At 32.5% G+C, this 56,533-nt stretch overlaps 1 protein-coding gene across 2 annotated transcripts; it reads right to left on the bottom strand.

Moving 5' to 3' along the window:
• Positions 1-7,788: 7,788 nt before the first annotated feature.
• LOC124367757 (lysophospholipase D GDPD1-like) lies at positions 7,789-55,680 on the bottom strand. 2 transcript variants are annotated; one of them, XM_046824846.1, is made up of 9 exons: positions 55,389-55,680; positions 37,441-37,483; positions 30,538-30,719; positions 30,007-30,227; positions 24,345-24,478; positions 22,124-22,156; positions 19,071-19,194; positions 17,647-17,779; positions 7,789-14,267 (listed from the first exon to the last, which is right to left on the bottom strand). In XM_046824846.1, exons 1-9 carry the CDS (start codon positions 55,528-55,530, stop codon positions 14,221-14,223), a joined length of 1,059 nt encoding a protein of 352 aa, XP_046680802.1. In that variant the 5' UTR covers positions 55,531-55,680; the 3' UTR covers positions 7,789-14,220. The 2 variants fall into 2 exon arrangements, with proteins under 2 accessions (XP_046680802.1, XP_046680803.1); XM_046824847.1 differs by lacking the exon at positions 22,124-22,156.
• Between the last annotated feature and the right edge of the window lie 853 nt (positions 55,681-56,533).

Raw genomic sequence — 56,533 nt, 5'->3', positions numbered from 1 at the left:
TGTAGGTTTACATTCCTCCAAAATGAATTCTATCCACTCCACATCTTGGATAGGTACGCGAATGGAGTATAGGTCGGTATATATGTGTCAGAAAACACAACGGAGATCTCTTATATGTATATTTCATTATAACATACTTCAGTATGGTTTGTTTTACCATTTATGGTGTGGGATTTGTTGAAAAAAAAGTAAGCAATTGACATCTTCATACAAATCACATGAATATATAAGGATTTACATGTATAATAATAATAATTAAAAATCATCATAATAAATAATAACTATCATTTGTATACATTGCTCCATGCTATTCCATATCACTGTTATTGCCAATACAGAGAATATATTGAGTCTAAATATATTTAATGTGCAGTAAATGCAAAATAATGTGCCTCAAGCGTCTTAATTTTATGAGCATTGTAGGCCTAGCTTATAATGAAAATTTGTGTTAATGTGATATAATATACCATTTAAAATAATAGTAATTTAATAAATGCTCTTATTGGTTTATTTATTGCTGTTACTGTATTTTCAAAATAACCTTGAAAAATAGCAAATAATGGTATGTGGTGAACTCACAATGTGATGGTACGCTCCATAGCTGGGAGTAGACAGCTACCACATGGAGAAACTAAACTATATTGTTAAGGAGTTGAGTATTATATATAATTTAAAGTTTAATATTTAATAGTATCAAGAATTAATTCCTAAAATGCTATCAAAGGGCTTTATTGCATTATGCTGCAACGAGTCAGACTCCAGTTTGTTATTAATCTTAATACTTTCAGAAGTAGATAAAAATAAGTATTGATAGGTGTAACTCGTGGGAGAGTACAATTGTCAAGGAATAAGCTATGTAAGTGTAAAGAGTAATGACAGAAACCTGTACTTTCTATCGTAGTCTGGTAAAGTGTTATTCCCCACAGTATTGTAATTAAACATAACTTATTAGTTGACATGATTAGATGTCAAGTACTGAGGGAATTCAGCTTCAGAGTTTTTTAAATAAATATATTTCTAATGGTAAAAACAGGATATTTATCAGCAGGTGGGTGGAATACATTGGTTGTCTTTTGAAGAGCAACTTTCAATATGGTTCTCTATGTAACTCAAGGTCTGCAGAGGATGTATTACCATGACTTACTTTTCTACCATATTATGTATAATAATAATAATTAAAAATCATCACAATAAATAATACAAATCATTTGTATACATTGCTCCATGTTAAAATATCACTGCTATTGCTGTATATGAGTAATCATTGCAATGGCTAAAGAGAGAGTTAGAACCATAGGCGTATCTAGGATGATTTGAGGAGGGATAACACTAGAAATTTTCTGGACCATTCAGGCAAGGTGGGGTACGGGAGCCCCCCCACACCCGGAATGTGTTAAATGCTAACAATATTAAAGATTGTAAGTTTGGCAGCCGTCTGAGAGCATTATTATGGTATATAGCTATAAAAGAACAGCTGTAATATAAGTGAAAATGTACCCTTTTGGAGACTGCTCAATAACAAAAAAGAATTTCAAGAAAATGACGCTGTATTAATGAAAATGACAAAGACTCGGGGGGAAATGTCTACATCTTAAAAACTAAGTCACATCCTCCACCTAGATTTTATATGTTCTAATATGAGCTTTCCAGTTACATATTTTACTTAAAGGTATGGATGTGTTTTTGTATTACTTAAATAATATGTATTTTACATTTAAATGTTTTTTAATTTCAAACCATGTCTTCCCTAATAAAAAATATTGGGATATAAATTGACATGTATTTTTATAGATGATATATTTACTGTACATACAACTACACAAAATTTCCGATACGTGAAAGTTTCATTGTGTTTTTTACCATGGTCGAAGTTCACTACGTGCATTGCGTATTGACGCACCAAACGCTTGGTGATGAACAAATACTGTATAGACATACAAAGTATGAAATTTAAGTTAAATATAATTTACAAAGCACGATATTTCGTTGCTTAAATTGTGTAATTTTTGGTTTTTATGCGCAAAGTGTGACAGAAAGACATTATAGCAATAGGTTAGTAACTATAGGTATAATTAACATACATGAATATAAATCGACGAAATATACATTTTATTTTTGTCTATCTTAATGTCATTATACTAGTGATAACAAGGACACTATTACCATATTAGACATTCTTTTAGGTTACAGTTTTAGACAAACTATTACAGGCATCAACCTGAGATCTGACAGGGGAGGCAAGGACATAGCCGGCGACCAGACCTAAACTTTCAATTACGTTTTTAGTAAACGATTATTATTATTAAAATAATTCAGTATTACTGACATGTACTGCTGAAAGACCGTTCTGAACACAGATACAAGTCAAGAACTTTTTTAAGGAACAAAATGGGGCCTTACTTTCTGTCCACTTAGAGAGAATATCAGCTTGACCCCTCCCCTCAAATATTTTCCTGGTTATGTTCTTGAGGGGGAGGCACAGTATAGAAAGTGTTTGTTAAATCTTTCAAGTACATTGATCCTGAAAAAATAAAACACAATTTTTAATATGAAAAGTATCAAAAACATTGCATAATGAAAATTTGAATAAAGTATTCAATGAGAGACATGTTGCAAGACAAATCATTAATTTTTTTCTAGCCAAAGTTTCTAAGTAGAAATTAACAGACTAGAACTTCAAGATGGTTATATTTTAGATATTATTAATTAATATTTTTATAAATCAACGAAGTTTGAACATAAAACTTATTGCTAGAGTACAATTTGACCATGCCAGGGGCTTCATTGTTGCTGTTGGCAACCTAGAAAAATTATCACCAATTCTTATTATTTATTTATATTTTATTCCTGAAATTGATGTAAGCAAAACATGTTGTAGTGTGTAAAATAAAACATTACAAATTTCAAACCAGGTATTATTTAAATGATCACAATATTTTATTTTCATTATGGACCTACAGTTTTTGAAAACATTTTATTAAAATATGTTATAAAATAAGGTAAATGGGTTATTTCATAACGTCAGATATATCAAAAGGTCACCACCAAAGGGTTGAAAGTTCATTATTTTATATTTATAGTTAGGTCAACTATAAAACATGTTTTCATAAGCATCTAATTTTGTATGCGTCTTACACAATTTTGGTTCCAACAATATTAGTGTATAACAGTAACAGCAAGTAAAATTTAATCACTTTTAAGAATTATAATATTTCTAAATGGTGAAATTAGCTATCTAGAGGTTTTGTACTTATATTTTATTTTTGTTAGTACTACTACTATCTGTATTCATTAACACAAGTAACTAATACACGACTAGCGCTAACAACGAAAGCGATGAGAACTACGTTAAGACTATTACAAATTAGCCGTGGAAAGAAACTACTGGTAGACAGGCGTTCATGGCCATTGCTCACTGTCTCTCATGCCCGAAGCACAGGAAGTGAGGTCTGTATTTGTTTGTCAACCCTCATGGATCACAGACAGTCTCGTCATTCCAAAAACTTACGAAGCATTAGTCTTGTGGTTTACTATATGTCAACTGTTATAGTTAAAATATCACAAAACTGAACTATGTTACGTTGTTTGACTTTAAGTATTGTAAGATAAAATATACCTTGAATATTTTTATCACTGGGGAGGGGGGGTTACAACCCCCAAAATCTCCCCCTGGATACACCTATGGTTAGAACCCCCTTCTAAAAGCCCTAAAGAATTTTGTTAGTATTTGTATAACTGCAATCAAACTTGTTTGAAATACAGCAGAGTTAAATTATTTACTTTGAACTAGACCTATCAGATTTATTTAAATATTTAGATTTATTCTTTAACACTCGATGTGGTGTATTCTTCAATCGGACTTCTCACTTGAAGCCAGGTACTATTGCGCGACTGAGTAAAGTGCATTCTTGTAGTGCTCCATTGAAGTACCCGACCCAGCTGCTTGCTTTTCAATGTGGGTATATTTGCTGCACTGCCTTCTGCTAGTAGCGGAACTTTCCCTGCCTACTCTGGCAATTCATTAATTTTACATACGTGTAAAATTGGCAACAGTGTTAGGCAAGGGTTGTAGAGGAGGGATTAAAAGGCAACAGCCACCATCACACTATTTTAGCGTGAGCTGCTCGAATTGTGAGCCTGTGCAGTCTACGTGGTATTGTGAAAATAGTGATATGAAATACTGTATGACTAGTTTTAACATAAATGTCAAAGGTTACTCAGTAGGAAATGAAGCTTTTCGCTGGATCAGACCTCTCATATACACAGCAACCAACTGCATTCTCCATGATGGATATTTTTAGACACAAAAGATCAAACAACGGAAATTTTATCCCTAGTTGACTGACTGCCAAGAAAAGTTAATAATGAAGTAAGTTTTAATATGTAGCAAATATGATCCATTAGTTGAGGAGACTGAAGTACTCATTACTCCATATTAGTAATGGTATATAATAATTAGTTTTAGTATATAATAAAACTTGTGGCCCTCAACTCTTTATGGCCCTAGCTGTAAGCTAAACCGAATAAACTAGAGTTGGGCTGGTCACCACAACTCTTCATGGCCCTACCTGTAAGTTAAACAGAATAAACTAGAGTTGGGCTGGTCACCACAACTCTTCATGGCCCTACCTGTAAGTTAAACAGAATAAACTAGAGTTGGGCTGGTCACCACAACTCTTCATGGCCCTACCTGTAAGTTAAACCGAATAAACTAGAGTTGGGCTGGTCACCACAACTCTTCATGGCCCTACCTGTAAGTTAAACAGAATAAACTAGAGTTGGGCTGGTCACCACAACTCTTCATGGCCCTACCTGTAAGCTAAACCGAATAAACTAGAGTTGGGCTGGTCACCACAACTCTTCATGGCCCTACCTGTAAGTTAAACAGAATAAATTAGAGTTGGGCTGGTCACCGCAACTCTTCATGGCCCTACCTGTAAGTTAAACAGAATAAATTAGAGTTGGGCTGGTCACCACAACTCTTCATGGCCCTACCTGTAAGTTAAACCGAATAAACTAGAGTTGGGCTGGTCACCACAACTCTTCATGGCCCTACCTGTAAGCTAAACCGAATAAACTAGAGTTGGGCTGGTCACCACAACTCTTCATGGCCCTACCTGTAAGTTAAACAGAATAAATTAGAGTTGGGCTGGTCACCGCAACTCTTCATGGCCCTACCTGTAAGTTAAACAGAATAAACTAGAGTTGGGCTGGTCACCACAACTCTTCATGGCCCTACCTGTAAGCTAAACCGAATAAAAATACGAGTTAGGCTGGTTACCTTAACTGTTCATGGCTCTCTCTACCTGTAAGCTTCTATCTTCATGGCCCTACCTGTAAGCTTCGAGTTAGGCTAAACTACCTGTAAGCTAAACAGAATAAACTAGAGTTGGGCTGGTCACCACAACTCTTCATGGCCCTACCTGTAAGCTAAACCGAATAAAAATACGAGTTAGGCTGGTTACCTTAACTGTTCATGGCTCTCTCTACCTGTAAGCTAAACAGAATAAATTAGAGTTGGGCGTGTCACCACAACTCTTCATGGCCCTACCTGTAAGCTAAACCGAATAAAAATACGAGTTAGGCTGGTTACCTTAACTGTTCTTGGCTCTCTCTACCTGTAAGCTAAACAGAATAAATTAGAGTTGGGCTGGTCACCACAACTCTTCATGGCCCTACCTGTAAGCTAAACCGAATAAAAATACAAGTTGGGCTGGTTACCTTAACTGTTCATGGCTCTCTCTACCTGTAAGCTAAACCAAATAAACTAGAGTTGGGCTGGTCACCACAACTCTTCATGGCCCTACTTGTAAGCTAAACCGAATAAACTAGAGTTGGGCTGGTCACCACAACTCTTCATGGCCCTACCTGTAAGTTAAACAGAATAAACTAGAGTTGGGCTGGTCACCACAACTCTTCATGGCCCTACCTGTAAGTTAAACAGAATAAACTAGAGTTGGGCTGGTCACCACAACTCTTCATGGCCCTACCTGTAAGTTAAACAGAATAAACTAGAGTTGGGCTGGTCACCACAACTCTTCATGGCCCTACCTGTAAGTTAAACAGAATAAATTAGAGTTGGGCTGGTCACCACAACTCTTCATGGCCCTACCTGTAAGTTAAACAGAATAAATTAGAGTTGGGCTGGTCACCACAACTCTTCATGGCCCTACCTGTAAGTTAAACAGAATAAAAATACGAGTTAGGCTGGTTACCTTAACTGTTCATGGCTCTCTCTACCTGTAAGCTAAACAGAATAAAATTATGATGTATAATTAAATTACAATATACAACTTTAAAATTTGTTATTGATTTATGACCATACTGCTGTATGTAATACTGCACTTATATCTACATATGTGACAAAGCCATTGTAACATTAATGTTATTTAACGGCGATTAAGAATTTGAATGTTTGCATGAATTATAAACCAGACAGGACCCTGAAACTCATTGTAGTTGAATACTATACTGTAACTCTCAATACCATTAATGTCAAAGTATTTTACTGTTGATAATTATTTTTTCAGTTTAACCCTTGTGACTGCCAAGATCGTATTATTACGTTCCAAACAGCTGCTACTCTAAATGATACCCATTGTACGAGTAGGATACAACGAATTCGTTGGTAGGATACTCATTGGACTCTGGTGATTATTTTAACTACTATAAATCTACAGTAGTGGTGTTCAATTGTTATTAAACTCCTAAGGAACTATTAGGAAAGCACATGGTGAAGTTTTACCTGAACGTTAGAAAGACACATTTCCTAGTTTTTCAAATGCGTTTTTGAAGTTGCTACTGCAAGTTCGATTTATTTTATTTTATTGTGGTTCAGTCAGTGTGGCAGGAATTAGATGTAATAATGATAAAGCCGTTTATCAATTTTACGATTTGTGAGGGTGTGTTGTCGAGTTAGGCATTCAGCAGTGTACCTATCTGAGAATGATGGCGATCGGGCTGCAGACTTGATGGCGATCGGGCTGCAGACTTGATGGCGATCGGGATGCAGACTCAATTTATCAGCCACGACCTGATAGGATGAATTATAGGAGAATCTGACGTCAGTTTGGTAAATGAAGATAATAGTAGGCGAGAAACACGCTACATTTGCGCTGACAAATTAACCCTGGAGTAGTCTATACCAACGGCCTTGAAAACTCAGCACTTAAAAAGTGTTCAAGGTCATAGGAATGCTTTTGTTTGAACTGGGATGTGAAAGGAGGGTATGGTTGGATATGTACAAAACACCTCAACGGTCAGATTCCGTTATATGCCCCCAACGCTTGAACTTTTTTCAATGAACTTAGAACGTTATAAAACGATGTAGTTGAGTAACAGAACTAACATTATGCCCCCAACGCTAATTTTTCATTTACGGATAATTATAATGAATTACAATTGGTTACTAACTAAAAAAAAGGGTACTTACGTATTATATCTACCACACCCCTACATTTCTCCAAACACAAAAATTCAACAAAAACAAACATTACTAAACTCTTTATTGAAAAAACACACAAAACTTGCTTTTATTCTTGATCACATTCCGCCACCCAAAATGCGAGCGCCTCCGGCCATCAGCACGGGGCAGCACCGAAGGTTAAATTTAATTATATATACCTTAATTAAATTTGTGTAAATGGCAATAGCCAAATTTAATTTCAATAAACATAAAATCACAAAAAGTACTTGCTGTTTTATATATATATATATATATATATATATATATATATACACAACTCTGATCATTACATAACGACTGGAAGTGGAAAAATAATTGTTTAATTTACACAAAAATTGCATTTATTCATAATGATACATACATTATATACAAGTAGTCTAACTTTAAACAGAAATCTACTCTATGAATTAGTACTTAGAAAACTACAGCATTTAATTTCTTATGCACCTAACTCACTCAAGGGTTAAATATATTGGAGTGATCTTACAAAAAGTGATTTGGAAGGAAGACTAAATATTTAGACGGAAGGATATATTTAATAATATGATGACAATCTTTGTTAAAACAATCAAAATATAATACAGGTTTGGAAGATTAACTTTTCTGAAACGGTATTGGAGGTTATAACAATCCAGCAATGATATTACGATTCAGAGCAATACGAATACATGTATATGTATACTTCTATTACATTCTTTACCAATTGAGCTGAACCCTCATTCAGTTGCACAGTAAAATAAAAATTATTTAAGTTACATACTTTTTTGTAATATTGAAGTTTTGTGCTGAAGCCGAAATACACTTACATAATGATTTTCTGAAGGAATGATGTACAATGGTTCTATTTATAGTTGAACTGTAATGAAGGAAAAATTTTTATAAATTTGAGTACTGCAACTGACAAGGATTGATAAATGCTCATTTAAATAAAGCTGGATATACAAAAAGTTTTGTTAAACCTACCAAGATACCTTTATATAATTACATATGATTAAGTAAAAATAATACTTAATTAAATAAATCACTCATAGAAATAAACACATTATTACAATGTATGAGTATATGTTACACAAATGCAAAAATACTGAAATGTTCGTTTTCACGCTAATAATATAATTTTCCAAAAATAGTTTAATTTTCATCTGAATGAACTACTACACTTCTTATTCATAGGGTTACCACACGAGTAAATGCAGGTTAATGATTTGAACATCAGCAGTTTTTTTATAGTTCAAGTAAAATATTTATTCTTAATCAAGAAGTAGGACTTCAAACTTTACATAAACTCACATACATGTGCATGAGAAAATAGACGGGGAGTTTTAACATGTTTTAAGAGAGGAAAAAGATATATTACGAAAAATCATATGTTTTCTTTAACAAATGACTTTTGTTGCTACACTCACATGATTGCCTCGAGTTGTTTTGTTTTCACACATGTTATTATAAGTTATGCTGCATAGTTTGGCAACGTAAATTTCATTCTAAGACCACTGTTAGAGGGTTAATAATTGTCACAGTCTAACATAATTACAGTTCCATACCTACACTGAGGCTACGTGCTGCACATGTCCAACCAGACTTCATCACTACTATTACAGTATATTATCAGCTGTTGTCATAGGTCAATCATGCTCTAACACGTACACTGTTACATAGCTCACCAATGACTCATTGTACACTTCAGTTGAGAACCCCACCGGATTTCGCCAGACTGTTCTATTTTGCAGAACTTATTTCAACAGTTTTTTACTGATCTAATTGGATTGTCTGGGCTGTCCATTATCTACAACATTACTGCACCATCCTCTGAGCTGCAAGATAGATCTTAACTTTTTTCAAGTTTTGGAACTTTGTTCAATAATTCAATACTGGACTCATGCCACAAAGTTATCGTGGCATGAGTTGAGTACCTGTGTATAATTATAAAATTATACACAGGCACAGACTTGATAATTCCCGAACAATTATAGGTAAAGCAATAAAATTTGGTACACCATTACTGCACCTATAAATCTACTTTTTGAAGTAACTACCATTTTTTGCCATGTGAGGGGGATGACCCGAAAGGAGTTAGAAGGAAATCTTAAATTAGAGTATTAGGTATATCAAATTAAAGGTCTCTATTAGTAGGGTAAAATGCTGCAAATCCGACCTGAAAAGGTTCACTTTAAAAAATTACACTGGTTTAAAGTTTGAAACATTTACAATGTAGGTTCCATTCTAGATGGTTAAATATTTTTGTTTTGACTAAAGTTGTGACAATTAAAGTTAGTAAACGAATACTGGACTTAAGAAATAGTTTTTAAGGTAGTTGGTGACTCTTCACATCCAATGGTGGATGGTCTACAAGGAGTTCAGCCAAAAAAATTTACGTAAGCATAGCTCAAGATGTGCATTGTTTTAAAGTGTAATGTAAAATGTACATTGAGTAAAGTCCAAAAGCCGACTTAAAAATAAGAAATTTACATTATAATAACTGATACCTGGATTTTCACATTATCATTCATCTCTGCTAAACAACCCTTTACATTTTACATTACATTTTAAAATAATGTACATTATAAAAATTTAAACTTGGGCTATGCTTAAGTTAAAATTTTTTGCTCAACTCTTTGTAGACCATCTTCGATTAGATGTGAGGAGTCAATAATGACAAACTATTTTGTAAGTCCAATATTCATTTACTAAGTTTAACTTTCACAACTTAAGCCAAAACAAAAATATTAAACCATCTAGAAAAGGACCTAAAATTTAAAGGTTTTAAACTTTAAACGCGCATAATTCTTTAAAGAGTGAATCTTTTTAGGTCAGATTTGCGGCATTGTACTCTACTACCTTTAATTTGGTGTACTACTTGACCTATGCTCTAATTAAAATTTCCTTCCGACTCCTTGCAGGAGATCCCGCTGACATAACAACAAATTTTAAGTTACTTCAAAAAGTAGATTTATAGGTGTAGTAATGATGTACCAAGTTTTATTGCTTTCCCTGTAATCGTCTGGGAATTGTCAAGCCCGTGCAGGACTTCTTTACATATATTATATTTTTTAAGAATAGGCTCAATACCTAGTAGTGTCATGGAAGACAGAAAGTACAATTTTATTTTAATTAGTTAGTATAAAACACACAGCAACATTACAGGGTCTTCGGAAAAGAATGCCGGGATTTAAAACAGCCATTACTTAAAAATTTTTTTTTAAATACACATTTTGCCTTATGCACAAATTATTTTTATGTTATGAATTTGTAAAATATCTTTAATAAATTAAAGTCTGAATGCGTATGGGTTAGTTGTTAGAGTTTGCAAGTTATTTATATTAAAAATTGTCAAAATAGACATCGAGCTCATCTGTTTTTTTAGTAATTTTGAAATATCAATAAATGCACACTCACCAACAACAACGTAAACAAACTCAACATAACGTTAGATAGCTATCTAGTGTCAGTTGCAACCTAAACAAGCATTGCGGTTGTTAGACATGAAAGTAAGTGCAGCCAACAGCACAAATTTTACTTTCTCACAGAGGTTTAGATTAAACCATTCTCAGTCTAGACATACCATTTGGATGGTCATAAAATAGTTAATATCATTAATGACTATAATAATAACACACTTTTATTTAATAATGCCTCTACAGTAATTTTCCAATCGCCACGACAGAAACGTAGCATAGTAGGGTAACCGGCAAACAATATGGGGTACTTCTAAGAACAATGGAATCATGAAAAAACTTGATTTCAAATGAAGTAATGCAACTGCTTACTGTTAGACTGTGTCATTAGTGCAAGTAAAGACTTTTTTACGTTAAAAAATTAACAAAACTACCTAAAACAGGATGTACTTAGTCAACTATGGAAAACATCAATTTCAAGTGGTTCGGAAAGAATGGAAACATCACACATAAATACTTAACACTCACATTACATTCAATTCTAACTACTATAATACAAAACTCACATTTTTATTCAATACAGAAATGATATCGAAAACTGCTAGATTTATATCTGATTCTATTAATAAATGGAACCATCTATTTAGTTCTAATCATTTTTATTCAACCATTAAGTTGAAAATCCACTTAATTTTTACAATGAGTAGTATACAAAATCTGTGACTTAGTGATATAAAAATGAACTGAGTCTTATAAGATAACATTTTTTCAATTTTTACTTTATATAAGATACAAATCTAAACTAACATCAATCCAAGCCTATCCGGATGTTTAAATATAACAAATAATGCTGTTACAATTACATGAGATGGATAAGTCTCACAATTGTTAGAAAAAATATTCACATACAAAGGACAGGTGTAAACGGACTATTGTAAAAAAATATATGTTGCTCCAGATCATCAGCTGTAAATATTGGAAACACCTATTTTCTCATTTTTTGGAAGAATGTAAAATGCTCATAGCAGCTTGAGGAAAACAGGATCAAGGAAGCAGTTATGGTTTTCCGAATGTCCATTTTAATTTTTATGGTAATTTGCAAAAAGCTTGTTACACTTTTCAGAAAGTGTGTTCACAGATTAAAATTTTATACTATCTCTTTTTCTAATGACTATACCTTAACTACATAAAATAAATTAAACTAAAACTAAGCGAGTGAAGAAAGTTTTCAATTTTAATTCAGTTAAGTATTTCATTCATACTATTGTTTAATTTATACTGCATTACAATTAACTACCAAACATTATTCCTTCTAAGAGGAGAAAATAACATCCATATTAGCTAATAAAACCATTATTTTATTAATCAACATCAGACAACAAATTTCAGAGACTAGTAAAAAGCAATTAAAAATAAACTTGCATTTGAGCAATCATATTAGTTAAGACTACATTTTATGTGGAATGTGAGAACTTAAAGCTAACTGAACACTTCCTAACTAAACTAAACCTAATGCTTTAAAAGCTGTAACTAAGGAAGGACTAGTCATACTTAGGAAAAATGATGCAGTCTTAACTTTGTACATGTGATGCTTTTTACTCACAAACAATCATATAATTAAACAAATTCTTATCGTCGGTGGTCGAACAAATCCATAATCTTGATATAGTTACATTTGCATTATTTTTCGTCACTTACAAAATTAAATTAAATTTGTAACAGGTGAATAGAAAATAGATATGCTCTTATAATCGGAGGAACTGGTTGTTGACTAAAAATTACAGTTGACTTGAGCTCATACAATAAATTTAACCCTTTAAGGACAATGACTTTTTTAATGTTTTGTGTTACATATTTTTGATGAAGTGATTACATTTTCTGAAGGGTGTCCTGAAGAAGAGAAGGTAAAAATAGGAAAAATGTAAATGTTTTATAAATACATTATAAGTATAGTATTACAAAGGATACACATATAACTTTTTATCCTATTACTAGCATTCACTATAAAAATACATTATTACATTATTTAATAATAATTGATTAGGTACCAAATTTAAAATATATACATAAACTTAATTATACTATAATTTTGTTTTAGTTGTTTTGTTTACCGTTAATATACTGTAAGAACATAACTTAACATAATTTACGTAATAAACATAATTTTCTGTACGAAACAATATTTTACAGTTTCTTACTTTATTTTCTATTGAGTACAACATTTTATGTTGATTAGTTGGTAAACAAGGATTAAAAAAAACACAAAATTACACAAGATACACAACACAATTGCCTGTATGAGGACACAGCTGGAGTGACGTTATGCGACAAATGTTACGTGGTGTGAAAAAGATGTAGATTATTTAACTGGTTCAATATGACTACATAAATATTTTTAGAAAGGTCATAGGAAATTCGTTAGTATAGAAAATCATGATTCTGCAATGTTTCACAACTCATAAACATTATAACAAAAAGCAAGCTATGACTATACCGCTTGTCTCTTTCGGCAAGACTAGTCCGCATCGTATTCTTTGACAACAAACTTTGCAGGCTACAAATAGCCTGCTCATCCTAAAAAGGTTAATTCTATTTTTTAACACTCTGGATTTTATGAAACAAAGTATGAATACAAAATAAAATTCCAGTCATTTTTTCAAAGCGGATATGCCAACAGGATTAAAAAAAAACAGTGCACTTCATTTGCATAACCAAATTGGTCTTTTTCAAGGTGCAAACATGTGGGCCTATTATTGAAAAGGAACTTTGTCTGAATTATGTCTATACTTGTTTATTACATGCAAAGTACAACATTTAAGCTGAAAGAAAAATATCTTTAGATGACATACAAGCCACGTTTCCATGTTTCCTTAAATCAGCTGCCCAAAAAGTCTTTAAAGGCTCTTTTCTTTTTTTGCCTCAAATAAATTACAAAAATGTACATTTCTAATATTTTATTCCAGTACTAAACAAAGCTGTTTTTTTGCAGTTTAATCAAATAACTTTCATTTGATGTTTCATAAATATTTTTCAGACCCAATCATCTCTCTCTAATTATTTGATAAAGTTATACATTAAAGCATTTATTGAGGATATTTCAAGGACAACTTTCTCACTAAAGATTAAACAGAATCAGCTGACATATGTATGTAGTAATATTTATACATACAAATATGCACAAGTATGTATATTATGGCTTCAAGGTTTAGACAGATGTACTGGTTTAATTAATGATCATCAAACAAGATCTCAACTAAAATAAAATGAGCCTTATAAATTAAAACACAATTTAATATTTTTATTTTTAATTATGGTTGTATTGATTACCACAAAACAATGATATTATACTATAACTGAGTGTTACAAATGTTTCTTGACAAGTAATTCATTTTCGTCACACGTGTTATCTATAAAAACATAAAAGAACAAATGTTACATGTAACAAAATCAGTATGTAACAAACTATAAATTAAATTAACAATATATTTAGAAAAATCAATTGTTTGGTAAGGATTTTTATAGAGAGTAAATAATTTCTCCCCCCAAGAATTTGAAAAAGATATTAGATGCAGTTTTCCTACATTAAATTGGATTACATTACTTAGATTCTGTCAGGATAAAAGTATATAATGAATATGCTAATGAAAGTTCTGTACCTTGCTAATTCTCATCAATCTTATAATAATACATTATCAGGGTGCCTACCAGTCATGGATTTTACTGAGTAGTTACAGAAGTTACGAAATATGACTTTAAGTCACAGAAATTTTCTGTTTTATGACATGATGATAATTAGTAGTAATGTTTCGAAGCTAAATCTCAAATCCACCAAATATTCAATCAACATTTGGATTCTAGAATGATTGACTGGATTTGAAAATTGAATCTGTGGAGAATCACTAAAATGAAAAATCATAAATAGATAATCTTATTAATGAATTATTTGAGTTTTGTCAATCATATTTTGCTTGCAGTTAGTATTTTCTATAAATTATGTTCGTGCAACGCGCAAATTTACTGCGTATATCTTTGGACGACAGCTGATCGGGATTACACAAATTACCAATTGCAAAAGGTGACTTTCTTGTACTTGGTGTATGAAAACCTGTTGATACCCTAGTTAACAAAATATCCTAGTTTGGTTAGCCATATTTTGCTTGCAGCTCTGTATGTACATGTATAGCGAGTCTGCAGCGTATATTTGCAGATACGCTAACCGTCAGAACTCCTTTCAGTACTTTTCCGATCGCTAAAACGTGTTGTCGTACATCGTGTATAAAAATAGATTACCAAATTATCGTGATTTTGTCAATAATACTTTGCTTTCAGTTTGTATTGGTCTTGATTTTGCCAGAAAATATTTCTGGAACAGGAATGAGACAACAGATGGCAATGGAGAGATTAATGCCGATGAGAGTTTCACATCCAATACTGAACCGAAAACAAATTATTCCACAAAATAAGGAGAACAGCTTTAATAAAACACACAAGCATTAATTAAATCATGAGGGACTAGGAAGCATACACATTATTTTGCTCTACACTAGAAACCATTGTGAAACACAATCTAAAATTTTAATAGGGAAGACAAAAGTCTTTAGATAAAAATTACTTGGACATTCCGGAATATTTTATAACATTAGGCTGAGAGGATGGTATAGACCTACTGTTTTATATTATGACTATTTTGGATTTTTATCTTTGTACAGTAAAGAAGTACTAATTTTGTTTGTACGGTTTTAGTTCAATATCAAAAGGTAATCTTCTTTAAATCTGCCCAAAAAATGTATTTTAACAGTTTTTTTTCGATTGTTCTATTCTAATACTGAGATTAACCTATTCACACAGTTTTTTATACTGTACATATTCCTCTCATGAACAGGCTGCCTTAGTTCTAAATTAATTACTGCAGTTAACAACTAATTATACAGCTTCACTAATATACTAACATAACTCTGCTGACTAAAAGAGTTCTACATGTAAAATTAACTTTTAAATAAATAAACTTCTTTAATAACCAGCAACGTACAATCATTTTGGCAGTAATCGTAACATAGAAATTAAACAAATGCCATTTCATGGTGCAGACATCAATGCGAGTAATCACAGCATTTAAAAAAAATAATAAATCAATAATGTTGCTTCACAGCCAAACATGACTACATCAATTAATAATAATAATACAACAAATTATATCAACTAAATGTACAACATATATCTATAGGTGGAAATATTAAAAAAGAGTTGGTACAGCTCAAAATCATTTAGGGAGTTAAACGAAATATGTACTATGAAAAAGGAGAAAAAGTGTAACAGTTATTAACAATGAAGAAATGTAATGAAACCATTTTACCCTCGTCACTGTACAAATCACATTAGTTAGTTTTTGTACAAAATATACCATTTTCTTCAGGCCCAAGTAGGGTACAAAAGCAAGACATTTTCAGTTACATTTCAAAACAAAATTTTTTAATAATATCAGTTAATGAGATATTATTATTTTAATCTGAAGTGGGAATGATATAGATAAAAATGTTCTTTAATATTATTAGTTCCGATCCAAACACTAGTTGGGACAAGTTTGGTTTTCAGTTAATTTCCAACTAATTTCTTTTTGCAAATGCAATATCAGGAATCTTAAACATTACTACAAAATATAGTTTGAATTTACTAAAGAATATTATTTAAATATTCTATTGACATCCAACAGTTTCTCACAGTGTCCTTGTCTCTTTCAAGTCAATAGTTGTTTATTGGTTAACTGAACTTATAGTTAACTTACAACTTTAAAGAATGACATTCAAAATAAAACCACCAAGATAATTATTTACATTTCAGAGTCGGCTTTGCTGTAATTTACACAGAACTAAAACTTAAGAAATTTGTCTGTGCAAGAAATTCTTCAACTATTTCCACTATAAAGGGTAGCAACAGCCTACAAACAGACTGGAGTAAGAAACATTAATAGGCCTTGTACAGCTCACATCAACTAACACGGACAAAATACGGAAAGTAGGGATGGTCTGAGTCCGAAAAATGCCAGTCCAGTTTTGGTTCATATTTAATATGGGCAATTTGTTCTCAGTTATTTGAGACGGATATTTTTCTGTTTTATTTCACAGTGAATATCAAGCTCAACTGTCTACCATATATTGTTCAATATAAATTAATACGTGAATTTTACTGTAATGGGTCAAACAGTTGTAGCAACTTTTGCTGCAGTTACGAGGTTCAGTTCAGTGTGAACTCTACCTAAAAACATGGAACATTCTTATACAGGTCAGCCATGGTAATACTTTGGCGTGAATGAATAGATATTGCATCTACATTAATCTTGTGGCGATTCACCATAACAAGCATAAAAGAGGCTCTCAAATGGAAAACAACTCATCGATAAAATGCTAGTTTCACCAGAAATTTTTCTAAAATGTCCAAAGAGCATGACACTTTTAATTGATAAAATAGCTGATTCTGTTATTTTTTTTGTAGCCACTGGTGCATAATAGAATCAATATGAATCATAAATGAATTCATGTCTAGTTTGATCATTGTTGAACCATCTCTTTAAACTTCAATTCAAAATCGGTATCGAAACTATAAAAAACATCATGTAAAAGGTGAAGTGGAAGTAAATCATAAAACATTATGCAATTTAAACTATTGTGGATTCATATTGGAATCAGTCCATCCCTACTGAAAAGAATGACAACAATCTGGTAGAATACACAGATCCTGTGAAAAACCACAGGACCCCAAGTTTGTACAGATAGAGAGAGAGAGCCTAACCATTGACCAGATACTGGGGATTGTTGTCCAGGAAATCGCGGAGTCTGGAGGGGTAGTCTGTCATCACTCCAGTGGCACCCAGCTGGAATGCTCTCTCATATTCCTCATCATGGTTGAGAACCCAGATGTAGACCTAAATCCACATAAATCACATGTCAAAAATTAATAATAATTTATTTCACTTGTAAAATATTCCTACATGTAACTTTCTAAAGATAGGGTTTATTACTGTTGCACTTACTCCACAGGCAACACAAAGTTATTGTGGGAGAGAGTGCATAACAGAGAGAGGAGATGGCTTTGTGCAAGAAAGAGGGACTAGGAAGGAGTGAAAACGAATAAAGGTCTAGGAAGTAAACTACAGATTGTTAGTGCAGTGTTTGTGAACAAGTGACAGAATATAGTCGAGTATAGGTCGGGCTTCAGCGCACACTGTTGTATATAGAGCCCGACCTATACTCGGGCTCCGGTATTTAATTCAATACATTTAGGTATTTGGTAAAAAAATCTGGATTAATTGTTTCAAACCATTTCCTATGTTACATTGTTTATATTTATACGTTTTTGTATGACAACTAACAGTTGTGCAGCTGTAAAAATAGTATTTTGAAGTATTGCACATCTGCTTAGTTATGTAACTGATAGACGCGATGCTGAGAGTCTTGTTGTCTGTAGTAGTGTGTTTGTAAACAAAGTTCCACTATTATTGATTAAAGTGATGTGGTAAATGTTGGTTTAGTTTATTTCTGATAGTTTTTGTAGTAATACAGGTTTTTTGTGTAAAATGAGTGACCATTTAGACAAAGAAACGGTGCGTAAGATATGTGATATTCTGTCAGATACTGAGGATTATTCGGATGAGGATGATCCTATTTGTAATGAAAATAAAAGATCGTCTGTGATTCAGTTTGAAAGAATCTTGGACCAAATTTATGATTCTGGATCGGAGGGTGAGTTTCTCGACGATAATGGTCCTGACCCAGATTTTGAGGTTAGGCCTAGTGATGAAGACGTGAGTTATATGCTGAATATAATTATGATAAGCCTTCCATTAATAATAAATGATTACTTTCTTTCTTTTATGTTAATTTTATATCAAAAACACATTTATAGAATATTAGGTGGTTGAAAAATAGACGTTTATACAATGGTACAATTAAAAATTTGTTTTTTTCCATAATTTTGTTTACTTCATAATTTTTTTAGATAATTATTTAATCATAAACAGGCATATTTCCTAAAAGTGTGTTTTCTCCTCTTTAATTTTATGTATAATATGTTATGTTTAAAGAATGTCCTCATAATTTTCAAAATTGTTTAAAATAAAAAAAACGGCCAGTATACTGAGTAAATCCATAGGCCTAGGATTCAATGTGCTAGAAGACATATATGTCTCGTAGTTTTGTATTACGTCTTGCAGATACCTGAATGCCTCGCTCATGGAGGTGGTTGAACAGTGCTCTCCTGATGAGGAGGGTGTCCATGAGGCGCAGAAGGATTGAGGGGAATGGTAGCAGCCCATCTGAATTAGGCTCTTTCTCCAGACGGCTACAAAAGTACAACACACGTCTTACTTACATTCATTTATATTACTGGAAAAAACAAAAATCTAGGTGCAATTCAATTGGATGGGTCAGAAAAATTTAATTTCTGTCTGTCAGCAAATATATCTCAAAAATGAACTTACCTATAGACTTGAAATCATGCAAGACACTTAATTTTTATTTAAGGATCACACAATTCAATTATGGTGGAAGAGATTTTATTTGAACACATGACGTATTAACAAATGTAGCCCAACTACCCTAACACATATGCAATTTTATGGAGACTTGGTATGTATACTTTTATTATTTAAACATTGATGTGAAACCAAATGTAATGAAAAAAATTTAAATATATATTTCAAGAAAGATTTCATCTGTAGACTTTAAATTTTGCATGGTACTTCATTTATATACGGACAAGAATTAATTCTTTAGTGTTGCATGTCCAACCATGTAATTTGGCAAAGTGTCGTTGAAGCCTATCACTCAATAAGCTGACACAATTTTTCTTTTGTTTGCCGGAAGGTATAACAATTTCTTTTTTCTAGAATAGTCTGTTGTTCTATCTATCAATAATGAAATGAGTTACAGACTTCAAATTTGCACTGAACTTCAGTGAAGCCTGTTACATGAATTGTACGAAACATAGTGAGGGGTATTCTTATCTTGTTTCAATGACAGGTGTATCTGATGTGAGAAATTAACAGGACGAGTTGCCATTATCTGAAACGTTTAAAAATAATTAAACTGTAGAAAATCTGTATTATTATTATTATTATTAATGTGCACATTATTGTCAATTCTTGCACTACAACCAACAAGCTTAATTTACTTATTTCTACCAAAGGCCAACAAACAAACAATCAACAACATAAAATAACTAAATTTAAAAATCAAACTATCCAAATTTCATAAAACAAATTAGAAACAAAAATATTGAAGAAAAACAATCTTAATACAACAAATTTATTGGATCGTTTGATTTTTTCAGGAGAGGTAGATTTAAAAAAAAAAAAAAACAGAATTCATGTTCTACAGCCATATATAATAAACTGTATAATAAACAAAAATATAGTACTATAACTTGTCAAACAGTTCCAAATGTTGTAGGTTTCCACTAAATGTTTCAGAACAAAATTTTCATCATCAGGTGATAGAAACAGGAACTTTAATAATTTTATTCCAACTATGCTCATGAGCCACTGGCCTGTACGAGGATCTTATCACACAGAATAAAGGGGATATCCTCCTAGTAAAGGCAACCATGGAAGCCTCGGTGGGGTTGACTCTAAGGCCCATCCTATCACACAAGATTCCCACCATGTTCAGAGCAGCATTTGTCAATTCTGTGACTGTTGAATTTGCCACTCATAAAAATCACAATGTCATCTGAGCACCCCTGTGCAAGACACTACTGTTATTCAAAGACATGAGCAGGTCGTCCACAACTAGGCTCCCAATCCATACAAAACGCATTTATGTAGGACGATTCCGGACAGACCAGTCGAGACTGGTAATGCCTGACCTACTGTGTGGCACAGAGGGCAACCGTCACCTCAGAGTGCACAATCGAGGCACTAGTCTAGATCCTGGAGTTTAGTTTACAGCAGGGCCACCTCATGCAGTACCATTAACAAGCGTTCATCCATTGGTTTGATTCGGATCCCCCATTGGTCTTGAGTGGCACTAGACAGTGTCACCCCTGATGAGGTACTTTCCAGTTCATTGGGGATCACCTGAACTAAGGTTAGACCATCCCCTAGTCCCGAAATACAGACCTTACTTTCTGGATGACTTCTTGTATATTCGCTTGAACTCTAAGTCTGACATCTAGATTTCATCAATAGACATTTTCATCAAATTAATTTTTCAATGATAGTTCTTTTCACTTCGGTCATGATGTACAAACAGCAGCATCCCTAATTCTGCAGAAGTAATATCTACTAATGAATTTGTTGCAGCAATTCTCTTTTTTTTTACTTTTTTGTCAAAATCAAAAAAAACATTACATTCTATAGTATAACACTCGATTTTCCAGAAAAAATCATATAGTGGTACAGATGTACGACATCATACAATGTAACGAAAGAGTTCTGGGGCAGATAGAAGGACAGTCTGTTGTTAGACCATTAGATCCCAAAATCAATAGCCTTCTTCCTTGGACCTTGGACCAAGAAGAACCTATTTACCAAATGTCAAATCTCTAGAACCTTTCTATCCATAGTTTATTGCACAGACAGCCTACCACTATAATAAAGATTATTAAAACACTGATTATAACTAAATATTTTTGTCCTGATTTCATTAATATTACACATGGTATAATAATTTATTATAGGTGTTATATTTAATGTGTCTGTTATGAAATAATGAAGCCTGGAATATTATAAACACAATTAAAAACTTTATGCACAATATCAGCTAACAATAATATGCTATTTTTGAAAGTGTGAGACTGGGTACCAGAATGCTAAGGTATGCAAGCAGAATACTCAGTTTCAGGTGATTGGATTTCACATGTAATGAGGTATATAAACCACAATGCCCCGTGACCAGTGCGATTGATTTCAAACAAGTTTAATATCACTGCCGAGTGGTCACATGGACTGAAACTGATCGTAGTTCTATGATCAGACATCAAATTGTATCAGACTCCAATTCATCCACTGTACTCTATATTAGTATGAATCGTGATTTTCTTTTATTTCTCCTTGTTAACATCTAAATAGGCTCTCTAGTTTTTGAAACTGAAAGGACTTAACTTGATAGTTCACAAATTTAATGTAAAAATTTGTGGTTACGTTTCTGAAATAACATTCTAAAAAAAAAATGTAAACCTCTTTTTTAAAGAATTCAGAGACATACAAAAATATTACTTTGTTTCACAAACTAAAACTGATTCTCATAAATGAATAAATAATAATACTTACAAATGATAAATATTCATGACGTCTAAATTCATCCTATATGAATAATAAAAATAAAAACACATTACACATTTTGAAGTATTGGTGTGCATTAGTACAGATAAAATAACTTAAAAATTAAAATATAATAGAAAAAATAACAAAGTTATTCATTAATGTCCACTTATATTAACACATAGATAAAAAGATGAAAATAAAATAAATGTCATGGATAGGTGATATAATAGAGCACAGACACACAAATTCAAGAAGCAAAAACAAGATAATAAAGTAGTTGTTAACAAAAGCAGATATTTAAGCTTGATTCAACATGTAACCAGTTTCTGACAATTTTGTAGATTTTTAGATTCATCTTGACAGCTATCACAAATCAATTTTACAACGTATGGCATTTGCAAAGGTAAAATTCTGTCGTCTTTTAACAATACATCTGTAATTATCTCTATATAAAACAAAATTACACGGTTAGGCTTAAACTAAGTTGTGTGTGAAATGTATGCTGGTTCTTCCAGTCCTGGGATTGATCGATACTATTAGCTATATCCTCTGTAACTGTTAGCTTTATAAGATGAAATATTACGGCCAAAAAGCAAATCCAGGGAGAAAATTCAAGTGGAACAAATAGTCAAGTTGGTGATCAGTAATTGGGTTGGAAAACTGTTTTCAATTTCAATGTTATAGTCCTATAAGGAAAACGGAACAATTAAGCAATTTTGTAGTCAGACCCTATGCAAAACAGGTAGTAAAGAGAGGGTGAATTTTAACAGTATATTTAAGAATTATGATTTAAGAAAATTAATTTAATATACATCTCACACAAAAAAAGAGGGAAGTTTCATGGTGAAAACCATTTTCTACCCAACTACTCTAGTTGCCTGGATGGATTTTAACCAAAAATGGAAAACCATGTTAACTCAGGATGAGCCAAGGGAATGGAGTTCTAAGGCCAAAAATGGATTCTTTTTGATGCCAGGTGCTTCCAGATATCAGGAATTTATTGAGGCTGGGAGGTTCCACTAGAAGACTCTGGAGGCTTCTTCAGGTAAGAAATGTTCAGTGATCGGAAGGCTCCATTATTTTGAACTTTTAGACGCTGTCAACAGTCAGATGTCAGGAGCTTTTAGATATCAGAAGTTGCCATTGAGAGAAGATTACCAAAAACCAGAAACAGCCGCAGTACAGAAGCTCTAAGAGGCTGACATTTCGCACTTGCTGGGAGTTCCTTATATCCGGAGCTCCCACAAGCTGAGAACTCTCAGAGACCAGAGTCTTCTAGAGACCTATAAGTCAGAAGCTCTAAAATGAATAAATTTAGGTACCCCTTGGGTGATAATATCTAGTACAGGGGAACTTTAAATGGTTAGGTTGTTCCAGATATAGTGTAGTGTATCCTTTAGAGGCTTCAACAGTTGGTTCAGTGTCCGAAAATTTCAAAATGCCAGGTCTTATGAAATGAATTGGAAATCTTACCTAAAACTAGTAGCTAATGAACCAAAACAAAATGTATTGTATGAAAATGATGTTTTATTTTAATGAAATGTTAGTTGAGAAATTGAGATTTTTTGAAATTCAAACGTACATGTCATTTCCTTAAGCCTTATTTCTTATATGTATTGCAAAATATGCAAATTTTTATTTTCAACCATTTATGCAGGCCTGATTTCAAGACAACCCAAATTACACAAGTATAATCAAGTTGTATTAATATACACCATGCGTACTTATAATTTACGATTAACTCCTTGACTGCTGTAAATGTATATATCTGTTCCTACATACAGAGCCACCATTGTTACACACATAAATGTATCGAATTCAATGTCCGCTCTTTGTTCCCATTAAAAAATTGTAATTAAGGGCCATTTAGCATTCTTGTTACAAACTATTACATTCCCAACTCTTGTTCATTGGTGCTACTCCCAAACAAATCGTATTTTAATTTCCACACAAGATTTGGATTTCAATTCTGTTTAAAATTTGTTGAAAATATAATTGATCTCATTAGACTTGTGCTTTCCTATATTTCACCTATCGAGATGTTTTTATTTATAAAATGACAATTTTTATAACTATCATTAAAACATAATTATTTTACAGTTAGACGATTAGATTAACTATTAGGATCTTTTGTTTTATGGAAAACCTCACAGCATTACATTGGTAACAAAGCGGTCAAGAGTTAATATCAAAAACCCCAACAGACATGCTTAATTAGTCCACTGACCGAAGGAATATGGAAGGCAAGAAGATCTCAAGGAAGGACTCCTTGATGGGTACAAAGGGCAGCAACCCTGTGTAGAACAGTAGCAGCAAAGAGACCACCCGTCGCATCGAGAACAACAACCCAATGTTGGGGTTCTGAAATATAATCACATACATAAGTACTATTGAAGTTGCCTATCCACATAGCCAAAATTTAATACAAATATAAGCTTTGATACTACATGTGGTGAAAATCACAGATCGAGTATACAACATTGTAAATTTATTACTGTCTACAAATCTTACTCTAATATGCTTGAAAATAGACTCTTTCTAAATCTCAACACAGCTAAATATGTATTTCACTCAAAGCAACACACATAATTTTTTAAAAGGATGTTCAACACTTTTCCCATTACTGTTTAAGACCCAAATACCATTTCTATCACAGCCAATTTCAGTTTTGCAAACGAAAATTGTCACAAGGAATTAAATCGGACTATATTACAACTCTGGTTACTAAAACAATTTAGTGACTCTTTAAAGCAGATGTCTTCCTCAGAATTAATGAATCTACATTAATAATGTTTTGAAGGGAAAAAACAGAAGCTGAATACTGATTATGTTCACACAAAAAAACCCACAAAAACTGTTATAAAAATTAAACAGAACACAAATAAGTCAGCAGCATTTTATTAGGAGAATAGGGCTAAATTATCTGGAGAGATGTTGTAAGCACTTTAAAAATCTTCGCATATTGACTGTCTATGTATTATACATTTGTGAGGTGGCACACTACGCATTCGTGAAAGACCTGATTCGACCGAAAGTGGCCTGCGTAACAATAATAACGAGGCATACAAACCGTTCCAACCTATCAGCTCATCAAACTTCTCTACTTGCAAGAAAACCACTACACGTCATTATGAAAGTACTCAAGACTTCAGGGAAGAAACTGGTGCTGCACTAAAGAATAAACTGAAGAATCTCTTGATGGATAATTCTTTGGATCAATTTATTCAAATAACCTGGGCCTTATATACCTAAATTGTTATTGTGTTATAGTTTTATGCATAAACAAATAATTTTGTATTTTAACCATTGTATTTTTTGAATAAATTGCAATAAAGAATATTCTGATTTGTAAGATCATTCAGTTAAACAAAGAATCTAAACTGAAATGAACAATTGACAAAAATACTGATTATAGTGCAATAAAGTACAATATAAAATGTAAATATATATTTACAATGTTGATCCTCACAATACTAAATATAATAATGTTTATGCTGACCAGCATAGGTTAACACTGTATAAGCAAAGACAGGTAGGTTTATCAATATTTACCAAGAATAATAATTGAATCATTTTATACAGAGTGAGGCAGACCACCCATACAGTACGTATAGCGGCCAAACCAAACGAGGTAGATTATTCATAACAACTTAAACCCCCCTATTTCCACCCCAAAGAATTTGGAGAAATTATTTTTAAATCTCTAAAACTCCCCAAAAGGGTAGTTTTGGGGGGTAGGGGTGGTTTTTGGAAAATTTTCAAAAGTAAAGGTATGTCGAGTTATACCTCATTTTAATGGTATGTCTTCACAGATTATTTTGATGCAAAAAGTTTGAACCTATCTTGCCGCTTATGTACAGGGTACACCAAAACGTTAAAAAATCAGGTGTTTGTGGGTAAATTTATTGCAACTACCTGCACAAATTTAGAGAGACAATATTTTTATTCAAAACTAATGATGAGACGGCTTATCGAAAAATATCATCAAATGCCACCCTACCCCAAAATTTACACATTTGAAAAATACATAGAATTTTGAAATACTTAAGAGCCCCAATCTAAAAAAAAATCAAATAGCAACCTAGGTTGTGTTGCACATAATTAGAAAGGTCTTTAAAAAATAAACATTTTTTACATTTAAAGTTTGTCTCTATCTACAATGGTCTCAAAACTGTAGTACAAAATAGAGTTTTTAATAATTTTACTCAATGTATTTATTATAAAAGTCAGTGCAATGTACAAGTAAAAAAAATTCCAACAGTTAACTTGTCTCTTATGTTTATGATTAAAAAAAATACTGTAGCCAATTTTTAAAAGAGTCTTTTAAAATTTAAAAAGGTATTGGAAGACTGTAAACTACAATGTCTTACGATAAGTGCTGAGTTCTCTCATGAAACAGGAAAATTACCCAGTTATTAAATTAGTACATTTTGAATTATAAAAAGTTTTACACTTAAATTACACAAAATTTATAGGAGAAAACCTGTTGTTATTTAATCATTGATGTGAGTGCCATGGAAGGAAGGAGTATTCTGTCATTATTAAAAAAGATAAACACTTCAAAGTGGTTTTGAAAACAAATCTACCATGTTACAGCAGCATCATGGTAAATTATCAATATGACAATTATCAAACTAAAACCAACAATAACCTAGTAACTGACCTCATAAAGAGTTAACACCGGTGCTCAAACTGCAACCCATTGTTTTCCAGACAGAGTTCAATCCTTGAGGTGAAGCTATCTACAGCTCTCATTATCTCTTCTCTACTGATAGTGTTTATAGCCTCCCTGACCCGCTGCATCATGTTCTCTTTAGTTGTTGGTCTTGATTTATACACTAGGTCTTTTAGTCTATCCCACAAGTAAAAGTCCATAAACGTTAAATCAGGAGATCTCGCTGGAGTTCACAGGGCCGCCTCTTCCAATCCATCTGTCAGAGTATTGCTCATTTAGAATTAATCGAGAATCTTCGGCGTAGTGCAAGTGACCAATGAGAAAGTTGATATAACTACTCGGTCTAGGCGATCGTCAAAGAAGAATGGCCCTACAATTTTGTCACCGATAATACCGCACCAGGTATTTAGGATGTACCTTTGGTTGTCCACTTCTCGCATCCAGTGTGGGTTTTCAAACGCCCAGTATCTCATATTGTGATGGGGGCGTTCACTTCTCCATTACTCCTAAACGTAGCCTCGTCACACCACAGAATGTTACGGTAAAAGTTTTGATTTTGTTGTAGTTTTTCTCGAGCCCACAAACAAAAGTTCATTCTGTGAAGGTAGTCATCTCCATGTTTTTGATGTAATGACATCCTATATGGGTGCATTTTATGATCGTGAACGATTTTTAAAACAGATTTTTGACTCATACCAGAATCAAGAGCTACTCTTCGTGTAGAATCATGCGGATTCAGTTCAAAGGCTGCCAAAACTTCGGGTGCCTTATCACTTCTCACGGGTCTAGCGAGTTCCTTTCCTTTGTTGTGGTCAGGTTGAACATGACCTGTTTCACGAACTTGACTAGCAAGTCTTTGAAAAACGTTCCTGGAGTGATATTCGCGGTCTGGGTAACGTTGGGCATGAAGAAGAGCGGCAGCTAAGTAATTTTGGAAACATTCCCCTAACACCATAAGCATCTGGAATGCCTCCTTATGTGAGAACGGCATTTTAGAACAAACAAAACTTACACTACATACTTTAAAAAAATGTAAATTAATATTTATCTCAAACCACGTGGTCACAAGAACAACTGAATAACAGAGATTAAATAAGAGACTAAGGAATTGTAAAGGAAACAGGGTTTTTCCGGACATTTGCCATCGTTCAGTGAAACAAGAAATCAGTAACACTACGTTTCAAGATCTGCAATCTGGTCTCTTCTTCAGGTAAAGAACTAACCTAATACATAATAATTACAAACTAGGTTAAAATAAACAAATCTTACCAAAGCGTTGTGGCACGCTTAGGTTAGGTTTATTTTAACCTAGTTTGTAATTATGTATTAGGTTAGTTCTTTACCTGAAGAAGAGATCAGATTGCAGATCTCGAAACGTAGAGTTACTGATTTCTTGTTTCACTGAACAATGGCAAATGTCCGAAAAAAATCCTGTTTCCTTCACAATCCTTCCATCGTCAAAAATAACCTTCAAACAAAGGAATTGGTTCCAAAGTTCTTCTAGGGGCAACTCGTGTATTTGGGATTGTTAAAACATGAACACCACGGTTAGATTGCTTTTGAAACACGTGTTACACTGATAGAAATCCTGATGTGTTTTTTACTACATTATTTAAAAACATCAACTTAAAAGTCCAACTTGATTTCCATTTGTTTCATTGGGTTTTGATATTAATACAAACTAACTTAGTAAAATTATTAAAAAATCTATATTTTTACTACAGTTTAGAGACAAACTTTAAATGTAGAAAATGTTTATTTTTTCAAAACCTTTCTAATTATGTACAACACAACCTAGGTTGCTATTTGATTTTTTTTAGATTGGGGCTGTTAAGTATTTCAAAATTCTATGCATTTTTAACCCTTTGAGTGCCAAGTATTTATTGAGTGGGTATACTGAAAAGTGCCAGGTATTTTTCTAGTGGGTGTACCTAAAAGTGCCAGCCCTTTTTTAGGCATTTTGCAAGGTTTTAGTAAAAAATTCACAGTTCGATTATTTAATAAGCTATCAACATGATTCTTTTTTCATTTTTCTCTGAAAACTCTGTTTAATTAACATAAAATAACAAAGTTACCATAACACTAAATTTAGGAATACCTAAAAAAATTCAAAAATATTTTTTAATTTAATTTTTCAACCAAATTATTATGACCAAAAAGATTCATATCACTGGAAAGTGTATACAATTGTCTGTAAATCTTGAAAAATTTATATTATTATCTTCAATAATGAGTAAGTTATACAACTCTTAAGAAACTATTGTCACATTGTTTCTGGTAGCTATGGCAACCAAAAATGTTTATATGTGAGTTTCATAATTTAAAGTTTGATCGGAAGTGTACTATAACAATTTATTTTGAAAAGAACGATTCTTCACAAACATTTCAATATGATATTATTTTAAAATATTAAAGGTTACAATTTTTAGTGACTTTTTTCCAAACATCCGGTAAAATCGGACGTCGGCAATTTTCGGCCAAACTGTTGTCGTCCGGTAAAATCGGACGTTGGCACTTTTCGGCCAACTTTTGTCGTCCGGTAAAATCGGACGTTAGCACTCAAAGGGTTAAAAAAGGTAAATTTTGGGGTAGGGTGGCATTTGATGATATTTTTCGATAAGCCGTCTCATCATTAGTTTTGAATAAAAATATCGTCTCTCTACATTTGTGCAGGTAGTTGCAATAAATTTACCCACAAACACCTGATTTTTTAACGTTTTGGTGTACAACTGTACATAAGCGGCAAGATAGGTTCAAACTTTTTGCATCAAAATAATCAGTGAAGAAATACCTTTAAAATGAGGTATAACTCAACATACCTTTACTTTTGAAAATTTTCCGAAAACCACCCCTACCCCCCAAAACTACCATTTTGGGGAGTTTTAGAGATTTAAAAATAATTTCTCCAAATTCTTTGGGGTGGAAATAGGGGGGTTTAAGTTTTTACGAATAATCTACCTTGTTTGGTTTGGCCGCTATACGTACTGTACGGGTGGTCTGCCTCACCTCTATATAATATTATAACAGCAGACTATTTTGCTTTTTGGCAAAACATTTTACAACATTTTGGAAGAAAATAATCAATTATTATTACTCCCCAGTTTACAGAAACATATTTTTTTAATGTAACAAGTTCCACATCACATTGGATATAGAAACATATCAGGTATTCCTAGCTCTTCAATGATCCATTGATTCTACAACGATACGTTACCTGTGCGTAACACTTGGTGGTGACTTTATTGCTGAAGTTGCCCCACACAGTGAGGTGCTCCCTGTCGTAACGCCTCACTAGAGAATCCACCTCCTCTATCAACCGGCTGTCATTCACTTTGATATCAATGTTGATCGGAATCTTGGGGAATTCCCGAAACACATCGCTGAGCAGTGGTATCCTACGCTCCTCTTCATTCCCGGAACCTTTGTAGGGTTCTCCTGGGAACAACCGTACATTACACCATAAATTTTTGTGCCAAAGTTGTATAAACTCCATTCTTAAAAGATTATATAGCAGACACAGCAAACCTGCATTATTAACATCTAAATCTTACAATATTCAAAATACCTCCATGCTTTGGAAGCCTGAATGGGTTGGTAAAAGGCTTGCAGTGAAGAGAAATAACAGGATACTTCCCATCCTTTATATACTTCCATATAAAACATATTTCTACACATTTTTTTCCCAACTTTCATCTTTATTAATGTCAATAAGGTGCATGATAAATCATTTCATATAGTAGGTTACCTGGGTCAAAGTCTATCGGAATGGTCTGCTGCAGAGGAGGCAAGTCCTTGTAGTCCAAATCAGCGATCTTCTTGTTGACGCCGGTGGCTCGCAGTAGACTGTGATCATGGGAGACGACCACCTGATTATCTCTAGTCAGGTGACAGTCCAACTCTAACATGTCAGTTCCAAGAGCTACCGCCCTGTTACACACACATCACTCAAGTTAAGGGAAGAGACAAATGTTTCTACAGTTCAAAAGCACTCAGACATACTGAATTCTGTGCAGTTCGTTTTGGATAGACTTGATATATCAAGTACAGTGCAGCAATTAAGAAGGGCAATGTAGGAATAATGCAAGCAGTATAGTAAAAGTTTCTAGGTAGGATAAATAAAAATGCAAATCTCTAGGATATATGTATGCAATGTGTAGAAATGGGAAGTTAAGTCAGAAAAGCGAATGGTGACAATTGCATAAAATAAAACAGCAGAGATGATGTCAAAAAACTTAAATAGCCAACAAGCAAGTTGAATAAAGCTAAATCATCAATTTTTTATTGTTTTTAAAAATTAAAGGCTAATTTATTTTACCTTAAATCTTTTATGTTTCATGTTACTGTTTAATTAATTGAGGCATGTAAATATTTTATATATTCCTTAATAAATGTACGTAATGAGTTGGTATTTAAATATTTAGGAGAACTTGTTTTGCCTCTAAACAGTAAATTTAGTTTTAATTCAATCTATACAAATTAATATTAGGAGTATGAAAAAAATAATAAATAATTCTTTGTTGCATTTCAGTAAAATTGCAAGTACTTTGGATTGCATTGTTCTTAGTGAGATATGGGTGGATGATAATCAATTTGATTTATACAGAATTCCAGGATTTAAGCCTTTTACATATTGTAATAACACAGATAGAACAGAACGAGTATTATATGTTATGATTGATATAGATGCTACACCATTTAATGTAATTAAGATGACATCTGCAGATTCGTTATTATTAAATAGTAGACTTAAAAATTACTATTTCAAAGTATTTCGGCTGCACAGACCACTGCAAGAAATTTTTGAAAAATGTTTTTTTGAAGATTTGACAAGCTATGTTTATGAATATCACACAGTAATATGATATAAGATTTTTTAATAAAATCTTGTTGACATTCTAAATCCTGCAGGAAGAGTATTTTCTTAGATGAGATCTTGGCAATTTCCGACAACTAGCATCACCCTCTCACCAAATCCTCCATAAACTGAACTAGCACTAATGAAAATATTGAGAAACGCTTTGCAAAATGTTTTTCATGCTGGCCTTTCAGATAATATTGCCCAGGATTGTAGTGTGTAGGATGTGTGTGAGTTTCTCAGAAACTCGAGAGTAATCCACCCAGAATTGGTGGCTGTCCCAGAAGGAAAAATCTACAAGAGCTCAAAATGTTTACTTGGTGGAGAACATTGGTCAAATACTTCACAAGCTGGAGAATCTTGATGTAGTTTTTGAAAGACTAAGCTACATAGTAAGACTCATCATGGATGCAGCATCCTCACAGAGGAATATTAGAAATCAATCTAAATTCTTTGCTGACACTGAGGCTAACAGATTAAAAGATTTTTACTTCAAGAATACAATGACAGGAGCTGTAAACGGTAAAGAAGAATCATTGAGATGTAAGAAAATCTATATGACCTAAGTTTGAAATTCCTAAACACGAGCAGCATCAAATCATATTATCCATGCCAACAATAAATCCTAGGATATGTGGGAAGTTATAAATACAATATGGTAAAAAAAAACTTCAATTGAGGAGATAAAGGTTAAATTTGGTGGGAAAATAATTTCAACTGAATTGTAATAGCTGAAAAACTTAACTCACACTTTGTGCTCATTGCTGAACATTTTTAAACAAATAACATAAATATGAAAACTACTCTGCTATCAATTGTTTGTTGTATCAATTGAAAAATGTACAAATACAACCTGTAACATATTTTGACAGATACATATGTATGATATACAAAGCAGGCGTATGTGTATGTGTACATAGTAAAGCAAGATCAACCTCCCCTTTTTTAACCCTGGATTACTAACCCATTGTAAATTTGACGACACACCATTTTCGAAATGCTCTAACTGGGAAAATTCCCCCGAATCCTTACCCCTCCACAGTACCTTCTTCTCCCCGGCCATAGACCACAGTACTGGCCTGACAGCCGTATAGTTCAGTAGGAAGTTTCGTTTTAAGGCTGTGCGTCGTAAATTTTACGAACAGTTAGTAATTGCGTGACTGTTTTAATTTTAACCCGCCGATGGCCATTATGTATTTTTTTTTTTAATTATGAACATATGCTTCGTTAATTCATATGTTATATATTGTTTGAACTGCTTCGCACAAAGAAGGAATCCTAAGAACCGTAAGTCATTCATGAAAGAACTCTCAATGGAATTGACACACCCTCACATGCAAACTCGCTTGCAAAATGCCTCACTTCAGAGAAACTTACGAGCGATGATCTGTGACAATCTGAATCTGAGAATACCTCCTACTGCCAATCGTCAACCAACCGCAGGAGCAAGAAAGATCTGTTCCTTCTGTCCATCAGCAAAGAGACGAATGACGACCTCCTACTGGAGCTGTTGTCACAGTGCAATGTGTGGTGAACACAGAGCAATGTGTTGTGTGCGATGTGATGAAAGTTAAAACAAAAATTCAAAATAAAAAGTTACAATTTAATTTATTTTTAAACAGTACCAATTCAGTTACTTGAAAATTTCAGTTTTAAAATTATACATTTTCATTGATCCACCTAAACGTGTTTCATCAAGTGAGTAAGATTTTTAGCAATAGCAGTTCATTTTATGTATGTTATACTATACAAAAATGTATTTCTACAATAAAATACAAGTTTTTTAAATCCGTTTTTATTATTTCTCCTGAAACGTATCCTATTGCTATGAAAAATAAACATATGTTGCAAAAATATTTAATCTATATATATAAAAATGAAACTGTTCGTGTGTAACAGCATCACTCACAAACGGCTGGACGGATTCGCCTAATTTTTGTTTTAATTTGTTCGTCTTGATCTGTAGAAGGTTATAGGATACTTTTTATCCCTTTCCCGATTCAGGATTCCGCCCCACTGGTTACAGAAATACCCGTAAGAAATTCATTGCAGCAAACATATGTTATTAAGTGAAAGAGTCTTTTCAAATTTTTAATCAGCTGTTCTTTGTAAACATATATAATGCGACAAAAAATTGTTGTTATTTTTGACAGTAACTAAGTAAACATAAATATTTTTGACGTTTCTATGTAAACAAACATTTTTTGACATTTACAACGTGTCACGCATTAAAATAAACAAAAAACTTTTATAATAGATTTTATGATATGCTACGATGTATTAGTAGAGCAATAAATTAATTGGAAAAACGTATAATAAAATTAGTATTTCTTTTCGATGCTTGATTGATGTAGCCCTCTCTACTGCCACGCGAGCGGAGCCGCGGGTTTAGGCTAGTTTATAAATAAGAATTAGTTTGGATGAAGCTACAATAAAAAATTCGACTAAGGGTACATAAGTCAAGTAATCTTCTAACGCTCTTTAAATAAAAAAATAAGCATTAATATTTTTAAAAAATAAATAAATAAAAAGTCGTCATAAAAATGACGAACGCTTAGTAACTACGTAACAATGAACTAGGGTTAGTAATCCAGGTTAATATGAAAGTAAAACCAAAATGCTAATTAAGACTTTTTAATTGCTTTTTTCGTTTAAAATGGAGAGTGACTCAGGGGGGTGTGACTCAACATTTTCAAATAGGAACCCATTAAATCAAATAATAAAAAACTAAACTCAACCTTATACAAAATAGAGACTGTTCAATTTTGTATGTTGGATTAAAAAATCAACAACCGTCAGTTTCTAAACATATCTTATAGATTGGTTTATTCTTTTGCTCATGACATTGACATGTTATCACCTTTAACATTTTTCATTTTCGCCAATGTGTTCCACCATTTTGGATTGATTATATTTATGATTTATAGCTGTTACAGTTGTGTCCTATAACCATTAGAGCCATGATTTATCTTATGAATCATGATTCAGTGTTTGTAGATAAGATTACAGTTGAAAGAATTACCTTTCTTATGAAATATAAGCAACTTGTGAAATTCAATTTACGAAATGAACTGCCCATTATTTATTACTGAGAACAGTTGTAAATTACTAATGTGATCTACTGTTAAAATCTGTGATTAGTTCTAAACTGACTGTGGTGGCTTAGTTTTCTTCATTACTATTGCATTTTTTTAAGATAATACAATAAAACTTGGATTTTTCAACGTTTAGTCCATTCATTTTATAATTCCCCCTCACCACAAAATTCTTAAATAAGACAAAATATATAAATATTTATGTAATTCAAGAAATTTTTATTTATTAATAATGTATTCTGCACTCCAGTCTAAGTGAAATTATGTAGAACTTAATCCATACCTCTAGATATATTTTCATTTAATACGAAAATTATTTGTTAAACATACACTATATAATTCAAATATTCCTACCACTGCATAAAAATAGCTATTCTTTTTATATACAAAAGAGATTAACATGTTATATAAAATAATCAATTTGTGACATTTTTCAGGTATTATTCAAAATCCAAATTTATTTTCTACATATAATTTTTTATTTTACAAATACAGTCATTAGAAATATTGATTATAAGCTTATTCATCAAAGATAGCTGAAATAGTAGTAATTGACAAAGGACTACAAAATCATGGATTTCTAGACATGTTTAGTTGCAAGCACAAATCAAATGAATATAATAGTGGTTAATTATTTTTGAACTAAAACGTTTTAAAGGAAAGCTTTTAAAATTTTGTACACAATACGGTATATGTTTGCAAAAATAATTTTGCAAAAATCGTGCATCATTGTTTTATATTTTTGAAATGAATATATTTCAATAGTTGTTTTCTTTTAGCTCTTCTAGAATAGTAAAATGGAAATAATGTATAGTTATTATTATATAACTTTAAAAATCCTAGATTGATATTTATAAATAATAGCCTATGATAGTGACAGCTGTAATTGTAATAGTGATATTTTTTTTATAACTATACTTGATGTGTAAGCCATAAACACATCACTTTTTTTAGTGCATTAGATGATTCTCCTTATATATGTATGAATATATATATATACTAGCAGTTGCCCGTGGCTTCGCACGCAATTTCCTGTTGAAAACCAGTACACTATATTCACGTATTCTTTTTCTATCACATTCTAAACACTCCTGAGATAATTGATAGTCATTCCTTCCTGAGCCTCTTGGGTGCATTATGAAGGTATGTACCGTATTTCCTGCCTCTATCTTTCGTGGCTGTTGCTAGGTGTTGATAAGTTATTCAGTACAATTAATTTATATGGATGAATATTGATAAACTAATTTGGTTATACAGAATCAAATTCGGTATGTTAAAATAATTTTCTGTCTAAGATATTTCCAGTATTGTTGTGGAGTTTGCCTTGTGCTCCAATCAAGAAAATGTATCAACGAAAACCAATTTCAATCATAAAGCGTCTTCTTTCGGCTCTTTTCATTTACCTTTGATCTAACCAAACTCGATTACCTTATGTGCAAACACTCATGCACAGTTTTGTACAATTAGGTGGTTTTTATATTAGCGTTTAATAGTATTTTCATTGCATTCGATGATTTATTGATCATAGGTGCAATATAAATTTAAAATTAGGTAATAATTTTGTCTATGCAATCTGCATTACACTACTGATCAAGCACTTTACAATAATAATTTTCTAAATTTTAAATGTAAACAAATGTTTCTGCCTCTTTGTTGAACTTCAGCTGAAAGTATTAACAGCTGTTAATAATCAGTACACCTTGTATTACGTGCCGTAGCGCAGTCTGCCGGATCTTTGAAACATTCCAAAATCAACAACTACTTAGAAATTAAAAATTAATTACAAAAACATTTTCCAGTGGACTAAATTGTGAATCTAAACCATTCTAAAATCCCCTTCAACACACACACACAAAATTTAATCAAAATCGGTCTATTCGTTTAGGAGGAGTTCAGTCACATACACACGAACACAAGAAATATATATATTTTATGAAATAACTGTTCATTAAGAAGACATAATCAAGGGTATCCAGACAACATGTATATATATATATATATATATATATATATATATATATATATATATATATATATATATATATGTGTGTGTGTGTGTAAATGTGTATATATGTGTGTGTGTGTGTGTGTAAATATTTCTAAAACATGAAAATTTAAGTTTCTGTTATGGCCAATTGTCTAGTAATTGTTAGAACTCTCAATATGCCATTTTGTAATTGTAAATTTCATTATTATATTATTTATCTGATGATATCAAAGTTGTCATGACAATTTGATGACAAATAAAATTCTTATTCTAATATTTATGAAAACATATCTTAGGAAAGATTCTCCGACTCTAAATTTGTTTTAAAGTTCTACTTTTAATAAATGTTTAGATAAATAAATATTTATCATTTTGTAATGGGTAAATTTTATGAAACAACTGTTCATTAAGAAGACATAATGAAGGGTATCCAGACAACATGTAAATATTTTCAATGCACATAAATCATCAGGAAATTGTTAGTAACAAAACCAATTTTTTTTTAATGTGACTGATAAACTAAACAACAATAATCATTGCAGAAAAAAACTATTTAACAAATAGATTGGTAGAATAACTTGAAACTGTCATGAGATTAGAGATTGTATTGTGAAATAGCATTAGGCATACCAATACTCTTATCAGTGTACTGTATGTGAGGAGGTTAAGTTCTATTAATGTAGTTTTACACTCTCTTGAACTACAACTTACCGGCGGAAAGCTACTACTGTGTTCTCATATGCCTCCCCAGCACCTGCACAAACATAGAGAAAAACATATAACCAACGGTAAAAACAATTACGCATTATGATAGCATTGAAAATAGTTGTAATAAGAATACTTTAATGACCGTTTAGGCTTACAAAAGAATTGACAAAGTCATTCAAATTGAGCAATATTGCCTCGTCACTAACTAAATCACATATTAAATAAATATAACGATATGATAGATATGTAAATAAATGAAAACAGTATAAAAAGTTACTGTTTAATAAAATCTCTATGGAAATAACTAGAGACCAAAACAACAATAGAAACATAACAACTTAAACATAATATACATATAAAACACAAATTTATTTAATAAAACATTAGACAGGCACTTCAAGTAAAACATTAATAAAAATTAGGCACAATTTCACAGTATAAAAACAAAATTCTTAATTTTAAAAATTAATCACAGGCATTAGGAAAAATTTATTTTAAGAATAAAAAGAACTGTTAAGTAACCACTTATAACGTTTTTGTTTAAATATTTTCACTGAATATTTACTTAAAAAGTGATTAACCTTATTTTACACTTTCGCAAATAATACAATGTGACTTGACTTGATCAATCTATCATACATATTACTGTTTTTTTCTTATCTGCGAGTTGTAGTAAAAAATTCCATTAAAAAAGTAATTATTCCTCAGAATGAAATCAATCAAATCTTATATATAAATTGATATGGTTTGTGCTTCTAATTGATTGAACAAAGATCTATAGTGAGCTTTTGTTTCTAACTTTGTACTTACTTTTTTTTAAGAATCAAAATTTCATCAATCTTAGAACAGTAGTAAATGTTAATAAAACAATTCTTTTCCAAAAAATAAACTATATTGGAAAAGTATTGTTTTTTACATACACTACATTTACTACTGTTTAAAATAATTTAAAAACTGACAGAAGCATAATAGTCATTTCCAATTGAAGCAGTGATCAAATTAAAATCACTAAAGAAACTAACAATCTTTGTACAATATTATGAAATTTAGTTTAATTTAATTGATTATTACAATTCATTTTGTACGCATTAATTATTTTTATTTTGGGTATGTCAAGGTATCCTTCTGAGTGCTGTCCATATACTTATTTAAACACATAATACAGACAGGAAAGTATTGGTCTATCCTCCCCTAACCATTATAATTATCATGAAAATATTAATTTTTACACATTAAAAATTTAACTGGTAGTTCATAATAGGTTGGCACAATTGCAGGCATGAGAACAAGCATTGAAGTTCCTGAACATTCTTTTAAAATATTTAAATGGAAAAGAACAAAAAGTTTGAGATTTTTTTCGGAATAATCAATAAAAATATGTTGAAACTAAACATTTTGAATGCACATTAAACATGTCTTAAATTTACACATCTCGCATTATTTTATGGCCAAAAAAAAGGTTATAAAAGTGTTTGAAGTTTAACATTGTTCTTATGGGGATAAAAAAAAGATAGCCGCTGGTACAACCTAGTTACAGTGCTATAATGTGGCATGAAAAATTATCTTACTACAACCAAAGTTGCTGCTATAGAAAAATATACATTTCAAAACAGCAGCAGTTTAAAAAATTTTCATGCCAAATTGAACAAAAACGTAATGCAAATATACAAAACAATATAACAATACAAGTATAAAAATAGAATACAAAATCTTACGTAACTCATTTGTTACAATCGGATGAGAAGTATGAGAAATAACTTTTTTACTCTTCAAATATATGTAAATCACATATAAATTAAACATGAGGCAGACTTATTTTTATACACATATAAAAACCAGTTATCCTTGTTTGCAAAACAAAGTCGGTTTAGCTTTGAGAAATAGTTTTTAAACTGAACATGTATTTGTAGTATGCATTTACAATTCCCCATACAAAGATTACTTTGATACTAATCATAAAATCCAATACTGTGAAGTACAAAGTGGTATTTTGTCACCTATTTTGTCAATTTAATCACCATTAATTTGATATTAATAAGTTCAATTTTTGTATGAGGTGAAAATTGCCCCATCCACAATAACGTCACCCTTCTCCTGATCGATTCATTTGTTATTTCATATAATTTATGTATTGTTTATGATTTGTGGAATTAAGTATATAAGTATTAAATGTTAACATTTATATTTAACTGAAGAAAACAAACCACTTTAAAACTCTAAAATTGTTATCTTATCAACTGTAAGTATTTTTTGGCCACATTCTATTGATTTAAGATAACTTATCTTTATCATGACCAACAAATTTCTTGCCACTCTCATATATATGTTGCATCACATGATGTTTCAAAATGGAGTCAGTTAATACCACACAAACAGATTGGTTTAAAGGTTTTGTAACAGATAATAATTCTTAACCAATCAAAAAGCATATAAATCAGTGTTCCTAATTTTTTCAACCACTGAATGGTGGCAAATGATATGACTTATTGATGAACTGCATCTTTATTTGATACACTTCTTTCTTTAAAGTTTGTTTTTGACAATGGAAGGATTTTGAGGATATTAATCTTATCACTTCCATAATCTAAAACGCTTCACCTTTGTTTAACATCTTTTTTGGACGTTGTCATACATTACATTGCCATTTTGGCCAAACAAAAACACAGTACCCAACCCCCCCAAATGTTCGTCATGCCATCCACACTTACCAAACATTCATCGGCGAACAATAAAATATTCGCTGATAATGTTCGACGAACAATGTTCATTTAGTGTGGTACCTCTACAACAGTAACATTGGTAAAAGCAAGTAACAACGAAGAAAATACAACTAACCAATAACAATAAAAAAACCAAAAGTAAACAGTCCTTATTTTGTCTCGAAGGAAAGAGAATGTTGAGTCCTGTAAGGACCTTAGGTCCTCCTTTGGTTAACGTCCTCAGAATCTGAGACTTATATAGAAGCCAATCAAATTTCAGGGCTCCTGTTCTCTGATATCCTTGGGGCTGAGACGATATGTCCCTTGGACTTTTTTCCTACTTCTAGATATGGCAGAACAGTATAGTCACAGGTATTCCATGATTTTTCTGTTTCTCCGCAGTGTGCATTAATCAGTCTGACTAAGACTCACCTTTATCAGATGTTTCCTAAGGGGGCCCATGTCCTATCATCATCCTTAATATCAATCTTATAACCACCTTACTTTATTCTAGGAGAGCTGCCCACCTTTAGCATAAGGAGAGATTGTCTTAGTTCAGAGGCCCTATACCAGTATAAGGATCTAATCCTCTATTCCCAATCTTTTACAACAACTTTGCTGTAGGAGAAAGCTACTCCACAGCCTGGCGCAGGCCCTACCATAAGGGATTCTTTACCTATTATGGCAAGGGAATCTGCTTTTTCGTTTCCTCATGGCCCAGCATCCAACCGAGTATAATCTCTGTTCTTTTTTGGAAGACCGTGGCGTGTTTTCTCAGGGGCATTGCTAAGTTCACTCTGGGTCTGTATATACCAAATCCTGCCCTAGAGTCAAGGTGTGACCTATCTTTGTAAACCTTCTGAACTCCTTTAGTAGAGTAGGCATCCTCATTTCTCCATTTTTTTCTTATCTTCAATAGAGACTAGATATGGTTTTTCAACAGAGTATTTCTTAACCATATTTTCCGATATGTAGGTTATCATTCCAGCCTCAGGAAATTCCTGAGTTACTTTCATGTGTCTTTCTAAGGAGGTAGGCTTAATCACCTTTTTACTCAGAAGCTTTGTTGCACTTAATGTGGCTGTATTCTTCACCTCCTGCCCCAGAGCAAAGTGCCAGGGTTGGGCAGGAGGTCATTGCCCCTGTGATGCGTACGCAAACTAACCTTTGAAGACCCTGTAGCCTCTAGGTAGTTGGCTTTTGTTCTACTTTCAGCCACCACACTAAAGCAGCATGTGTGACCATTGGTTTTATTATGACTTTGTAAATCCATAAATCATTTTGGAGTTCAGTCCCCATTTCAGTCCAAAAAGTAATTTACTAGTCCCGAGGACCTTTGTCGCTTTGGATAATATGTTTACAATATGTGGGTTCCATGTTAGCTTTTTATCTAGAACTACTCCTAGATGCTTGACTAAATCGGAATGTTTTATACTAATACCTTCCATAACAGCTTATACAAGCTGGAACTTTCTTTTCCTGGTACAGGTTATCATACTTGTGTTTGATGGGTTAATCTTTAGACCTTCCCCATGGCACCAGTTGCTTATAAAGTTTAGGGCTTCTTGAGTGAGGCGTTTCAGCGTGCCCTTATTTTTTTCCCTTGACCATGAGCACCAGGACCATCAGCGTAGGCTTGTTCCCCTTTCTTCTGCTTTTATTAAAAGGTTGTCAACTACCGTAGCCCACAAAAGGAGTGACAGAACTCCTCTCTGGGAGTATCCTTTCTAGGCCGTGATTGTGGCCAATTCATCCCCAAACTTTGCTGTTACTTGTCAGCTTTTTAGGAGGGCTACTATGCACTTGACAGCATCTGGAAGAACCGTTCCAGAGCTGCCTCCATGGATTAAAATGCTACCAGGTCGAAAACTCCTTCAATATCCATAAAGACACTGACTAGGGCTTCTTTTTCTTTGAAGATGTCCTCCACTGCTTCCACTTAGCTGTGGAGAACGGAGGTAGATGATTTACCTTCAACATATGCGTGTTGATATAAACTGAGCGGGTGTACAAGTAAGGTTCGTCCCTTATATGTCTATTTATTACTTTTTCCATAGTTTTTACCATGAAGGAGGTTAGGCTATTAGGTTTGTACGAATTAGGTTGAGACAAATCCCTATCCTTTTTCTGCTCAAACACCACAAGTGCTCTTCTCCAGTTCTTTGGAATAAATCCTAGGGCATATCACGACAAGTGTATCAAACAATTGTTAAATGTATGTTTATTATATAGTGATGCCCTCTTACAATAGTACAGAAAGAAAGATAGCTTTAAACATGGGTATAATATAAACCCCTTAAAATATCAATCTTGAATCTCCCATCTAATCGTTGAATCATACACATTTTTTTTAAATCTTTTTACGCAAAGGACTCACATGCTAATCCCAATTCAAATTTGACTGTATTGTAACCCCCAACATACTGTAGTTTATTGTAGTAGACTCATAGACACGTTTAACGGAAATTTGTGTCTTGAGTTTTTTTTTATATATAGTTTGTTTGTTGGCTGTGCACCAGTTTTCTTTAATTTTATATATATATTTTTGTAAAACATTTAATTCAAATAAATTTTTATAGCTTGAATTCAAAGCAATGGCATATGTAAAAAGATAGTAGGAAGTGTTTAGGCAATTAAGGTTTGATGGCAAATCATTTATGTACATTATGAATAAAAGAGGTCCCAAACTTATCCCTGTGGACCACTGTTTCTTTTCTAGGACTCAGTAGAGAACTCTCATTTACTAAATACAAATTGTTCCTGCCTTCGAGGTAAAACAAAACATTTACATGTTATTATTTCAAGTTGACAAAACTTCAGTTTAGAAACCAAAATGCTAGGATTTATTGTATCAAAAGCTTTTATGAAGTCATGTGTCATAATTTACTCAAAAGTTCAACAAAAAGTAATACAGACAAGACATAGAGGCAGAGGCAGTACTACAGTACTTCAGGTATAGCATGATCAGGAATATGCAGAGTATGTGAATGATATCTTGTGTGGACAGCATCTGGATGATGGAAGGAGATTCAATGCTACTACCGCAGCTGAGAGTTTATAGTTCCTGGCTCACAGTGGCAGTATGCAGTGGTCCAATAATAAGTAAATATCTGACCAAGAATTATAAAATAAACTATTTTGCTCAACTTTATCTTATTTACAGATATCTAATAAACCAATCAATGATTCCTATATTAAATATCCTAGGTATTTCTGCTTGTAATGTACATTTGTGAAACTATATTTTATAGTAACAGAAAAAAAATTTCAGTTTAGAAATATAAAATCAAATAGAATTATAAACGTATATTAAAATAATTATAAATTTAATTATTATAAACGCACCATCATTCCAAGAATTTGTTTAGGTGTACATAGAGTAAGCATATATTTCCTCAGTGCAGATTGTCTTTTTTTTCATTTCTATACTCGGCTGAACTTCAAAAATATTTTATCTCTAATTCTCAGATATTGAGAAGTCAAATTTGTTTGATGTATTAAAAGATTTAATTTGTTTGATATATTAAAAGAAATGCCCCCTACACTGATTTGTTTTCCCTCCTTCATACTACGTCTTACCGTGCTTTCTGAAATTCTAGTTGCTAGAACAACACGCCTATGAACATTTGTCAAATTTATAGGTGTATTTATTTCCGTTTCTTGTCTCATAAAGTAGTAAAAATTATCAATTTACTTTGCATGTTGGGCTGTGTGTAAACCTTTTCATCTTACCCAGCAGGGATCACTTCTGGCTGGTTTATACCTTCCAGTTGAAACCTACCACTGGGCATGGCAAAAAACCGATGTGTCACTTTAAATCTGGGCAACCTTATAGATTCAAGATTCAAGATTCAAGATGTCTTTATTAGTCATTAAAGTAACATAATTAGTTACAATAGACTTCGTCACATTATTGGGCAGTAATACTTAAAAAAATTAACAATTTTATAATTGGAGACTTATTTTAAAATTAACAGGAATGTTGCAAGATATAGGAACTTACAAAACTAATAATTGGTATAAATAGAGAGCGGTTTGTATAAAATTATTTAAGAAATAAAAAAGCATTGTAGGGTAAATATATATAAAAAAAACACAGACTGGACATGAAAAACACAAATAAACACATACAATTAAAACCCAATGAAAAATGTAACAATATTAAAATATTTAAAATATGTAAGTCAGGTGGTTAAAACATAAAATCTCCAAACTATAAAATAAATGGTTAAAAAAACTTAAAACTTGACTAGACTCAAAATTATAAACTTAAGGAACTAAATATCACAGGCCAAATATTCATTCACAGAGTAAAAAATGCTTTTTCTTTAAGCCATTTGCTTACAACTCGTTTTTTTAATCCTATTTATATTTACAATCCATCCTCCTTTTGGGTAATTTATTAAATAGTTTTATTTTCATATAGATATGACTACCTTTTGTTTTTTTCAAGCCTGGTCCTTGGCAGCTCTAACATGTACTTTTTTCTAGTTTTATAAGTATGTATGGGTTTCTCTAACAGTATAACTTTGCAGATTTGCTTTCACATCCAGTAAACAATAATATATATACAAACAGGCCAATGTCATGATATTTAAATCCCTAAAAGCTTGCAGGCAAGATTCCCTTTCATTAAGATTTTTTATAATTCTTATTGCTTTTTTTTGCCAGACAAACACTTTATTTGAATGGCAACTATTTCCCCATAAAGAAATTCCATAGACTAAGTGTGGAAGAGTGGAAAAAGGCATAGTAGGAGGTTATTAGCATTTTTCTTCGGTGATGCAGAGTTTCAATTTGCGCAATATGACCAAGAATTATAAAATAAAACTATTTTGCTCAACTTTATCTTATTTACAGATATCTAATAAACCAATCAATGATTCCTATATTAAATATCCTAGGTATTTCTGCTTGTAATGTACATTTGTGAAACTATATTTTTTATAGTAACAGAAAAAAAATTTCAGTTTAGAAATATAAAATCAAATAGAATTATAAACGTATATATTAAAATAATTATAAATTTAATTATTATAAACGCACCATCATTCCAAGAATTTGTTTAGGTGTACATAGAGTAAGCATATATTTCCTCAGTGCAGATTGTCTTTTTTTCATTTCTATACTCGGCTGAACTTCAAAAATATTTTATCTCTAATTCTCAGATATTGAGAAGTCAAATTTGTTTGATGTATTAAAAGATTTAATTTGTTTGATATATTAAAAGAAATGCCCCCTACACTGATTTGTTTTCCCTCCTTCATACTACGTCTTACCGTGCTTTCTGAAATTCTAGTTGCTAGAACAACACGCCTATGAACATTTGTCAAATTTATAGGTGTATTTATTTCCGTTTCTTGTCTCATAAAGTAGTAAAAATTATCAATTACTTTGCATGTTGGGCTGTGTGTAACCTTTTCATCTTACCCAGCAGGGATCACTTCTGGCTGGTTTATACCTTCCAGTTGAACCTACCACTGGGCATGGCAAAAACCGATGTGTCACTTAAATCTGGGCAACCTTATAGATTCAAGATTCAAGATTCAAGATGTCTTTATTAGTCATTAAGTAACATAATTAGTTACAATAGACTTCGTCACATTATTGGGCAGTAATACTTAAAAAATTAACAATTTTATAATTGGAGACTTATTTTAAAATTAACAGGAATGTTGCAAGATATAGGAACTTACAAAACTAATAATTGGTATAAATAGAGAGCGGTTGTATAAAATTATTTAAGAAATAAAAAAGCATTGTAGGGTAAATATATATAAAAAAAACACAGACTGGACAAGAAACACAAATAACACATACAATTAAAACCCAATGAAAAATGTAACAATATAAATATTTAAAATATGTAAGTCAGGTGGTTAAAACATAAAATCTCCAAACTATAAAATAAAGGTTAAAAAACTTAAAACTTGACTAGACAAAATTATAAACTTAAGGAACTAATATCACAGGCCAAATATTCATTCACAGAGTAAAATGCTTTTTCTTTAAGCCATTTGCTTACAACTCGTTTAAACCTATTTATATTTACAATCCATCCTCCTTTTGGTAATTTATTAAATAGTTTTATTTTCATATAGATATGACTACCTTTTGTTTTTTCAAGCCTGGTCCTTGGCAGCTCTAACATGTACTTTTTTCTAGTTTTATAAGTATGTATGGTTTCTCTAACAGTATAACTTTGCAGATTTGCTTTCACATCCAGTAAACAATAATATATATACAAACAGGCCAATGTCATGATATTTAAATCCCTAAAAGCTTGCAGGCAAGATTCCCTTTCATTAAGATTTTTTATAATTCTTATTGCTTTTTTTTGCCAGACAAACACTTTATTTGAATGGCAACTATTTCCCCATAAAGAAATTCCATAGACTAAGTGGGAGTGGAAAAAGGCATAGTAGGAGGTTATTAGCATTTCTTCGGTGATGCAGAGTTTCAATTTGCGCAATAGGAAAATTACTCTCGCCAATTTAGTACAAAGATTTTCTATATGGCTTTCCCAGCTTAGTCTACTGTCTAAAAAGATTCCTAATAGTTTAACAGGCTTAAAACATTTGTAAATTACATGGTCCATTGAAAAAATTATATTTTCTGTTTTGCTATTGTTTACAACAAGCCTGTTAGCCTGAAAAAAATCGGACATTTTTTAATTATAGATGTCCAGGAACGGCACATCACTAACTGCAAATGTCGAGATTCTGGGGTGTAAGGGCAATTCGATAGGTCTAGTCTGGAAGATGACTGTTGGAGTTGGTGGGGTTCGTTCCCTAACCTCAGAGGTTCTTGCTTGCCACCTTCTGCCTGCTTTGACTAGAGAGGCTGATTCAGAGCTGGCATTCCCTTTTTTAGAGGGGATATGATTTAAAATTAATGGCCTAAATTCTACCCGATGGATGTCGGTGGTGGTCCCTACCCCCAACCTTACCCATCCAGAATATCCTGTCACTCCAGAAACAGCACAAAGGTCCTTATAGGACTAGGTGCAATTTATAAGCTTTTTGTCCTAAGAGAACAAAAAACCTTTCTATCTCCTATTGTTCTCTTTAAAAAATGTAATGTAATGTTATCTCTTTGTAATAATCCTCTATCCCAAATTGTTTACATGAAAATTTAATAAAAATTAAACAATGAACACACAAAGGTGTCTACAAGTATTAATAAATAAATGTGGACGAGATAATGTTTTTAAAGCGACATGGAAACAAGGTTGTAGACTACCTATGAACTACACCACTCTTAGCCTTCTGCGAGTATCCAGGCCACCGGTCATGCTTTACCTGATGCACTCTACAAGATTAACAAAATTAATTTTGTAATATGTTCTAGGTGACACACTGCAAACTACATTCATATATTTGGTTTTAATAACCAAACATGTCCTTCTGGTTGAACATTGCTATCCCAGAAAAATAAATATATGAGCAAATAAATACATAAAAATAATATCAAACTAAGAAATCTAAATATCAAGTATCAAAGAAACCTAAAAGATACTTTGGCAACATGTCTGCCATACCACTGACATGTAATTACTTCATTTCAAACATGCTAAACATGATATTGCAAAGAATAAATATTCTTGTTGGATAGTAAAATTCCAAAAGCTAGATGCCCATTCGAGCTGGTGTATAAAGCTAACACCATTTAATACAACTAGAGATATTTTGTACTTGTTTGAGTGAGTATGTTTACTTTTAAAGGCATGAATTATGTGTAGATTTAGTGGTAATGCCTTAGGCCTAAATTATCTTGTTATTATCTAGGGTCTTTAACCTTGGGTATAGCTGATGTGAAATATTAATAAAATGATAAAATACTTTTATTATTAAAGAGGCATAGTTACAGCTACTAGGTCATCTTCCCCCACTAAATCTCGTTTTAAGAAAGAAATGTTTAAAAATTAATTAAAAACAAAAAAATTATTTAGATATATTTTTCATAATAAATATTTAACAAAACTTTTTTGTCTTTTTAAGTGTTATGTTACTTTTTTATTATTAACACAATAAATAAATTGGCTCAATGGCTCAAAACTTTAACATTATACTTATAGTTAAATTACAAAATAAATGTAACAACAAATTCTATACATTTAAATATATATAAAAAAATCTTAATGGTGCAATAAAAAGAAAAAACTCAACAAATTCACTGGTATTTCCTCTGTCTTAAGGGTGGCAACATTCACTACATTAGGTCATGTTAACCTAAGTCCATTTTTCTAATGAACTATTGGGGATATGACTTTGAAAATGTGCATAGTTGTTGTATGACCCTTTATACATATTCTACCAATATTAAAAAATAACTTTTTATCAGGAAATGTTAATTTTTCAGCATTTTACAAAAATTTTATGTTTTCATCTATAACAATATTTATATGGAAAACAATATTAGGGTTTTAGGAAAACTTTCTAGTGAGTTTCTATAAAATTTGAATTAAAATGTGTATACCAAATTGCATTATTTCAGTTTGTATTTAAATTAGAAGTGTATCTAAATTGCATTATTGCAGCTTAAATGGTTACTGAGAAAACTGTATCTAAAGTTTTAAAAACTCAATTTTTCGAGAATCGCTCAACATAGTAGGAACGACTGCAGCCTAAGCCATACTTTAGTCATGTATAACGTTCATGCATGCCAGTAAATATTATTTTGTTTTTAAATGAAGGAGCACTAAAACTATTAACATCTGATGTAATTTTACAGGAGAAATTCTAACCTATTTATTTTTACAAACTCAATATTTATACAAAAAAATCATTTTGCTCCCCTTAATGACAGGCAGCTTTGTTCTGTTGCATTAGTCATAAATGACTAACAGTAATTTGAATTGAGTGAACGTAATCAGTAGTTATGTAAAATGTCTTTCATTTATTTGAGCCAATTTATTTATTGTGTTAATAATAAAAAAGTAACATAACACTTAAAAATACAAAAATGTACTCACGTAATCAGAACTAGAATATGGGTACTATCTCGTGGAATGTTTCTCTTTTTTTCACCAGAAGTGTAGGCCACTGAAACCTGCACTGATGGCCTGAGGCATTTCTGATCAGTACTTTCCTGACCTCAGATTACATCTCAGATCGTCCCAACTTTTCCAATGTAGCCGGAAAAGTATCGATCGGAAATGCCCCTGGCTATCAGTGTGGGCTTCAGTGCATCTTCGGTACCATCTCGTACTTCTGGTGAAAAAAAGAAAAACATCCCTCGAGTACCTAAATTTAAGCTCAGATCATGTGAGTGCTCATTAAATTTTCATATTTATAATAAGTAAATTTTATATTTACCTACTTATTTAATCTGATAACAAATAGTAGATATGAACAGAATGGATTCCTTTTCACTAATATCGCTTCCTTTAGGGAGGCAGAAAACCAGAATCAATCATCATAATGACATTGGTTCTTAAATTAACCAATTGTTGGACATTGGTTCTTAAAATTGGTTAAAAAAAATTGAGTTTTTAAAACTTTAGATACAATTTAAGTCAAATAAAGTATATTCTTTCTAATAACGTCTAGTTATTTTAGGTCTCCCGGTAAGAAACATCTTTCCAGAAATAGTGACCTCCAGACAATACCAATTTATTATTACCTCTCTCTGAATCGAACCTGTGACCCTTTGCTTTTAAAGAACTGCAGCCTTACCTCTACACTATGGTGAAGGTCACTCCACTTGGAGCTGAAAAATTACACATGAACAATAGTTATTTTAATACTCTTCACCGATTGAAACAACTTGTTTTGTAATTTTTTGGACTGCATTGTGATAAGCAGCCAGCACGACATTTGATTTATGGAAACTAACAAACTGCAATGTAAAATAAAAACAAATAGAAAAGTAAAAAAGTAATTTATAGAATGGAAAGAATAGTAAAATTAACTAAATGTTACAATGCTTTCTTTTTTAAATTTAATAAATACACATAATATGAATTATAGCTCAAGTAATATTGATTGTTAAATTAAACTTATAATAATTTATACAGAAATTATGCTTTATTGGTGTTTTTCTCGTATCATCAGAATTTCGGCATCAGGAAATCAATCAACTATCAACTACAGTTAGATTGTCCCACGGTTACACCATCTCCAACACTACCACCAAATTTTGTAATAAGTCCAAGGCAACATGATGAGTTCTCAGTTGTTTTTATGTTGCATCATTTCAACATAAGACACAACTAGGTTACAAAAGAGCTCTATCAGGTTTACTCAGCAGAAACCCAGTGTAATCTATATTCTCATCGTCTCATTAGGTGCACAATTGAGTTAGATCATATTATTCCAGGAGTCAAGTCTGTGACAGTGTCTGATGTGTGACACTAAGTGGAAAGTGAAATAGAGCTAAATTCAACATTCGAATTGAATCAACGCTTCTCAACATAGCTGTGATTTATTTAGAAATGTACCTATTTAGTTGTAGTATTTTATTTGTATAAAATCTATATAGCACATATTTAGCGTGATACTTTTCACATTTTGGATAAATAAAGTAAACTTAATTTATAAATCTTGTTTGGTAACATTTTTTTGCTTTTAAGCTCAATTTAAATTTTGAACCAGTTTTTATAAAAACCAAGTCATAGGCTACACTTAAATATACAATAATCATTGAAGGATTAAAACTGGTAATGTCCTGGCCGAAGTTGATGCTACTGCACGGAGATGTATACACACTGGTGGTATTTGCCATGTTCCTGGCTCTATTCATGGTGCACGGAGTATTCACCTGGGAAGATGTTTCAGCATAACTGTCATTGGTGAAAGACAGTTCTTCCCTGCTACCCAGCAAAGTACTTCCATTGAGCAACCTTGGTACCTTGCAGTTGGGTCCATTTGGCATAGCGAAAGGCGTGCTGGTTGCGAACAAGCTTATGGGGCTTTGTTCGCGGATCTGGCATTTCCCCATCATAAAGCCACAAAATGAGACACCATTGGGTGAGGTAAAGTCATTAACTTCCATAGCACTATCGGAATTAACAACTGAAGGCTTGGCTAAGTTACGTGATAGTGATGTAGGGTAGGACATCATTGCTGGAGTGGGTGACGTCTTTCAGCATCCAAATACCTCCGAACATCTTTCTTTGCTGTATAGCAGCTTTGACAATAGGCATTTGCAATATATCACTTGCCGATGGTCTCAGAGACGAGTCCGAAGACATCATTTTTGTCAGAAGGTAAAAAAGATCATCTGACATACGTTGAATGTGTGTCAGCGGGAAGGTATCATCCCTCAGGGCCTTCCATACTTCACCATTTGTTGGGAGAGACAAATTCCCAGCTAATTCCAAGATTGATATGCCTAGGCTAAAGATGTCTGCTTTACTTGTGAATTCTTTTGCTGAATTCAGTAGTTCGGGAGCCATATATTTAGCGTCTCCTTCTTTTGGTAATTTGTGTTGTCCTTTTCAAAGTGATACACCAAGCCAAAATCTGAGAGTTTATAGAGTCCATCGTAGCCACAGAGAATATTTTCTAGTTTGACATCAAAATGTCCCATGCCAAGGTTGTGGAGACAATCCAGTGCTGTTACAATGTCGATCAGTACTTCCCAGCACTTGTACTCAGATACAGGCTCTTCATTCTCAACAACCGGCTTACACAATTCCAGTTGGATATACATATGCCTGTCTTCTTCCCAGGCATTATACAGCGTGGCAATGTTCTGATGTCCAGAAACAAGGGTGTGTAGATCTACTTCATTCCCTTTTGAAGTCCTGTCCCAGTCATTTAGAAAAGGTTCTTTCGGAACCTTCATAGCGTAGAACTTCTTGTCATCTTTGCAGATAACCTTGTATACGGACCCAAAGGAACCTTCTCCCAGTTTGTTCACAGTTATGAAACATTGCTCAAAATAACTCGAGTCAATTCTAGCACCGTAAGTCTTGCTTGGAAAAGATTTAAAATTTTTGGGAATCAACCATACGAGAGATCCATTCACCAAATATTCTAGGTTTGAAAAATGCTTCCCTCTTACTTTTGGGGTGGGGGTTTTTGTGCTGGTTTTCTTTCAGTCTTAGAGTATACATTCAGTCAAATATCCTCCAAGTACTTCACGTGCTCCTGTCTGTCACTCGTTGACATCTTCAAATAAAAATAAAAACGAATTTCATTAGGTATTTATTTTAAGACTGATTTAAGAATTCACAAGTAAAGCAGACATCTTTAGCCTAGGCATATCAATCTTGGAATTAGCTGGGAATTTGTCTCTCCCAACAAATGGTGAAGTATGGAAGGCCCTGAGGGATGATACCTTCCCGCTGACACACATTCAACGTATGTCAGATGATCTTTTTTACCTTCTGACAAAAATGATGTCTTCGGACTCGTCTCTGAGACCATCGGCAAGTGATATATTGCAAATGCCTATTGTCAAAGCTGCTATACAGCAAAGAAAGATGTTCGGAGGTATTTGGATGCTGAAAGACGTCACCCACTCCAGCAATGATGTCCTACCCTACATCACTATCACGTAACTTAGCCAAGCCTTCAGTTGTTAACTCCGATAGTGCTATGGAAGTTAATGACTTTACCTCACCCAATGGTGTCTCATTTTGTGGCTTTATGATGGAGAAATGCCAGATCCACGAACAAAGCCCCATAAGCTTGTTCGCAACCAGCACGCCTTTCGCTATGCCAAATGGACCCAACTGCAAGGTACCAAGGTTGCTCAATGGAAGTACTTTGCTGGGTAGCAGGGAAGAACTGTCTTTCACCAATGACAGTTATGCTGAAACATCTTCCCAGGTGAATACTCCGTGCACCATGAATAGAGCCAGGAACATGGCAAATACCACCAGTGTGTATATATATCTCCGTGCAGTAGCATCAACTTCGGCCAGGACATTACCAGTTTTAATCCATCAATGATTATTGTATATTTAAGTGTAGCCTATGACTTGGTTTTTATAAAAACTGGTTCAAAATTTAAATTGAGCTTAAAAGCAAAAAAATGTTACCAAACAAGATTTATAAATTAAGTTTACTTTATTTATCCAAAATGTGAAAAGTATCACGCTAAATATGTGCTATATAGATTTTATACAAATAAAATACTACAACTAAATAGGTACATTTCTAAATAAATCACAGCTATGTTGAGAAGCGTTGATTCAATTCGAATGTTGAATTTAGCTCTATTTCACTTTCCACTTAGTGTCACACATCAGACACTGTCACAGACTTGACTCCTGGAATAATATGATCTAACTCAATTGTGCACCTAATGAGACGATGAGAATATAGATTACACTGGGTTTCTGCTGAGTAAACCTGATAGAGCTCTTTTGTAACCTAGTTGTGTCTTATGTTGAAATGATGCAACATAAAAACAACTGAGAACTCATCATGTTGCCTTGGACTTATTACAAAATTTGGTGGTAGTGTTGGAGATGGTGTAACCGTGGGACAATCTAACTGTAGTTGATAGTTGATTGATTTCCTGATGCCGAAATTCTGATGATACGAGAAAAACACCAATAAAGCATAATTTCTGTATAAATTATTATAAGTTTAATTTAACAATCAATATTACTTGAGCTATAATTCATATTATGTGTATTTATTAAATTTAAAAAAGAAAGCATCATGTAACATTTAGTTAATTTTACTATTCTTTCCATTCTATAAATTACTTTTTTACTTTTCTATTTGTTTTTATTTTACATTGCAGTTTGTTAGTTTCCATAAATCAAACGTCGTGCTGGCTGCTTATCACAATGCAGTCCAAAAAATTACAAAACAAGTTGTTTCAATCAGTGAAGAGTATTAAAATAACTATTGTTCATGTGTAATTTTTCACCTCCAAGTGGAGTGACCTTCACCATAGTGTACAGGTAAGGCTGCAGTTCTTTAAGCAAAGGGTCACAGGTTCGATTCAGAGAGAGGTAATAATAAATTGGTATTGTCTGGAGGTCACTACTTCTGGAAAGATGTTTCTTACCGGGAGACCTAAAATAACTAGATGTTATTAGAAAGAATATACTTTATTTGACTTAAATTGTATCTAAAGTTTTAAAAACTAAATTTTTTTAACCAATTTTAAGAACCAATGTCCAACAATTGGTTAATTTAAGAACCAATGTCATTATGATGATTCGTTCTGGTTTTCTGCCTCCCTAAAGGAAGCGATATTAGTGAGAAGAAATCCATTCTGTTCATATCTACTATTTGTTATCAGGTTACATAAGTAGGTAAATATAAAATTTACTTATTATAAATATGAAAATTTAATGAGCACTCACATGATCTGAGCTTAAATTTAGGTACTCGAGGGATGTTTTTCTTTTTTTCACCAGAAGTACGAGGTGGTACCGAAGATGCACTGAAGCCCACACTGATGGCTAGGGGCATTTCCGATCGATACTTTTCCGGCCACATTGGAAAAGTTGGGACGATCTGAGATGTAATCTGAGGTCAGGAAAGTACTGATCAGAAATGCCTCTGGCCATCAGTGCAGGTTTCAGTGGTCTACACTTCTGGTGAAAAAAAGAGAAACATTCCATGAGATAGTACCCATATTCTAGTTCTGATTACGTGAGTGCTCTAAAGGTTATTTTGAACTTTGGTACCACTATAACATATTTATGATAACCAGAATCTAAACCTAATTATAACGCATAATAAAAAGCGTTATTATGGCCTCCGTCTTGCAGGCCTAGCTTTCTTTAGGGAGACAGAAAACAAGAACCGAAATGTCATAATCACATGTAATTTTGACAGTAAGTCAAGTAGTTTGCTCTTTCTAATAATGTAGTTATTTTAGGTCCCCGGTAAAAACAACTCTTTCAAAAATAGTGGCCTCTTGATAATATCAAAATACCGAGGTAATTAAAAATCATCTAATAGACCATTTTTCCTCAAAAACGTTTGTTATAACTAAAAAGTACCACTGGCGTAGAAAGAACTTCCTTAATCAAAACAGAACTTAGCTTACAGCTTAACTGGGATTAAAACCACTAGGATACCTATAATAATCCTTTGGAAATACAATCCTTTGACAGCAAACATTGACCCTGCTTGGTAATGTACCACAACTATTATCAGGGCTGGTCCTATTCAAGTTAATTCGCATAAGCTCTATATTAAAGTGACCATCTTACTCAAACAGAATTAATCTCTCAATAGCCTATATGAGACTAATATGTTCATAGAAGATGTAGGCTAATATTACTCAGTATCTTGTACTTTCTTAAAAATAATAGTGTGTTGTATGACTTGCCTCCTCTATGACTGATGTGTCTGCAAACAAAATGTTGTTTCTTTTTCTTGTGTAACAAGGTGGGCTTCTTGAACAAAACCAAGGAAGTAATAACATATCCACAGAAAAATCCTAATAAAATTTTCATTGAAATATAAAACATTATTTTATCAAAACGTACGGAAACCCATGATGCTAAGCTAACACAATAGTTCGATAATAACAAAAAATACGCCTACCGGACTACTTATAATAATAGTCAACTAATCTAGTAATATTTTGCTATCAATTTTGTGCAGACGACAAAATACTGTACAAATATGTTTTTCTTCAACAATGCAGAGCCTGTTGAATATACATTTAACGTCCCTGGCAATTTCTTATTTCATAAACAATACTGTAAAAAAGTGAAAATTGAAATAACGGGGATATTTAATTTGTATAAAACTTATAAACGAATTATTTGTGTTTATTATTAACCATGTATAGTCCAAAATAAAATATAAATAATTGTACTAGACATGTTATAACATTGTGTATTACAAACAATGTCTAAGAAGTAGAAGTAAACTGGATATTTCCGGACATTTACCATCGTTAATTGATACAAAACTATCAGTAACACTGCATTTCGGGATCTGCAACCTAATCTCTTCCTCGGGTGAATAACTACCAATTTTCTCAAAAACTATGAAGCTAAAAGGTTGAAGTTATTTATGCGTCATATTTTATACTGGTTTCTACAAACACATATACAATCAAGGCTATTCTTTCAATCAACGCCATGTATCTAAACATTCTCTTAGTATAAAGATTGTTTATTGTATGAATACTATTTTTAAAAATTAAAAATTAATTTACAATTTTTTAATAAATGAGTTTTACAAAATATTAAAATAGTACATGTTTGCTTAAAAGTATGTATATGTCTTAAGTTTACATATATGAGGAGCAAACATTCAAACCGTTGTTATCAGATCGTCGATGAGAGCAGTCGTGTCCTTATCTCTCCGACCGCTGATTGCCTGAACCGTGTCGTTACCTGTCCGGTACGGTCTGACTGTACGGCCTGACTGATACAGTTATTAAATTGTATTATATCAACATTTTAAATATTTTTTTAATTTTAATAGTTTGTATCATGGCCGATAATTGTAAAAAGTGTA

This window comes from Homalodisca vitripennis, chromosome 8 (genome assembly GCF_021130785.1).
Source record: "Homalodisca vitripennis isolate AUS2020 chromosome 8, UT_GWSS_2.1, whole genome shotgun sequence".
NCBI classification, from domain to species: domain Eukaryota; kingdom Metazoa; phylum Arthropoda; class Insecta; order Hemiptera; family Cicadellidae; genus Homalodisca; species Homalodisca vitripennis.
Note: the sequence above shows the minus strand (reverse complement) of the source record. Positions and strands in the feature narration are given on the sequence as shown.

Coding starts and splice junctions, on each gene's coding strand:
- LOC124367757 (XM_046824846.1), bottom strand. CDS start 55,530: ATGTTTTATATTTCAATGAAAATTTTATTAGGATTTTTCTGTGGATAT. Junction 24,479..30,006: donor CCACCAAGTGTTACGCACAG/GTAACGTATCGT, acceptor ATTATATTTCAG/AACCCCAACATTGGGTTGTT. Junction 19,195..22,123: donor GTCATGAATATTTATCATTT/GTAAGTATTATT, acceptor GTACTTTTGTAG/CCGTCTGGAGAAAGAGCCTA.